Raw genomic sequence first — 72,089 nt, 5'->3', positions numbered from 1 at the left:
TGCTGAAGCTGAAGACAGCTGACCCTCCATAGCCATGGGTTGTGTACCTGTGGATTCAACTAACTGAGGATCTAAATTATTGGGGGGAAAATTGCATCTGCTCCAAACATTTAGAGAAAAATTTCTTGCCATTATTCCTTAAGCAATGCAGTCTAATTATTACATAGAATTGACATTGCAGTTATCTAGAGATGACTTAAAGAAGACATGCAACACTATGCCATTTTGCATAAGGGACTTGAGCATCTGTGCATTTTGGTATTGGTGGGGGTCCTTAAACCAATGCCCTGTGGATATCAAGAGATGACTCTGTGCTTATCCGTCGCTTGACAATTGTATTTCAAAGGACACACAAAAGAATGTTTCTAGCTATCTTCTATGTAATAGCCAAAACCCTGAAATTACTCCTAGTACCCCAAATTGTCATTACCTTGGCAACTGTGTGGAGGCAGAGTTGGGGATGATGAGACAGAAATGGTGCCCACAGGATCTAGGGCAGCAGGGTCCTGAGGAAGGAGAGGAAGGAGGCTGAGTCTGCAAGGCACAGGGCTGGACTGGATTTGAGAAGGGATGAGAAAGGAAGAGTCTGAGCCTGAGCTCCTGGGAGGAAACCATGGAGGAGGAAGATGTGGGGGTGGTTGTGGAGAATGAGCTTGATTTGGCTTATAGTGAAGTTGGTGGTGCCTGAGGGACCAAATGAGAAAGCAATGCAGAGACGTGGGACACTCCATAGCTCAGACTCATTCACCCTCAAATCACTACAGAATAGTGGGTGGATGCCACGAGGAGAGGAGAAGTAAGGTTTAAGATGGAGGGACCTGTCCTTTGGCCTAATCCAGAGTGGTATGCAGAGTAGAATAACCACCAAAGGCAGGACCTGTGCTCTGGCTGGGCACACACCTGTCATCCCATTGGCACATGGGAGGCTGAGGCAGGAGGATAGTGAGTTCGGCAAAACTGGGTCACTAAGCAACTGAGGGAGACCCTGTCTCTAAATAAAATACAAAATAGGCCTGGGGATGGCTCAGTGGTCGAGTGCCCCTGAGTTCATTTCCTGGTACCACCCCCACATAAATAAACAAACAATCCAGGTCCTCTGTCCTGTAATTCCATCTGCCATTGCTAGATCAGCACCTCAATCTTTCCAGACTCCAAGCTCCAAATCTGTGCCTTGGACTTTCTGAACTAGGTTCTGATACTGGCTGGAGCAGTCTCCTCCATCTTTGCCCTTTCCCATAAGTCCTTACTACCCAAGGAAAGGCTCCATTGCCCTCCCCATCTCTTGTCCACACTGCTCTGTGGGGACCCTGCTTCCTGCAGAGAATGGGACCTGGCCCTTCCTCTGAGCTCCTCCCTGGAATGAAGATGCACTTGGGAGATTCCCCAGCTTCCATTTTAGTGCACAGTTTAGGTAGAGCCTTCATGGTGGGGATGGGGAAACAAAGGCTCAGAAATGTTGAAGTCAAAGTTCACTCAGAGAGAGAGTTAATGGCAGAGACTGGGCCTTCCAGTGCTCAGGACTTGGTTTTCCCTTTCTCTTTTTGATTGACAGAGAAAAAGAAATAGAAATAGAAGATGATAAAGCAGACAGAGAGAACCACTGAATGAAAGACACCCGGAGGCAGAATTGATCACGGACAGAGAGAAAGATACAGAGACACAGAGAATGAGTGGGGCTCGGGGAGGGGGTAGATAGAGACACCAGGAAAGAGAGAAAACAGGAAGGGAGAAGAGTGAGGAAGGGAATGAAGGGGCCAGCCATGGAGGAGAGAAGGAAACTTCTGGCTCCGGCAGGGACTGGCAGAGATGGGGGACCCCAGAAAAAATTACCTGCCAAATCCCATGAGCCCTCCGAGGCCCAAACCAGAACTGAGCAGTTGATTTACACAGAAAACACACAGAGGAAAAGGAAAGCCCACGGCCACCTTCTGGCTGTGGCTCTGCACATTCATTGGTCCCGGGGCCACGGCGACCAAATATGGAGGAGACTGCTCCAACCAGTATCAGAACCTAGTCCAGAAAGTCCAAGGCACAGCTTTTGGAGCCCTCTTCTCTCTGTGGCCCTCCCCAGCCCACGGTCACCCTCCACCAAGAGCCCTAGACTGAGCTCTGTTGAAGAGGCCAAGGTGGGAGAGGGGCAGGACTCTGGGGCCTGGCAGCTGGTGGGGGCAGTGTGTCCTCTGTCTTTGGCATGGCAGAGCAACTGCAAAGTGGGTGGCGGGGAAGCTGACAGGGAGGGGAAACAGGGGGGGTGGGCAGGGTTCCACCCCTGTGCCCCACCATGCAGGGCGTGGGATTCCTAAGAAGCCCAAAGGCTGTCTTCAGTTCTGGTGGGGGTGAGAAGGCAGTCATAGGGCCAGGGTCAGGAAGGGGACATGGAGTGTACCTACAAATAATAGGCTGTGTTGCTTTCTGTCTCCATTGGGCTCTGGGGCATCAAGCTATGGAGACTTTCCATTCACTATGAAACTTATTGTTACTTATAATGACACAAGTGAGAATTAGTATTGATCTTGTGCTTTCCAGTCACCAAACATCCCCAGGTGACGAACTCACTGAATCCTGATCACCCAACTGCAACACTGTGATGAACTGGGTTATACAGAAGAGGTAAGTGAGGCTGGGGAAGGTCAAGTAACCTGCCCAGCGGCTGGGATACAGGGGAGCCTGAGTCCAAGAGAGCAGCTTGATAGACTGCTGGAGAAATCAAACCAGAGCCAGGGTTTAAGGGTCTTCACCAGCCCTAACAAATTTGCATCTCATCCAAGGAGGCTGAAGAGGGCAAGCAGTATACGCAGAGGAGTCTAGGATAAGAGACCCAGAAGGAATGATTATGGGCAGGTGGCAGGGTAATATAGGGCAGGGGCCACCTGAAGATTCAGGGAGGTATGCAAGGGCTAGCATCCCCCCACCAACAGTTAAAGTTGGGGAGATTCCACCAAGAGCATACAGTCAACAAATATTTATCATCAAATTATTACAGTAGGGGCTGGGGATGTGGCTCAAGTGGTAGCATGCTCGCCTCGCATGCGTGTGGCCTGGGTTCAATCCTCAGCACCACATACAAACACAAACAAAGATGTTGTGTCCGGCCATAACTAAAAAAATAAATATTAAAAAATTCTTCCTGAATTCTGGCCACTCTCTGAAGGGGTTCCTGGTTTTGTGTCCAAGATGTGTACCACATTCAAGCTCTGTGACATGGCCATGGACTGGATTGCTGAAGGGCATGCCAAGCATCTCAGAAAACTCAAAAATTAGCATGACTGGTAAGGATCTCTCTGGAGAATCCCTGCTTGGATAGATAGTAACCCAAGTTGCATGATCAGGAGCTGTCAGTGCCACAGTGTTCAATTAATGCCAAGTTTTTTCTCCAGGCTTCTTTCTTCCCTATTGTTCTGTTCCCCTGAATGTCAGGGAGGTGTTTGCCTTAGGGCACTCCTTTGGGACTCCTCAAGAAAACAGTTTCAAATGGAAATGAAGAGGCCTAATCTGTGCCTTTGAGGTAAAGTGCTTTGTAAAAGCTGTGTCTGAATCAGACTCTTGGCCCTGTGTGTGGCTGTGAATTACATTCTCAGCACCTCAGGAAACTCAAGAAAATTCCCATGTGTCCATCCCAATCTAAAAGGATGAAAAAGAAGTGTACTATTGGATAAAGACTCTTGCCTTCCTCTGGTCAGGCTCCTGACCCCTATGAAGTCAGAACAGGGATCCTCTGGGTCAAATGAGTTGTTGCAAGCCCTCCAGTAACTAGCACACAGGTGTTTGGGTTTTTTCATGAGTCCAGTACACATAAAGAATCTACCCCTGGCAGGCAGGAGGCCTCTAATTTGACAAGCAGAGCAGTATTAACTACAGGCCCATTTTATCTATCCTGTTTCTCAGGAAGGGTGCCCTGGCCACCATGATATTTGGCATATGATAGGCATGAGAGCTTTCTTTGCACACTTTCTAAGACTGCTCACCCTATAGAAACCCCCAGCCAGAATGTTATGATGAGTGTCTGTATGGAAGAAGATGAGGGCCATGTGGGACTGTTTTTGTTAGAATAGTGGTCTTTTGTGTGGTGGTTGGAAAAGATGACTGGGTCCACCTCAGCTTGAACTCTGGTGTGATGCCATTAAAGACTGAGTTCTGGAACTGATCTCAGAGAACTATTGCCATGAATTGTGTTGGGATTTTAGAAGGCCAGGCATTAGAGGAGCCTTTGGAAATGGAGATCTAGGCCGAGGGTGGCTTTCTCCATAGCACTGGGAATCTCAGCCAGGATTTCACATGATTTTGCTGTGAAAGCCTTCTCAGCTATAGTTGAGAGCCAAAACTCAGAGGAACCTCATATTTTAGACCCCAATGGGCCTGGATTCCTGTGACCTTTCGCCACTCCTTGGGAACCTTGCCTGCATGCAATCTCCAGAGCTTTTACGGAAAGGAGATTCCTCAACACTTAGTGGCTCCTGAATGAATCAAAACCCACAGTGTCAACTTCTTCATTCTTGAAATATGGCTAGGCCAATACCATGAAGTTTTTGAGAATCCCATGACCAGAAATCCCTGGAGAACCTTTAGATCTCCTGTTGCTCATCATGACTGAACCAGCGAGTGCCATTTTTGACTGACTGGAATTCATGACCATGGTGAAGAACACAGATGCCAGTGAGTAGGAGCCAGCAGGACACTGGGCCTGGAGCAATGGAGTGCAGGTGTGTGATCCAACATCTGTGGTGGGCCCCTGTGTTTCTGTCATTGGCTTCCAAATGACATGTGACTGACAAGGTGCAGCCAGGAGATCCAAAAAAATAAAGTCATATTGTTGTGGGGAGAGGATTTGGTGCGATGCTCAGAAACAAGTTGGTATGCTCAAGTGGGAAAGGTATATGGGGTAGCAGCCCAGTTTGTGTTTTTGCCTTCAGACCCTGACTCACCCCATGTGGCAGATCTCCTTCCAGCACTGTGTCCTGGTTGACCTTTTTGTGTTTCAAAAACAAACACCAATTTTCCAGGGAAGCTGTAAAAAATGTCATTAATACTGGGCAGTGAGCCAAAGGCTTCACAATCCACTCAGGGAGACATTCATATCCCAAAGGCCACAGTTACCTGCATAGAGAGGATTCAGCACTGCTGCCTCCTGTTCCTATTGGAAAATATGAACCCATGTCCTCCTGTTCACATAGACTCAGACCAAGCTTTCATGATCTCACTACAAAGGAAGCTAAAACACAAAGCTATATTTCTAGTGGACGAATGTCAGAGGCAGATAGTCAAGAAGTCATTAGGCCAGCAAAGTTCCATGTTTGTGGAATGTTTACCCTGGCCTCTACTTTTGGGATCTCTTCTGCCACACCCAAGTTTGTGAGCTCCTCAGAATTTCCAATTCCAGATATGTATTCACAGATTTATTTCCTCTTCTCTCATTGTGTCTTCTTTGGGGTGATAGTAATGTCCAGACATTGTGGTGGATGACAGTGGAAGCTTTTTACGTGCCACGTATTCCCATATGTATTAGACTCATTTTCTGTTTTGCCATTTGAAATATTGAATCTCTGACACTAACCCATAACCTTCTAGGCTCTGACTACTTATCCTAACATCAATAAATATAATCCTAAAGGAATAGAAGTAGAGGCATCTGATAGGACGCATGGTGTATACTTTGACTTCTCTTTGCTTCATCAGAGATACATATTATAAAACCTGTGACACATTTTTCTCATTTTTCTTCTCCATGAATTTTCAAAATTAACAAATATGTAACTTCCTGACTCCCTGTCTCTGTCGCTTTGGTCACAATGTATGTTTTTATATACATATATATATATATAATTCTACTGCCATCACAGGTATATTCTTGAGAGTACTCTCCCTTTGGTAAAAATGAATTTCATGAAGAGATCACTGCCCCCCAATACACTGAGGTAACTGAAAATTCAAGGTATGATGAGGTTTATACTTCAACAAGTTTAGACATGAAACAATGTAGAGGAAAATGAGTATTTTGGGTACATATGTGAAGGATATATATCCCCTTATGAACTTCGATTGGCATACATACTATTTCATTTTAATGTATTAAATATATATATATATATATATATATATATATATATATATATATATATTATGAATTTGCAAACATGATTTATTTGTGTCATATACTTACACTACCTTGATTCTTTCATGTCCATCTGTGTGGATTTATAATCAAATTTTCAGGAGATATTTTTCAGAAATACTAATTTTCTTGACCTACATATTCATTTCGGAATACTCAAAATGAACTTCAGTGAATATTGAGTACTAACCCTAATATTTCTACAGTAAGTGACCCAGTTTAACATCAATGAAAGTATTTTCATTTGGGACATTATGTGTATTTTGAATTAAATTTTTATTCAAAATTGTTATATTCCTATTTCTTCTGTATATATACATCATAGGATGTATCATTTCATCCACAATTTACAAATTGACATGCATATGATTCTCTTTCATTCACTCCCTATATCAGATCCCATGCATCTCCGTGTTTCTTTACTTGCTTTTTCATGAGATTTCTTTTATATCACATAACTTTTGAATTCCTTCTTCATTTTCGAAGCAAAACTCAAACACACTTTGTTATAATTTGTAACCCTAATATTACCACTACATGTATAACTACTTGGATTGAATGTTTGTATGTGAATACCAGATTTCATTTATTTTATAAAATATCAATTTAATCCATTATTTAAAATAGTAACCTGTTATATTTTTTATTCACCATATGGTCTATTCATGCATCATCTCTATATACATAAACCCAGGGTACACCTATTTTTATCCCCAAACTCTAAATGGTAGGGTTTCAAAACATGCTCCCCAAAATGGTGGAAGAAATATGCATGTCACCTGCTCCATATATTCCTTTCATCACATCATGTTCTGGACACAAAATGCAAAACTCACACTTATTTTATTCTTCTCCCAAAGCCTCATTTTAAAGAGAGCATGGATTACTAAAATCATCTACGTCTGCATTGCCTATTGTTTTCAAATTTCAATGCTATGCTGAGTATACACTTGATTCTTTCAAGGAATGTGTGTTCAACTACCCCTCTGTTGAAATTATCCCTGATCTTATCACTCATTTTGTACTTTGGCTGATCTTCTAACATCCTTATTGATGTCTATTTCCCCAAGTGCCTTGTTGTGACTGACTTTTCATGTGTGCTCACATTCCCATTTACACTTCTTCTCTGCATGGTCAGACAGATTTGCAGGGAATTTTTGGCCAGTGTGCTAGGTAGGACTTTTGGGTGCAGGTGGACATGGGGCAGCTGTTTTCCTGTGGACAGTGGCTGCTTCATCCACAAAAGCAGCCTGTTGTCCCCCACCAGAGCTGTCCAGAGTGATGACCTTTTAATTTTATTATTAGGACCATGAGGCTTCTAGCTGGGATCACACCTCCCTAAGAGGTTGTAAAGAAACTCTGTGAATAGAAATCCACAGAACTTAAAGTCTCAAAACAAAGTGACTTTAAAACCACAATGACACCATAAAAAAATACCATTTTTCATTGTCAATTTAAAAAGGAGACAATTAAAAACCCACAATGAGAATCACTTCATATCCTTTGGATGGTAATTATTAAAAAAGAAAAAACATCAAAAACACGCATTAGCATGTACATGGGAAAAGTGGAACCTTTATGTATAGATGGTAGGAATGTCAAATGATGCAGCTACTCTACAAAACAGTTTGGTGGTTTTGAAAAGTTAAACATAATTAGCATATGACACATCAATTCTATTTTCAAGAATATAATATTCAAGAGGATTATAAGCAGACACTCAAACATAACAGCATGATTCACAACAACCAAAAAAAGTAGAAAAACTCCAAACCGCAGACACTCAAACATAACAGCATGATTCACAACAACCAAAAAAAGTAGAAAAACTCCAAACCATCAATAGATAAAAGAGAAACAAAAAGTGTACACACATACAATGGAGTATAATTTGGCCTTAAGAAGGAATCCCTCCCTCCCTCCCTCCCTCTTTCTCTCTCTCTCTCTCTCTCTCTCTCTCTCTTTTCTTTTTTATCACTGGGGATTAAAATTCAGCCACACTCAATCACTGAGCCATATCCCCCACACTTTTTACATTTTATTGAATGACCAGGTCTTGCTAAGTTGCTAGAGCCTGGTTAAGTTGCTAAGGCTGGCTTTGAACTACCAATCCTCCTGCCTCAGCCTCCCAAGCCACTGTGATCACAGGCTTGCACCACCGCACCCAGCAGGAATGAATTTCTAATACATGCTATGACATGGATAAATCTTGAAAATGCCATCCATACTAAGTGAAATAAGCTAGAGATAAAGTTCCTAAATACATCATTCCACTTAAATACCTCAAGTAGCCATTACAGAGATGAAAAGTAACAGAGTATTGATCAGGGGCCAGAGAAGAGAGAATAGGGAGCTTTATAATAGGTACGGACAGTGACAGTGGTAGCAACACTGTAGATGTACTGAACACCACTGAATTGTATGCTGAATTATACAAACCACAGAATCCCAAAACATGTAAGGTTAATCTCAACAGAACTGAATGTTGAAATATACAATTCAACAATAGTTGGGAACGTCAATCCCCCATTCTCAATAAATGATTGAATAATTAGAAAGGAAATAAGGATATAGAAAACTTGAACAATAATGTCAACCAACTTCACCTAGTTGAAATGCACAGAACCTATGATACCCCACAATAGCAGAATTGAAAGGAGGGTTTCAAAAAGTTATCTTTAATATCCAAAACCTAGAGGCAACCCAAGTGTTCATCAGTGCATGCTGGATAAACAAAATGTGGTGTGAACATACAGTGAAATATTACTCATCTTACCACAAAAGATGAAGTTGAGGATATTATGCTAAGTAAAATAAGTCAGTCATAAAAAGACAAATAGACAAAATGTAGAATGGTGGGGCTGGGTGATAGAGCACTTGAGTAAGGTCCTGGATTCATGAGAGGGAGAGAAAAAGAGAAGAAAGAAGGAATAAAATAGAATGGTGGTTTCCAGGAGCTAGGGAAGGAAGATATGTAGAGTTATTGTTTAATAGGTACAGAAATTTTCTTTGGTTTCATACAGTAAAAATAGTTACAGAGATGTAAGATGGTAACCACTGCACATTATGAATGTAATTAATGACAACAAACTATATGACTTTAAAATGGTTAAGATGATAAATTTTATGTCTATTTTACTGCAATAAAAAATTATGTGGAAAAATCCTCAATATCAAGCTTTGGTAATCAAGACAAAGAGGTACAGATATACAATCAATGAACAAAACTGAGAGGCCCTAAACAAACCCTCACATTTGTAAATTTTTATTATAAAGTGATTTCTAATAAAGATGTCAGTGCAATGGAGAACAAAAAATATAGATATTTACCATATGGCATACACAAACATAACTCAAATGAATCAGAGACCTAAATATAAGAGCTACAACTACAGAACACATAGAATAAACACAGCAGAATATTTTTTGTAAAGATAAATCTATACATACCTGGAACAGATAATGATTTCTTAGATACAATACCAAAAAACATGATCCAGAAAAAATTGATAAACTTGACTTCATCAAAATTTAAAGCTACTGTGCTTCAGAAAACATTATTAAGAAAACAAAATCTACTGAGATAAAATATTTGTAAATCACTTTCTGATAAAGGATTCAAATCCAGAATATATAAAGAACTTGTACAACTTAATAAAAAGATAAACAACTCAATGGGCAAAAAAAACATAAAATAAACATTTCATCAAAGAAAAATTTTTAAAATGCTCAATATCATTACTCATTAGGAGTATAAAACTGAAACCACAATGTGCACTTCACACTCACTAAAATGACTATAATCAAAAAGACAGATATAATAGTACGTGTTAACAGATTATGAAAAACTCATACCCTGATATGCTGCAGGTGTAAAAAGTTACAGCTACATTGGAGAAGATTGACAGTTTTCCTTCAATGGTTAAACTTACTATATGACACAGCGATTCTACTTCTGGGTATCTTCCCAAGAAACAAAAACGGTGTCCACACAAAGACTTTTATACAAAAGTTTCTAAGAGTATTATTCATACTAAAGAAAACAAAAACAAGAAATAGTTAAAATGCCTACTGACTGGTGAATAGGTAAAATGTGGTATATCTATACAAAAAACCCCCACTGTTCAGCCATAAAAAGGAACAAACTATTATGTTATAACATGAATGTATCTTGACAATACTATGTTACTTGAAAGAAGCCAGATGAAAGATTACATATTACATGACCATTTATATAAAATGGTTAGAAAAGATAAATCTATACATACAGAAAACAGATTGGAATGGTATGTAGAGCTGTTCATATGAGTGAGTATCCCTTCAAATGCTCTCAAACTTCATTGGGGTACAAAATTTATATGTTTTCCAAAATTATTCAATCATATACTTAAGGTGAATTTATAGTATATAAAATATACATGTTCCTGTTTCTTTTAAAGTGGCCAAGACTGGGGGTGTAGATCAGTGGTGAATTCTCACCTAGCATGTGGTAGGCCCTGCACTGGGCCTATGACACTGCAAATAAATAAACAAAAATAAAATAAAAACAGCTACAGGGGCTGGATTTCTAGCTCAGTGATAGAGCACTTGCCTGGCATGTGTGAGGCCCTGGGTTCAATCCTCAGCACCAGGTATAATAATAATAAATAAAAGATCCACTGATTAAAAAAAGAAAATTAAACAAAGAAAAAACACAGTTACAATAAAATCAACATGGTTGAACATAACTTTCTGATAAAAGATAAAATATACTTCTCTTACCTCTACTGGATATACTGGGCATAATCTGAGGAATCATATTATTGCTTGTATCCATAGGCTGGGCATTATCTTGGCCCAGCTGTTCATCAGGTGGCATATAGTCAGGAGGAGGTGTATCAGCCAAGAGGAAGAAAATGAGACAAGTTAAAATCCCAAAGAACAGTTCAAATCTTCATCCTGCTCAAAGTTATTACTTTACAGCATAAAAAAATTCAAGATTAGCAGGAGGGTCAATTACTGAACATTAGATGCACAAAAATGCAGACATTAGACAGCACTTCTACTAGTAATTGTAAACCTATTACAAGCCCACATGTATATACAACAGAATCTGGTAATCCCAGATATTAAAATAGAATTAAAGATAAAAAACTGCCTTTCTTTGCACAGAATCATATACTCAGAGATATATCTTAAGAAAGAGTTAAAACCAGCACTGAATCAACACTATTAACTGGTGAAGACATAAAATGTAGTACATCTATGCAAAATAAAGTATGAAAGTTTGTTTTTGAGCAGATTCTTAACAGAATGTTAAACAGTTGATATTTAATTCCCCTACTACTTCCATATTTTAAACATGTTATTTTACAAAATAAAATCCAAACTATTGTTTTTATTATTAGTAGTTGTTCAAAACATTACATAGTTCTTGACACATCATATTTCATACATTTGATTCAAGTGGGTTATGAACTCCCATTTTTACCCCATGTACAGATTGCAGAATCACATCGGTTACACATCCACATTTTTACATACTGCCATACTAGTGTCTGTTGTATTCTGTTGTGTCGCGACCCCTTGCCCGCAAGGAAGACGCAACTCAGGAATCTTCTTTCAGCAGTTTATTCAGGCCTTGATTTAAGTATCTTATAGTGACTCCCTTTCTTTCTTCTTCCTCCTCTGAGGGCCCAAGCACAGCCTAATAAAGCCTCCCACGTACCAATCTTAAACTGCCGCGTGGGTCTTTCTTATAGGGTGGCAAGAGATAGCGCGCCAACTCTCCACAAAGGAATTTGATTTATCACAGGCCACAGTGGAAGCCGGCGCCATCTTCTAATGGCGGCCACAATTTACAACAATGGCTTACTACAGTTCCCCCTTCTAATTTATAAAACAATGCAGGCGAAAGTAGAGGTCCTATCCTACTGTGCAGAAGTGGCTGCAATGTATGGTTCAGTCCTAAGGAGGGCCCTTCCCCAGACCTGACCCCATATCAGCCGACGCCTTTTTTCGTAGGGCGGGGGTGTGGACGTCAAACCCGCATGCAATAGGACATGCTTTCCTTGAGGTCCGTTGAAGGATCACTCAAGTGCAGTGCTTTGCCTCGCATCCTGCATCGTGATGAAGGTGGACGAAGGGGGACAGCTGAGGCTGTTCTGTGGCTGTACACAATGACAAACGAGTTGACAGCACCCTGAAAGAAAGGCACGGACTTTAAGGCGATAGAGAAGTATTAGTGTGGAAACCCACCTGCGTGCAATGGCAGCAAGACCGGCAGAGTGCAAGGGCTTTCCAACACTAAGAGAATAACGAGGAAAGACATGCCGATCCCAGTGCAATGTTATAACAACTTGGGGTGCAACGGCCATGTCAAAGATTTACTGTTTAAGCTGCGCAAGCCAGACTTGAGGTGAATTGCCACTTTCTAAAGCTGCAAGAGCTTGGATGATCATAGCCTTATCGTGAGCATTGCGGGCCTTGAGGCGACAGAGAAACCACAAACAGAGAAACATACCAAAGCAACACATTGCACCAAAAATGCCTACCCCCACCCACTCTTTAAAAAAGGAAAAAGCAGAAGATATCCAATCGGTGAATTGACCCAAAGTCACGGGATCAACACGGGTGTTATTCAAGACAGCTATCTGGGTTAGTTGAGACTGGATCATGTCTTCCGCTTCCATGGACCAATTTCCAGCCAAATATTCGCCAATGATGCGGGAAGCATTCCTGGAATCATTAAATCTGACAGAGGTTATGCATAAATGTGCACGTTGGTCAACACAACCCAAAAGTACTAAGTCAGCCAATTCTTCTACCTGAGCTTGGAGTAAATCTATTCTTTGGTTGGCAGCTAAAATCCCTGACAAAATATGTTGATTAATTGTATTTTGGGATTCAAGTATAGTGGAAGTTTGTTGGACAACTTGATTAATGGTGGCAGCAGTTTGTACTTGATTGGCCATAGCCATTCCGGCCGTAACCGCTGCAGCAGCAGATATCGCCACGGCTGTCACTACAGCCGCTGTGATTTCAAAATCTCTGCGGATTCTAAGTAGCTCAACAATAGGGAATCTATCAGGATCCGCAGTGACCGGGATTGGGACAAAAGTTGGAATTTTCATAAACACTGCTACAGTCCAGGAACCATTCCAACACTCAGATAAGAGACAGGTAGTATGAGAACAATCCAGCATCCCCGATGAGGTGGCCTCAGCCAAAAGGAATAAGAAAGGGGATTGGACACAGACCATTGCAGGAGGCAATGCGGCATTATACAACAGAGAGTTGAATGAAACAGATGTAAGTCTATTGCCTTGTTCACTTTCCCTAACAGTACCAGAAATATTAGCCAGCCAACTTTTGGCTCCTAGCAACTGAGCCAATGCAGAAATATCGGCTGAAGCCCCCTTTTCATTGGAAATCAGCCACTGAAACCAGGACCAACCTACTCCTGTAGAGGAGCTGGCACTATTGTTAAAGTTATAAACATACCTCTTAAGAGAGGGGGAAAGGGAGAAACCTTTAGCAACCTGATGTTTCTCCCAAGAATGATCCTGACAAGGCGTAAATGTTGGGGGGAAACCAAGATTAGGGGAACAGTAAGGAGAGGCCTTAAAATGAGTGGCCTTATAAATACTACTAGAAGAAGGAGGCACTGGGATTAGTACCTCGGAGATAATAGCCCAGGTAGTTATGTTAAGAGCAGAGCTGCTGTTTGCGGGGGTCTCTGAGCCTGATTGCTTCTCCGAAGCTACCTTGCTCAATATATCACTGATAATGCTTCCTGAGACCTGATTGGACCGTAATGGCTCCTCCCAGTTAGTCAAATTTTTGATCTTAAGGCTAATGCAATTAGCGTTTCTAAGGCTGAAACAAAAAACTCCTGTGAGATTAACTTGAGATTGATTAAAAATTCTCTCCATGTCCCCTCTAGGAGAGGCACAGGGAGTAGACATCTCACATGAGGTAGAAAAAAGAGTGGGGAGGACATTAGAATTACCATGAACCGGCATCGGCATTGGCCATGCCCGTGCCACTGCCCACCACCGCATTGGTGTCGCCTGTGCCATCGGCACCAGCACCAGAGCCAGAGCACTTAGCAAATGAAGATCCTCATCACAGGATTGTTGTGGTATCTCTTGTTGCTGGTCAGCTGATGTCGAGACTCTTCTTGTCAAGCGTTCAGGGACCCACAACGGTTCCGTACGATCCTGGGGAAAAACACATACAGATCCTCGTGCCCATGTCAGCACGGGGTCAGGGCCATTCCATTGGCCCGTAAGAACATCCTTCCACTTAACATAGCCAATCACAGAGGGCTGAGGGGACACATGTCTATCGGCCGCAGAGCGACCATGAATATCCAAATTCAAAAAATTAATGGTAAAGAGAGCTAAGGACAGGCGTTCTTTAGGAGTGTGTTCAGCTCCTATTCCCCCTTTTTGTTTTTGTAAAGTTTCCTTTAAGGTGCGATGAGCACGTTCAACAATGCCTTGTCCTTGAGGATTATAAGGCAAACCATGAGTAAGTTGTACTCCCATAGTAGAACAAAAAGCTGTAAATTGTCTGCCAGTATAGGCAGGTCCATTATCAGTCTTAAGGGATGCAGGTGCACCCCATGCTGCCCATGCCTCTAAACAGTGAGTAATGACATTACGTGCCTTTTCTCCCGATAAAGCAGAAGCATGGATAATTCCAGAGCACGTATCAACGGAAACATGCACATACTTAAGGTTACCAAAGTCAGGTATATGTGTCACATCCATTTGCCAAACAATCAATGGCTTTAATCCCCGTGGGTTTACTCCATAATTAGGGGGATGAAGAAATGTGACACAATGGGGACATTGCAATATTATCTGCCGAGCATCCGCTCTTGAAATGGAAAAACGCCTGCGCAGCGTTAATGCATTAACATGGAAGTTTTGGTGAAACAACTTAGCCCTCTCTAAGGAGGAAGCCAAGCATATCAATTGACTTCTAGTGGCTAAGTCCGCACAGGCATTACCTTGGGATAACGGGCCAGGAAGAGAGGTGTGAGCCCTGATATGCATTGGATAAAAAGAAGCAGTGCGGTTAGAGATAAGCTGTTGAAGCTGAGTAAAGTAAACAGACACATTGTGGGCATCACTAATAGTTCCCACGGCCTCCAGGACTTTTAGTGCTTGTACCACATAACTGGAGTCCGAAATAAGATTAAAAGGAAAAGAACACTGTTTAAAAACTTCAATAACAATTTGTAGTTCTACCCATTGTGGATTTCCAGGAGCAAATTGATGCTGGATAGGGGGAGAGTCATTAATTACGTAGGCTCCCATTCCAGACTTGGAACCATCAGTAAAAATGTTAACAGCCCCCGGAATTGGACTGGATGAAGTTACCTTAGGGAAAATGATGGGATGTTCTTTAACAAAATGGAGTAATGGATGAGAAGGGTAGTGATTATCAATACTCCCTTGAAACGAGCAACACAGAATAGCCCAGTTGTCTAGAGTAGCACATAAAACATTAAGTTGAGCTTTAGTGTAGGGTATGATAAGAGAAGAAGGTGATTGGCCGAAAAATTGAATGCTTTGTTGAATCCCTTTAAGTGCCAATGCTGCAACAGCATCAGGATAATATTCTAAGGATTTTCCTGGGGATACATGTGGGTGGATCCATAGTAAAGGCCCATCTTGCCACAGTACTCCAGTAGGCTGCCGCATAGTGGCAAGCACACATAACTGGAAAGGTTTATCACTCTGGAGCCTGCATAGAGTGGCATGCTGTATAGCTTGTTCTACTTTTATAAGGGCCGCTCTAGCCTCAGTAGTGAGGCTACGAGGGGAAGCAAGATCTGGATCACCCTTAAGAGTAGCATACAAAGGCTGGAGCACAATATTAGGAATATGTAAATATCCTCTTATCCAATTAATATCTCCCAGCAATTTTTGAAAATCATTTAAAGTTCGGAGATCTTGAGTCCTGATGGTAATTTTTTGTGGTTTTAATTTGTCATACCCAATTGTTGCTCCCAAAAACCTGATAGAATCCCCCGTTTGAACCTTTTCAGGTGCGATGTGCAGTCCATGTTGAGCCAACAGCATCACGAGTTCTTTATAAGCCTCATAAACTGTCTGTTCTAATTTTGCGGCCAATAACACATCATCCATATAGTGAATGATCTTGGTGGAGGAATACTTATGTCTGAGAGGTGCGAGTGCCTTTCCCACATACATCTGGCACATCGTGGGACTGTTAGCCATCCCCTGTGGCAACACCACCCACTCAAACCTTTGATCTGGTTCCTCATGATTACACGAGGGAAGGGTGAAAGCAAAACGTTGGGAATCTTTAGGATGCAAAGGAATGGAAAAGAAACAGTCTTTAATGTCAATAACAATTATATGCCAGCCTTGAGGAACAGAGGAGAGCAGAGGCAGCCCTCTTTGAATGGGCCCCATAAGCTGCATCTGAGCATTAACTGCTCGTAGATCATGCAGTAGGCGCCACTTCCCTGATTTTTTCTTAATGACAAATATGGGAGTATTCCATGGAGAAGTAGAAGGTTGGATGTGACCCAAATCAAGTTGTTCTTTGACTAGATCATGGGCTGCTGCCAGTTTAACCGAGGGAAGAGGCCACTGAGGCACCCAAACAGGCTCCTCGGTGAGCCATGTTATGGGTATTTGAGCCCCAGTGGCCCCTAGGAAAAACCCAGACCAAACCTGTTAAGCTTTTGATGACCTTGCACAGGATGCTTACGTCCCTGTAGGTGCCTTCCTAGTCCTAGACCTGGCTTATACCCCATATCTTGCATGATATGTTGAGACACTGGGGAATAGTCATTACTAAGAGTGAACCCCATGTCTTTCATCAGATCATGGCCCCATAAAGAAATAGGTAAATCAAGTACATAAGGCTGAAAGGTACCATCATGTCCTTCCGAGTCCTTCCAAGATAGATGTCTACAGCTGATTTGAGGGGCTTGGGCATATCCAAGTCCTCTTAAGGATTGATCAGAAGCCTGCACTGGCCATCCCCTAGACCAGTCCTTAAGGGCTATGATACTACGATCTGCTCCTGTGTCCAGCAGTCCCACAATAGATTTACCCTCTATGCTTAATTCCAAAGTGGGGCGATTGCTCATATCCAGTGACAAATAGGCACAATTTCCTCCGGTGGTACCAATCTGATTTCCTGTCCGTGACCTTGAGTCAGCAGGGAAGTGATTATGCAAACTAGGCAAAATTAGCAATTGAGCAATCCGATCCCCTGGGGAGATAGACACAATGCCCCTTGGAGCTTCTACCATAACCTTTATTGCCCCTACAGTATCAGGGTTTACAACTCCGGGGAAAACATGAAGACCTTGTAGGATAGAGGATGCACGTCCAATTAACAAACCTACAGTGCCAGGGGGTAAAGGCCCTTTGAACTCAGTTTCCACCAATTGGACTCCCATCTTAGGTGTTAATACGAGTCTGGAGGTGGAACAGAGGTCCAATCCCGCGGCACCTGTAGTGGCTCTCCGCATCTCGTGGGATGGCGCAGAGAAGGCCATGTCTCGGGTTCGGGTGTGACATTCTCCATTGCCCCATATATTTGCGGGCCCTGGGGTCGGGGGCCCCTTCGGCCGTTTTTTGGCCCAGCTGAAATAGGCTGTCCGTGGATGTCCCTCACTGATCTACACTCCCTTGCCCAATGCTTCCCCTTTTTGCATTTTGGACACAGCCCCGGTTGACGAGGGCCATTAGAAGGGCCACCGCGAGGAGGTCCAGTAAAATTGCCCTTTTTGGGACAGTCACGTTTGAAATGGCCGGATTGACCACAATGGAAGCATGTTCCGGCACCAGGACCGCCCCCTTTTGCAATCCGAAGGACAGCAGCTGCAAGACCTGCATTAGTTAAAGGTCCTCCAAGCTCTCTACACACTTTCATCCAAGCTTCCATGCCCTTGTTTTTATAAGGAGCGATTGCTGCTTTACATTCTTTGGTGCATTGCTCAAAAACAAGTTGTTTAATCAAGGGCATTGCTCTATCAGGGTCACCAAAGATTTTTCCTGTGGCATCCACCATCCTAGCAACAAAATCCGAGAAAGGTTCTGTGGAGCCTTGCATGATTTTTGTTAAATTGCCAGACACTTCTCCTCTATTTGGGAGTGATTTCCATGCACGGATACAAATGTTATTGATCTGTTCATATACCTCAGGGGGATATCCTGTTTGTTGATTAGCATATCTGCCTTGTCCCAAAAGCATTTCCTTGTCCCAATGGGGGTGTCCCGCCGCATAGTTTTGGGCAGCCTGCTCTACAGCACCCTCTAGCACAAAGGCTCTCCAGTCCAAATATTTGCCTGGAGAAACACAAGCCCGAACAAGGCTAGCCCAATCAGAGGGAGTCATACAGTATCTAGACAGACTCTCCACCTGAGTTAATGTGAAGGCGGCATCCACCCCATAAGTACGCACAGACTCTGCCAGGGTCTTCACAATTTTGAAATCTAAGGGCTCATGGAATCTTCCCCTATTGTCATCCTGGAAAACTGGATAAGCAAGACCCATCTCAGCATTAACAGCCCTCCATGTTTGGGCATGGAAAGCTCTCCTCGAAACACCCTCACCGTACGGCGGCGGGTCTGGAGGATCATTTTTCTTGAGCTCCTGTTTATTTTTATTCCCTTCTCCCATAGTTAAATTCCCTAGCTGCCGAGACAGTCTCCCGAGCTCCTCCTGTTCTTCCTCCTCCTCTTCTGACCCACTTTTGCATGGGAGTGTGCGCAGTGTACTGAGATCTGGATACAAGCGTTTCCTCCCCCGTTTCTCGCTCTGCACATTCCTTTCCTCCTGAAATATTTCACTCCGTGCCAGAGACAATCGCCCCCTCCCCTGTTTCTCGCTTCGCACACTGCCATCCTCCTGAAATACGTCACTGCCTGCCGGAGATAATTGTTTCCTCCCCTGTTTCTCGCTCCGCACACTCCCACCCTCCTGAAATACCTCACTGCCTGCCATTTCTGATTTTTCTTCATGTAAGTGCTCTAAAACTTCTTGTCCTTTAGTAAGTGCTTCCTGACATCTGCTATCTGTGAGGCAACTACGAATCATCTTCCAAAGGGGTATCACCCCACCCTCTAATATGCCCTGCTCAGAAGCAAAGTCAAGGTCTGTGCCTAACTTATCCCAGCTAGGCAGAGTAAAGCTGCCCCAGAACGGAAACCACGATGCAGCAATATCTGTCTTCTGTAAAAATCTCTGTAAAGTACTACGTTTCACTTCTAGGCCCTTGGAACGTAACAGGTTATCTAGGGCCAGGAGAAGCGGACTTGAAGATACGGCACCCATGACACAACAAAAGACACACAACAAACAAGAGTGAAAGTAAGAGCAAAAGTACACAATGCAGCTGCAATAAGATTTAATGCTCTCTCTGGCTTTACAGAGGAGCTGCCGCCTTGACAGCGGGTCCTAAATTACCTAGGACTAATCTCTGCTTTAACCGCAGGTCCCGCCTTACCTGGGACTAACCGGTGCACCACCCTTGACTGCTGAAAGTTCTGGTTCCCGGGTCTCTCGGCACCACTTGTCGCGACCCCTTGCCCGCAAGGAAGACGCAACTCAGGAATCTTCTTTCAGCAGTTTATTCAGGCCTTGATTTAAGTATCTTATAGTGACTCCCTTTCTTTCTTCTTCCTCCTCTGAGGGCCCAAGCACAGCCTAATAAAGCCTCCCACGTACCAATCTTAAACTGCCGCGTGGGTCTTTCTTATAGGGTGGCAAGAGATAGCGCGCCAACTCTCCACAAAGGAATTTGATTTATCACAGGCCACAGTGGAAGCCGGCGCCATCTTCTAATGGCGGCCACAATTTACAACAATGGCTTACTACACTGTTGCCTTTCCTAACCTCTACTATCCCCTCTCCCATCCCCTCCCTTCCCATCTTCTCTCTCTACCCCATGTACTGTAATTCATTTCTCTCCCTTGTTTTTTTCCTTTTCCCCTCACTTCCTCTTATGTGTAATTTTGTATGAAAATGAGGGTCTCCTTCCATTTCCATGCAATTTCTCTTCTCTCTCCCTTTCCCTCCCACCTCTCATCCCTGTTTAATATTAATTTTCTTCTCATGCTCTTCCTTTCTGCTCTGTTTGTAGTTGCTCTCATTATATCAAAGAAGACATTTGGCATTTGTTTTTTAGGGATTGGCTAGCTTCACTTAGCATAATCTGCTCTAATGCCCTGCAAATGCCATGATTTTGTCATTTTTTAGTGCAGAGTAATACTCCATTGTGTATAAATGACACATTTTTATCCATTCATCTATTGAAGGGCATCTAGATTGGTTCCACAGTCTAGCTATTGTGAATTGTGCTGCTATGAACATCGATGTGGCAGTATCCCTATAGTATGCTCTTTTAAGGTCTTTAGGGAATAGACGGAGAAGGCGAATAGCTGGGTCAAATGGTGGTTCCATTCCCAGCTTTCCCAGGAATCTACATACTGCTTCCCAAATTGGCTGCACCAATTTACAGTCCCATCAGCAATGTACAAGTGTACCCTTTTCCCCACATCCTTTCCAGCACTTGTTGTTGTTTGACTTCATAATGGCTGCCATTCTTACTGGAGTGAGATGGTATCTTAGGGTGCTTTTGATTTGCATTTCTCTGACTGCTAGAGATGATGAGCATTTTTTTATGTACTTGTGGATTGATTGTATGTCCTCCACTGAGAAGTGTCTGTTCAGGTCCTTGGCCCATTTGTTGATTGAGTTATTTGTTTTCTTATGGTTTAATTTTTTGAGTTCTTTGTATACTCTGGATATTAGGGCTCTATCTGAAGTGTGAGGAGTAAAAATTTGTTCCCAGGATGTAAGCTCCCTATTTACCTCTCTTATTCTCTTACTGTGAAAAAAACTTTTTAGTTTGAGTAAGTCCCATTTGTTGATTCTTCTTTTTAACTCTTGTGCTATGGGTATCCTATTAAGGAATTTGAAACGCAGCCCCATAATATGTAGATTGGAGCCAACTTTTTCTCCTATCAGACGCACAGTCTCTGATTTTATATCAAGCTCCTTGATCCATTTTGAGTTAACTTTTGTGCATGGCAAGAGAAAGGAATTCAGTTTCATTTTGTTGCATACGGATTTCTAGTTTTCCCAGCACCATTTGTTGAAGATGCTATCCTTCCTCCATTGCATGCTTTTAGCCCCTTTATCAAATTTAAGATAGTTGTAGTTTTGTGAATTGGTCTCTGTGTCCTCTATTCTGTACCATTGGTCCACCTGCCTGTTTTGGTACCAGTACGATGCTGTTTTTGTTACTATTGCCCTGTAGTATAGTTTGAAGTCTGGTATCGCTATACCGCCTGATTCACTCTTCCTGCTTAGAATTGCTTTTGCTATTCTGGTTCTTTTATTTTTCCATATGAATTTCATGATTGCTTTATGTATTTCTACAAGTAATGCCATTGGGATTTTGATTGGCATTGCTCTAAACCTAGAGAGAACTTTTGGTAATATCGCCATTTTGATCATGTTAGTTCTGCATATCCATGAAGACGGTATATTTTTCTATCTTCTAAGATCTTCTTCTATTTCTCTTTTTAGGGTTCTGTAGTTTTCATTGTATAAATCTTTCACCTCTTTTGTTAGGTTGATTCCCAAGTTTTTTTTTTTTTTTTTTTTGAGGATATTGTGAATGGGGTGGTTGTACTCATTTCCATTTCAGAAGATTTGTCGCTGATATACAGGAATGCCTTTGATATTTGCGTGTTGATTTTATATCCTGCAACTTTGCTGAAATCATTTATTAGCTCTAGTAGTTTCTTTGTAGACCCTTTTGGGTCTGCTATGTATAGAATCATGTCAGCCACAAATAGTGATAATTTAAGTTCTTATTTTCCTTTTTTTATTCCTTTAATTTCTTTCATGTAATTTCTCTGGCCAGTGTTTCAAGAACTATGTTGAACAAAATTGGTGAGAGAGGGCATCCCTGTCTTGTTCCAGATTTTAGAGGGAATGCCTTCAATTTTTCTCCGTTCAGAGTGATGCTAGCCTGAAGCTTAGCATAGATAGCTTTTACAATATTGAGGTATGTTCCTGTTATCCCTAGTTTTTCTAGTGTTTTGAACATAAAGCGATGCTGTACCTTGTCAAATGCTTTTTCTGCATCAATCCAGATGATCATATGCTTCTTATCTTTAAGTCTATTGATGTGGTGAATAACATTTATTGATTTCTATATATTCAACCAGCCTTGCATCCCAGGAATAAATCTTACTGGATCATGATGGACAATCTTTTTGATATGTTTCTGTATCCGATTTGCCAGAATTGTATTGAGGATTTTTGCATCTATGTTCATTAGAGATATTGGTCTGTAGTTTTCTTTCTTTGAACTGCCTTTGTCTGGTTTAGGAATCAGGGTGTTGTTATCATTGTAGAATGAATTTGGAAGTTCTCCCTCTTTTTCTATTTCCTGAAATAACTTGAAAAGTATTGCTATTAGCTCTTCTTTAAAGGTTTTGTAAAACTCTGCTGTATACCCATCCTGGACTTTTCTTAGTTGGTAGTCTTTTGATGGCTTCTTCTATTTCCTCAATTGATATTGGTCTGTTCAGATTGTGTATATCCCCCCTGACTCAATCTGGGCAGATCATATGACTTAAGAAATTTATCGATGCCTTCATTAACTTCTATTTTATTGGAGTATAAGGATTCAAAATAATTTCTAATTATCTTCTTATTTCTGTAGTGTCTATTGTGATAATGCCTTTTTCATCCCATATGCTAGTAATTTGAGTTCTCTCTTCTTCTTCTCTTCATTAGCATGGCTAAGGGTCTGTCAATCTTATTTATTTTTCAAAGAATCAACTTTTAGTTTTGTCAAATTTTTCAGTTGTTTCTTTTGTTTAAATTTCATTGATTTCAGCTCTGCTTTTAATTATTTCTTGCCTTCTACTACTTTTGCTGTTGTTTTGCTCTTCTTTTTCTAGGGTTTTGAGATGAAGTGTGAGATCATTTATTTGTTGTTTTTTTTTTTTCTTTTTTTTTTTTTCAAATTTTAAACTAATACTTGGGATAATGGTTTCCTGGTGTCATCTTGATTATAATTTCCTCCATGACACTAAGAAGAAAAGAGGGAAAGAAAGGAAGGAAATAAATTTTGGAAAGATGAAATAAAGAAAAGAAGAAAGGAAAGGAGAATCAAGAAGTGAAGAAAGGGAGAAACCAGTGGTTGAATGGCAACAATAAGCTGAACAGTAGTTGAATGACAAAAATAAGCTGGGCACTGAGAAAGGTTCTTTTTATATATCATTTAAACTAAACTCAAGTACATATCCTAGGGGAGAAATCCAATAGCCATATGTTTAGTTAGGTTGCTTATTAATGAAAAAATCCAGTGTCAAACCTGCCTTGGTTGAATTCTCAAATTACTTCCAAATACACTAAAATTTTTTCTCCTCAATTTTCTTTTTCTTTCTTTTTTAAAAAAATACCTTCATTTTATTTATTTATTTTTTAAGTGGTGCTGAGGATTGAATGAACCCAGTTCTTCGCACATTCTAGGCGAGCATTCTAACACCGAGCCACAACCCCAGCCCCTCAATTTTCTTAACCATAAAATAAAGTTGAAAACTTTCTGTCATCAGAGTTATTCATTCCATTTATCAAGAGTCTTAAGGGTATTCTGCATCCCTTGAAAATACATGACATTTGAGGAAGGTGTTGGAGCCACTGACAGATCACCCTAAGCAAAACAATCTCATTGATAAAGCTCTACTCATGCATTTAGAGCTCCACCCAATTTATGTGGACCATCATTCTTTAATAAAAATGAGCAACCATGCCTGTAAGATATTTGAACAAAGGCATTAGTTTATTAGAAATAGAATGAGACAAATAAATCAACGTATGGTAGGTAAATTTGATGATTCAAGGCATAAAAAAGAATGTTTTAAATAAAAAATCAAAAGTCCAAAACAACAGCAAATTCCAATTTATGTCCTCAGATGAATGTTAAGAATACAGTTGTGTGTGTGTGTGTGCCTCTGTGTGTGTGTACCTGCACTTAGTAGGCATGGGAGTAGAATGGTCAACAAAAGATTTATATGTGAGAGAATGAGATTTACAAAAAAACAAAAACCAAAAAAACCAAGTTGAATAAAAGAAAAAATCTAGGAAATTAAAAATATTATTGATAAAATAAGAAAATTAATGTAAATAATGGGAAATAAAACAATTCTTTCAGAATATGAGAATAATAAGATTAAATGAAATAATCCATTCTGATGATTTAATATTCACCTAATTAATACCTCAAAAGAGGAAGCACAGCAGTCAGAGAAACATATCAACATAAACAAACAAACAAAAATGGAGAAAAATTACATAGTTGAAAAAAGTACTACTTTTTTTTCCCCAATACTGAAAATTGAACACAGGGAGGTCTACCACTGTTCTTCATCCTCAGATCATTTTATATTTTATTTTGAAACAGGACCTCACTAAGTTACAAAAGCTGGCCTTGAATTTGTGATCTTCCTGCCTCATTCACCTGAGTAAGAGGGATCATAGGTGTGTGTCACCTATACCATCAGAGAGTTATTATACTTTTTTAGAGTTATAAGTCTTGAAATTAAGTGCTAAGAATATTTAAAAATTTTGTTAACTACATACATTATCTTGATGACAAAATCTCAAAATAAATCCAAAATAGCGAATGATTTTGAGAGAAAAAAAATTCAAAATAACCATTAGTGTTTAAAAATCGAACAATTATGACTGAAACATGCAAGTCTGTTTTCTAAATGCAAAGGAACTTAACAACCAACTAAACTATTGATTAAGTGTGTGGGCATACTGAAGGTATTTTCTGACCTATGAGGTCTCAGGTTTTCTAAACACATGAAAGTAGCCTGTCACAGAGTAGAAGGTATTTAAATGAGAATTAAAAGCCATGGATTCAGAGGACAGCAAATACAGCTGAAAAGCAGTGAAAAAAAATCACAGGGTAACAACCCTGGAAAGTAACCAATCCAAATTGGAATAAGGATTGAAAAACATTAGAAGATCTTCAAGGGAAAAAAAAGAGCAGAACATGGAAGACTAGACTGGGAAGATGAAAGCATTTGATGACATAAAGACCTAGAAAACATGAAAAAATAAAATAAAACTCTGTTGGGGAGGAAATTTGTACAAGAATGTTATAATCCAAAAACAAGCCAAGCTAAAAGATGATATGATTTTAAGTGAATGGTGGAGCTTGCAGTTGAAAGTAGGAATATCATTCCTTGTTATATACCCATAAATTACAACTTTGGACTTACAGATATATTAATCCCATATTTCTTGGACAAAAATTTTGTCATATTTGTATGTTCCAAGTAAAATTGATTATTGGTTTTGTTCACAATTTGATCCAAAATACGGAAAAAATCTTGGATGTGGGTTTAAATTAGAATAACATTATTAATATGATTCTCACATGTGAAATATAGGAGCATCTTTTTCACTATGAACAGCGAATTATTTTTGAGTGTCACAGGGGTTATGATATTGTAAGAACAGAGAAGGAAGTCTAACAGCATTTCAGTAAACAACTTTACATGAATATGCCATTATCAATTTTTAAAAAATTTAAACTTTTTGAATGCACCTACTAAAGAATTATAATTATAGAGATAAATGAAGTAGTATAAATTTTTATGATAGAGAAGTATAATAGAAAAGACAGAGGGGAGACAGTAAGACCAGCTGTTCTGACCATGTGTATTTGAGGAGGAGTAGAGAAGAGGCGTGATAGAACTGAGTCCAGTTCATTCCTATTAAATCAGAAATATGAATTAATGTCTAAGACTGATAAATTATGATATTATAGCATTAAAGATAAGAAAGACACTGACAGACACAAACCACCCTCCACCCTAGATAGTATAGATATGGAGTCAACAGCTAGGAGAGCTAAAAGTAGAAACTGAAGTGGTGGCTCCTCAGAGCAAAACTGGGACTAGGCTGGAAAACATTGCTTTTTACCATATATTTCTGAATCTTTAAGTAGATTGTCTACTTTACAATATACTGATTAAAAATTAAACTAGTATGACATTAATTTCAGTTTCCACTAATGTCATGGGTTTTGTTCATATTAAGATGAATAAAACCACTTTCCAAATATACAATCTTATTTCTTTTGATATTTGGAAACAGTATTCATAGATACAAAGGTTGTTATCTTTTTCTAAAATCTATATTTTTGAGTATGTCCCTTTTTTGAAGTCAGTGCTATTATTTAAATGATTACTTGCTTTGGGAACTGAAGTAATAATTTGCTAGTGTTAGCCAAACTGACTTATGTAGAAGATGTGCACAAGCACACCTACTATCCTAAAGTGTACCCTTGTGTCTATAATCTCCAAATTAAACTGATTCAAGTTGTGTTTCCAGTGAGATGGTCAATGTAGTAAAATAGTACATATACAAATGTTGTCATCCCCTTGGCAAACATAAATGCACTCAGGGAGCTTTCCAGAGACTGTCACTGCAGTGGCAGGATGATTGCTACACCCACCTGATCTATTAAGGTCCCACTCCCCAGTGACCTATCTCCTCTAGCCACACCATCCTTGTCTATAGTTATCAACCAATTAATCCATATCAGTGAGGTTGCAACTATCATAATCTATTCTTTTTCACCTCTGAACCTTCTTGCATTTTCTTACACATGAACTTTTGGGGATACCTCATATTGAAACTATAACATGGTCATGGTGGGTGAAACTCAAGCAGCTATTTTGGATCATTAAGTGTTATATTAGTAAAGCAGAGAAATAAGGGAACACAAACCTAAGTTTACACCACTTCAGGAGGCAGAGATTCTCGTTTTAGTCAGTTTTTCTTTCTTTCTGCTGTGACTAAAGGACCTGACTAGCACAATTGTAGAAATGTTTGAGGGTTCACGGTTTCAGATGTCTTAATCCATAGAAGCCTGGCTCCATTTCTCTGGGCTCAAAGTTGAATATCATGGCAGGGGAGTGTGGCAGAGGGAAGCAGCTCACATCATGGTGATCAGGAAGCAGAGAGAAAGAGACACCACTGGCCAGATACAAATATATACCAAAGCCATATCCTGATTCCCACCTCCTCCAGCCACACCCCAGCACTTCAGTTGCCACTCAACTAGTCCCTATCAAGGGATAAATTCACTGATTGAGTTAAGATTCTTAAAACTCAATCATTTTTCCTGTGAACCTACATGTGAGCTTTTGGGGGACACCTCACATCTGAATTAAAACATTCCCTAATATTTTTTTCACTCTAGACTTCTGGCAAATGAATAATATTTGGGATGTTTATTGCAAACAAAGCTAGACTTAGTACCATCTTCCTTTCCCTATGTAGGACAGTATTTATGATTGTAATTTGTAGCAACTTCAATATGTAAGGCATGAAGAACCATGAAATGGTTTCATACTCTCTTTCCTTGTAGAGGAAACATGGCTTTACTGCCCCCAATACACACACACACACACACACACACACACACACACACAATGATTTCTTTCCATTTACCAATCAGAGATATCTGCTGGATCTCCACCACCACCTCCACCATCCTTGGCATTACAATGTATACTTGTCATTAGTCATACTAAAGAATTTAGAAAACATAACACTATTGAGGGACAGTTTTCTGATCTAGATTCTGGCAACTGCAATCCCAAATTGGCCAAGTCTCCATAACTCCAAAAACTAGGTTTTGAAGAAAGGGTTTGTGACTTAATTTAAAATGTGTGATATCAGGGCAATTTTTTTATATAATGTTCTTTGTGGACATGAGTCTGATGGGTGTTATTAAATACAGCCATTCCTGCCTCCCACATGGGTAATCAGTGAAGCCTGGCTGAATTCAAAGCTCAATTCTCTCAAATTCTTGATACTACTATATAAAAGAGCACACACTTAGATTTTTTTTTCCTGGTAGTGGGGATTAAACCCAGGGGCACTTAACCAAGTCCCTAGCCCTTTTTAATAAGACAGGGTCTGGCTAAGTTGTGTAGGGCCTTGCTAAATTGCTGAGGCTGGTCTTGAACTTACAATTCTGCTTCAGCCTCCTGAGATGCTGGGATCACAGGCAAGAGCCACTGGCAATACTTGGCTCACTTTGATCTTAAATAGACACTTCTCAGGAGAAGAGCAAATTGCCAAGTAATACATGAAAAAATGTTCACCACCTTTAGCCATTAGGGAAATGCAACTGAAAACTACATTGGGATTCCATCTCACTTCAGTTAGAATGGCCATTATCAAAATAACAATAGCAAGACGTGTTGCAAGAATGTAGTGGAAAGGAACCCTCAAACACTCTCCATGGGTGTGTAAAATAATGTAGCCATTATGGTAAACAGTATGGAGGTCCTGAAAAAAAAACTAAAAATAGAACTACCATATCATGTAGCTATGCCATTCCTGTGTATTTATTTAAAGAAAATGAAGTTAGTATACAAAAGAAGCACCACCATACCCATATTTATTGCAGCACTATTCTCAATAGCCAAGATGGAATCAGCCTACAGATAAATAGTCAATAGATATACGGATACGGAAAATTGTATATATGTACAATGGAGTATTATTCAGCCATTAGAAGAATGAAATCCTGTCATTTGCAGGAAAATATATGAAACTATAGGTCATCTTGCTATGCAAAATAAGTCAGACATAGAAAGACATGTATTATATATTTTCTCTCAATTATGGAACTCCCCCAAAAATAGACCTGAAAGTAAAACAAGAACTAGGAAGGGATCAGGGGAGTGGGGACAGAGGATGGACAATATCAGTGTGTGATATAGACATATATGGAAATGTCACAGTGAAACCCAATAATCTGTACACTTATTGCTTGTTAATAAAAGAAAAAGAGGAATACAGTTATGGACCTGCAGGAAGCATAACTGCAGGGCCCAAACTGGGAAGCATAGTTTCTTATCTTTGGCAATGGAGGCCTTTTAACCAGATCTGAAAGATAAGGCAGTTTAAAAAATATGATTCAGATTCTTTAGCCAAATGCACTGCAGATCAATTTTAAAGGAAAAAGAACTCTTATACACTCTTGGTGAAAATGAAAATTAGTATAGCAGCTGACCCTACAGTAATGTAAATAACTTTGTGAGTCGTTTTGCTTGGGGGAATTTAACCATTTAAACATTAATCATCAATTTATTTCATGTGATTTTTCTTTACAATTTTTTTCTAAATCTCTGCTTTAAACAACAATAATAATTATAATAATAAATAGGACTAAATTACTAAATTTGACTGGCCAGATCCTTTTAAAATTGGGTCAGTGCCTTTTACTCAACTGAAAAAAAAATCTCAGTGAAAGCCTTGAGAAAGTTCATAGTTAAATTTGAAACAAGTCCAAGAAGTGACTACATTTGCATAACTTGATCTGTATTTGGAAAAAAAAAATCCACCGAAGACAACAATGGAAGCTTATCAAATCAGAATTTCACATAGATTTTCCATAGCCCTACTAATGAATACTGACTCATTGGTCAGCTATGGTGAAAATTTAATGGAACTCTGAGATAGGAGATGAATGCATTAGAGTGTGTTCAGCGGTTCCATTGCATCAGTATGAAGACTGCATTAAGCATCTAGTTCCTCTGCTGCTTTCTGAGACCAATTCTAGGGAACTGTCAAGGGTTATTAATTCTTTAGCATTTTGATTGGAGTTAGACCCTATCACTGAATTAAAAACTCTTATATTTTGCCATAGTCATGAAAAATTAGAACTTATGTAAAATTGGGATTGTTTGTGCTGCTAATCTAGTTTTATTTCAAGATGGCAGGTAATCTACAACTGAATCCTTCCTAAGGAAAATAAAAATCTACAGGATAAAGTCTAAGGTAGAATTGAAGATACTAGTATATTACACTAGTATATTATTGTATGAAGTTGATGTGTAGTGAGCCAAATGTGCTCTCAGTATTTCCATTTAACAGATGGGAAAGCTGAGGCTCAGAAAGTTCATAAATTGTTTAAAGTCAGTATGCATAATAGAATAGTTGTCAAGGTCTAAATTCTAACTATTCTAATGCCAGGGACCATGTTTTTTTTTTTTTTTTTTTTTTTTTTTTTTTTTTTTTTTTTAATAGTGAAAAGGATGACTTGGTACAGATATTTTTCTCTACCTTGGATATATATTTACAAAATTATCTCATCATTTCAGTTTACATTGAGCTCTGGGCCCTTCAGTAGACTGTAGTCATATTTTTATGACAATAGTTTGCCTTGGATGTTCTTCCTAGAACTTATTTTAGACTCTTATTTGGGTGATTAAATAATATTGTTCAAATCAGGACACTTCTGAGGCTACTGTTATTAGATATGCTAGGGACACCAGGACTACACTGGGATGTACTGGCACATGGGACTTTGCAGTCATTTGACCAGGCCACCCACTAGGATACTTCTATGCTGCTTCTGGTACAGAATTCCTATCTGCTGAGTTCAAAACTAGGAATTGTTTTCAATGATCCCATGAGGCCATCTTTATTTTCTCAGGGTTCTTTTTCTAGACAGCTATTTTTTCCTCTGTTATAGAACAGAAAATTTAATAAGCAACCTAAGAAGAATAAATTATCCTAATGTTCCTTTAGAGCAGATTGGCTGTGGACACAGAGGCGCATCACTTATCACAGCAACAATACAAGTATAAAACTGTACCTTTAATAAGTTTTTTTTTCTTGCAGAGTTTTCAGGGAAGGTCTTCGGGTAATAAACTTCTTTAATCGGCTTTTAACTCTGTTTTTGTCGCTTGTATCAGAAGCACTATGATGTAGTCTGAACACTGGAGATTAAAAACAAAGTCAGAGGCTCTCAGTAAATTTCTCCTTTATGATTATTACTTTATGCAAATATGAATAGAAAACAGTAGTAATTGAAAAACTACCTGAATTAATAGCTCAGGCCCTTCTCTGTATATAGGGCATATGAGTAAAATTCGACCACATGAAAGTATTAGTATGACTTCAACATCAGGGTGCAATCAGAATATGGGTAGCTCCAATTATATACAATTAATTTTCACTTTCATTCCTTTATATTTAGCATAATAACTTTTATCTAAATAATTTTATATCTGTTTAAACACAAAATTATGGTCAGTTAAATTAAAACCCATTATCTAAATTGGGAGGGAATGATTTAGCATTGCTAACTGCAATTAATTCTGATTATATACTATCTCTGAGTAATGCAGGTATTTTTGAAGGCTCTGTTTGTCCAAATAATTTTGTCAATCTTCTATTTTATGTTAATACAAACTGATTTTCTTTATTTTGGAAGCTGATATTTGTTACTTTCATTATTGATGCTCCATTACCACAAAATTTAGGTGAAAACTGGACACATATTTCCCTCAAACATTTCTATGTCTTCATCAGTTCCCTATTCTCAGCCTTATTTTCAAATTAATATGTGTGTCAAATTCATTCCTGAACAAATACTTGCTGAATGTTTTAATAATGATCATCAGGTTCCATGCTACAGGCTGTGAATTAAATGAGGAATAAAACACATAAGATCTGTATTTTCATTAAGCATAGATTCTGTACACATTCAAGGTGTCTTATTATTAGTTACTGATTATAATTTGTTGTATCTCTAAGGTAAAATAGATCCTAACTGGGTTTCTAGTTTCTTAACCCACTTGTTCAAAAAATTCACATTTTGGGACACTTTATTAGATATTGTTTTTAAAAAATTCAGTTCTCCTTTACAAAAATCTGCCTCAGACTGTTAGAAGTCTTCCAATATTGGTAAATTGTGGGTATTTTGCAACTCCTTCCTCCAGCTTGGATCACAAAGCAGTTGTAAATTTGAGTTAGCAAGATGGGCAGTTAAGATAAAGTATAAAGCTAGAAAGAGGAGAAGGAGGAAAAGTCGTACCTGCATGTTGACTGGGAGAAGGGTGGAGTTTTAATGGTAAATTAGGTTCAGAGTTTTGGATAAGACATGGGACTAGGTGCTATGCTATACTGAATCAAGACAACGCTTGCCACTTAAAAGAACCAACATACTTTGTATTATCTTAACTAGAATTTCTTGACTATTAATATTTTAGGCCATGTAGTTCTTTTTGCAGGATGCTATCTCAGGCAGACTGTGTAGAATGTTGAACAGCCTCCCTGGTATGGATCCAACAAGATACCAGTTGCACCTGCCTCAGCTGAAACAATCAAAAATGTCTGTAGACATTTCTAAATGTGCCCTGGGAGGGATGCAAAATTGATCCGTTGAGAATTGCTGCCTTAAACTGATGGGACAAGTTACAGAGTCCACTAAGTTCTCTTTTATTGGTACTAAACCATCTATCAGCACACTGGGAGAATGCAAAGGATGTGTGAAAAGCAAAATGAAATCCTTAAGTAGCATAAGTATAATACACATAATATATGCCCAATCTATCACCAATCTATCATAAACTATCTGTTCATTAAATGAATTGGTAGTAGGCAACTGTTACCTATTACCTATTACAAGTGAGAAAGGTGAATGGATCTACAGCTAGAAAAAAGTTAGGACTCACTGCTATAGATTAGAACTTCCCAACTAGTGTGTCTGAAGAATGGGTTATGTAATACTCAGCACTCAGCACTCATGGTGATAAAATAGAAACACAGTGATTCTATTTTATTACCATGTGCAGCTGTGTACATTTTGACTATGAGTCTTATGTATTTCTTTCAGTGGGTTTTAAAAATATTGTCATTTTCTAACAGGACCTTAACTTCAACCACTGGAGAAGCACTGCATCAGACAATGCCCTCTACTATGGTAGTTACTAGTCATTTGGGTCTCCTGAGCATTTGGAATGCATCTCTGTTTTTTGGTACTTGGACTGAACTGGGAGGTGAGTTTTGCACCCCTTTAGTTAATTTTTGCACTGTGTGATTACAAGTTTGTTAAAGTATGTGTGGGGTCACTTGGGTGCTGTGGGAAAATGGAAGGAACACATCCTCAGTCCTTTTTATTTTTATTTTTTTTATTTTGAGACAGGGTCTTACTAAGTTGATTAGGTCCTTGCTGAATTGCTGAGGCTGGCCTTGAACTTGCCATCCTCCTGCCTAAGCTTCCAGAGTTGCTGGGATTATAGGTGTGTACCTCCAAGCCCAGCTTCAGCATGCATCTTGTAATTTATGTTTAAATTGTAATATTTTGGATATCTCAGCTACAAGAAATATAGAATTAAAATGTTTCTTTTACTCTTTAAAATAAGCTACCAGAAGATTTTATTTTACATATATGGCTCACATTATATTAATAGGCAGTGTTGCTAGATGATAGAAATGAATACAAGTTGACCTACTATGTACATAGCAGTACTGAGTTTAACTGTTATGGATAAAAATGCACCTGGTCTATGTAATTACAATAAATCATATAATAGAAATATAAGGAACTAAGGAATCTTAGAGATGAATTGACCTCAGAGAAAAAGTGCCTTTAGAACCCAAGCAAGTAACTCAGCAAATTAGTGAGACCCTAAGCAACATAAAGAGACCCTGTCTCAAAATAAAAATAAAAGAGGATTTTGCTCAGTAGTAAAGCCTCCTAGGTTCAATTGTGAGTACAAAAAAAGTCAAACAAACAAACAAACAAACAAAAAACTACCCAAGAAAGCAAAAATTGCTTTTACAGGATCATGATTATTCAGGAATTAACTATTTCAAAATTGTATGATTAGAAGAACTACTCTGAGCATATTAATATACTATTCCTACATGATACCCTATCAACTTTCATTGTGGGTCTAGTCATTACAATGATTACCAGTGGTGTATAATCTGCTATAACAGATAACTGTAGTTAAAGTCCCTCAGGTCTGGGTTCTAGTGATGAAGAAAACAACATCCTGCAAAAAAAGGTGTCTCAGGGTATTTCTGGTCACAAGTCCATCTTTGAATTGTATGGAACAATCAGTCTAAGTTTTTACAGGTTACCAGAATTTTCTATTTTTGGTCTAACCTCAAGACCTTGTCATTTCCCATGACAGACTGCCAAGAAATTCTGGGTCATTTTGGAGCTAAACTAATAATCTGATGAGGAAGTACTCTGCAAATTAAAACACACACACATAGACACAGTCTAAATGCTAGATTATAAAAATAATTATGTGGTGAGTTATATCTTTTTGGAACCCCCAAGGTATTCTGTGATAGTATTCTTAATTAGAGAGATATATATGTATATTATATTGTTTTCAATACCACCATCTGGCTCCACACATGAGAAATGTCTGTAAGGTGCACTGGCTTTTCAAAAGAAATGCAAATATGTTTTTAAACACTTTAACTTGTTTCCTTTTCACATGTCCTAAGAAACTAGCAGTCTTGGATATGATTGTACAACTTTTTAGCATCGTCAAATTCTTCAAAGTTTCCTGTAATGATGACTTTCCTGGAGACAGATTAGAGCATCAACTTCCATTTCCTGCTGTCATAAATAATCATCCTCAGATGACAAGTCAAGTTGCCAGGACTTTGTCATCATTCATTCTGCTCATTTGTTCTAAGAAGAGTTATGCAGAAGGTAAATTCAATATATGGCTATATATATAAGGAACAGTTTTTAATTAAATAATTTTAAAGTTCTATAAATTCAAAATATAAATGTAAGAAATGCATGGTTAAAAAGCAAGGTCCATCACTGGGTCCCTGAAAACTTCAGAAAAATCTTCGAATATTGTGGTTTACAAATCTGATTTTAACAGCCAAACTTATAAAACAGTTTACGCTTTTCTGTTGTCAAGGGAGAAAAACTTGCCAAATTGTTCATTTTAAGTAAATACAACATAACCAATTAAGGAAAGCAAAATTTAAACACATGCCTATGATAATCAGGACATAGTTTGCTTCTGATTTCACTACTGATTTTAACAGAACAGTGTTCCTTCCATTTTCCCACAGCACCCAAGTGACCCCACACATACTTTTAGAAACTTGTAATCACACAGTGCAAATAAAAGGACACTTTACTGGAAAATACACAGTGTGGTACAATAATCCATCATTTATAAAAAATAGAATTCAGCCTTTTCTTTTTCCTCAGAGATTCAACTACTTTTTGAGGGTGAAACTTCCTGCAGTTTAAAGATTTATGTTAAGCCAATGAGTAGTTCTTTCCATTGTCATTTAAACTTTTGATTTGAAAACGAAAAGAGCTGTAAGAGATATGCATTTAAATTCCAAAGCATTTAATCTGATTTACATAGGAGACTAGAGGAATCACCCTTAATTGTACTTATTTTCACCTCCAGGAAGAGTTAACCTGAATTGTACTAGCTTTTCAAGTTTGCTAGAATTTACTTACATTTCCTTTATGATTTTCTTTTCTTTTTTTTCAATCCATGGATGATCTTTTCTTTTAAGCCCAAATAGAATATTTTTTAAAAGACTAAGAATCTTTAATAACAATATGCAATTTTCGTCTCAACACACATAGGCCAAAAGCATTAACTTTAAGCATCATTCTTAACCAGTTGAAAGATTTAATTGGTGCTAAAGCTGTTCTCACTAAGAAGGGTTAGGATCTTGGGCTTCCTAAGATGGTAGGATAGTGGGCTTTCTAAGATGATCTTCATTTAATAGCATTACATATGAGAATAGGCATCAGCCCAACACAAGCTTCATACCTGACACAGCTACTAGGGTGTTAAAACCACATCTGGAGGTCAGAATGCATATTGTAATGGTGCCTTTGAATACTTATTTTCCTATGTTAAGAAAGGAAAGGGAAGCAACACAGTTGTTTGGATGAGGTACATATACTACTATTCTATTAAGGGTATGGGAACCATGAAAGAAAACCCCCAAATCTTCCAGAATCCAACAGTTTGGATAACATGATCCACAATTGTACATCAGCCAGAACTTTTCTTGCTGGGGACCTTATTTTGAAATATTCCCTTTTCCTGCCAAACTGCTGTTCTTGCGGTATTCCCATGTTACAATTACATGTTGTTATTATTCTTTTTTTTCCAATTTGGAAATTCTGGGAGAGCTAATGTTTCAGAAATACTGCTAAAGAAAAGCAGAGTCATTACCCTTCAGAAATGATATCCCAAACAGCCTCCTATGCTACTTGCTCTCACATTCCGGATGAAGATGCACATAGGGATCAACATCAGGTATATAGAGAGAGTTTTATTAGCAGCTCAGAGTCCCCAGCACTTTAATCCAGTTCTAAGAGGACACTGGGGGGAGGGGGGGAACCAGCAGCAGTTGCTTAGTGCAATCATCTTACCACACTGCAGTGTCCAGAACAGGAGATCCAGAAAGAAATGACAAAATAAGGTTATGTCAGTCTCTTTATCCCCAGAGATTCCAAAACACTTCTCACAAGGATTACATAACAAAGTACTGAGTTGTCTCTACTCATATTTTCCAAGGCAACCCTCTTGTATTTGGAATTACCCTGTTGTATCACATTCTAAATTACTTAAATAAGAACACCTTATTCAAAATGAACTGCAAAGAAAAATAAAGTTTATTAAATTTCTCTTTACCCTCTTGCCTGACTTTTTCAAGGAAATATACACTCCTGGGCTAATTCATGGGACAGTAATAAATACTGCTTTGCTTTCTCCAGCATGCAGTTACAGAGCCCAAAAAACTGCATGAACTCCCTCTGTTAAAGGGGACAAAAAGGATAGGCTTGGGCCTAATGTACTGTTGATAATTTAATATCTCTTAATTTCATATGCTTGATGTAACCAGAAGTCATAATTCCAACCCCCAACTTGCAGCTTATGACACTAAGTTATTAAAAGTTTAAGTTACTTGAAACACAAATATTATTAAATCTGGAAATAATAGACAGAATGCAGGGCATTTTAACTGCAGGGCTTTGTTTAACCACTTAATTCCCACTTAGACATTGTAGAAATACAAAATAGATGATTAGATTCATAACAGAAGGGTATGCATATGTTATATATTCAATGGTCCATATTTATGCTATTTATCAATTTGTGGAGAAATGAGAATTCATACAATGAAAATGTTTAGTTAAATTATTTAGTTTAAATCGTCAAATCTCAATCTAACCATATTTTTATATTTTTAGGGTTAATAAAAAACTGACAAACCATCATTTAGGGGTATGGAAATTCCATGGTTGATTTTTCCAGTAATATTCGTATCCATATCTTCCAACATTTAATTAATTCATCTGTTTTATGTTGCAAATTCTTCACTGTTTTTTTCATGTAAAGGCATAATATTTTTATTTTGTTCATAATATACCTTAAGTGTGTCTATGTTGATAATGTGTTTCTATACCGCAAACCAGATCATTATGTTCAAATTATTACAGCATTTAGCCTAGCTTTGAGTTGCATAATGCATACTTTTGATGACAACAATGATGATGAGTTCCATGCTGTACTGTCAATATTGAACATATCATCAAAATATGTACCCTTCATTTCATTGTAAATATATCTGGTATTGTTTTATGATTCAAGGTTTAAAAAGATGTTTTCATTGCAGGTTATAGATATACTGTATTTTCAGAAAAACAAAAGGAAAGAAGAAGAAATATACCTAAATGCGACCAGCACAATTATAGAGGAGGAAAAGTTTATTTGAGGGCTCATGGTTTCAGAGGTCTTAGTCCATAGAAGGCCAGTTCTAAACCCTGGGGCTTGAGGTGAAGCTGAACATCATGGCATAGTATGTGGTATGAGGAAAGCAGTTCTCATCATGGTGACCAGGAAGTAGAGAGAGACTCTACTCTCGAGATACAGAATATATATCCTATAGCCACACCCTACCACTTTAGCAGGAATTAATTCACTGATTGGTTTAAGACTCTTGAAACACAATCTTTTCTCCTCTGAAACTTCCTGCATTGTCTCACACATGAGCTTTTGGGGGACACCTCACATCCAAACCAAAACACATATAGTGTCATTTTTTTCCTCAAACAGAATCAGTAACAATGTAAAATGTAAAGATTCAGATCATTAAGACATTCTTCTAAGAATTAGATCTATTATCTTGATTTCTTATGACTTGATATAGTGTTAGTATAACTTTGTCACTTAAGAGCTATTCAAAATGTTGATAAATTTGCTAATAAAGTAAGTGGTTACTGAATTAAGACAGTAGCCTATTTTGATAAGTAAATTACTTAAAAAAAATAACACAGAGCATCAATCCAGATGAAGTGCATTATGAAGTAGAAACACCTTTTGCATGAAGAAAGACCACATATTAAATATAGGAATGGTACTCTTCTAGTGACAGAAAACAGTCCATAGTGAAATACAATGGAAAGAAACTTATAGAGAATGTGAACATCAGTCTATAAGCAGAGGAAAAAGACTCCAAAAATAGAGTTGTGGGAATGAAAATTGCAAATTAGAAGTATCAGGATTGCAAGATTCTAGGAAAATAGCACCTGTATTATTATAAAATCAATAATCAAACTTGGAAAATGAAATAAAATTCATTTTTGAAGCATTGTGTATTGCAGGGTTGAGCAGTATTTCAATTAGGTCATGTTTAAAATCCCCTCTCTCTAATTTTTATCTATCTATCATCTATCTATCTATTTATTTTATATTTGGTACTGGGGATTAAACTCAGGGGCACTCAAACACTGAGCCACATCCCCAGCCCTATTTTGTGTTTTATTTAGAGACAGGAGACAGGATCTCACTGAGTTGCTTAGTACCTCATCATTGCTGAGTCTGGCTTTGAACTCATTATCCTCCTGTCTCAGCTTTCCAAGCTGCTGGGATTATAGATGTGAACCAGTGTGCCTCATGTGTTTCTCTCTCTCTCTCTCTCTCTCTCTCTCTCTCTCTCTCTCCACACACAAACACACACACACACACACACACACACACAGAGTTTGTGTTTATACTTGCTTATACATCTGGAAAAATGTGTCTAAAAATGCAATTTCAGGGTGAGGGATGCAACCCAGTCATGAAGTACTTGCCTAGCACGCTCAAGGCCTGGGTTCAATCACCAGTAATCTTACCCAAAACAAAACAAAAAAAATGGATTATCAGCATAGAGTAACATATGACAACTTTGAAGTATTTTTCTTTAAATCTGCAAATTCCAGGCCCTGAGAGGGCTACAATGTATCTTTACAAAAGAGTATGTTATAAGGTATCCTTAATTTTTCCCACACAAGAGTTGAGCCACATAGAAATATATATAAAGAGTGGTGCAGATAACTAGAGAAATGACTTAAAGCAAATAATCAATTGTTAAGAGAAAGAGGAAGTGGTTGAGTAGTTAATGGAATTATAAACAATTTATATTAATACATATAAATAAATGTCTTTCATATATTATTATAATATATTATTACATATCAATACATATTTAGATTACTTATATAATATTACATATAATATACAAAACTTTCTTACACTCTAAACTATATAATATGCTATTTACATATGTTATATGTGTATATATTATACATAATATAATATAATATAATATATTTATTGCAGTCAAAGTATCTTTTCTATAGACAGACATGTACTTAGCCCACAACAGTATAAGGCACATCTCTAAACTTCTCTCAGTGAGACCTGGAAATTTCGTTGTTCTCTATTCTGAACCTCAGAACTCAGTAACTTATTTTATTCCTGATTGCTTCATAGGGACTGAGTACAAGAGTCCCTTATCAATTTTCCGGTGCTCTCTCGCTGGGTCGCTCGGGTCGGCTTCGGTCGCTGGCGCCCCTACTCTCCCACCCCTGCCAACCTCCGCTCGGGTCTCTGCCGCGTCGCTTCCTTGCTCGCTCTCTCGCTGGCACATCCTCCCCGATGCAGCGCCGGGAGGATCCTGCCGCGCGCATGACCCGGTCCTCGGGCGGCAGTGGCTCTATGGAACCCTCAGGTGCCCACCCCACGGTGCGTCAGACGCCGTCTCGGCAGCCTCCGCTGCCTCACTGGTCCCGGGGAGGAGGAGGGGGTCCCGAGGGGGCGCCCGGGCCTCGCCAGCCACGCAGCCACCACCGCTGCTGCCTCCCTCGGCCACAGGTCCCGGACGCGACAGTGGGCTGCCGGCTCTGACCCCACTGCTACCCCTGTCAGCCACGGCCTCGGTCAAGATGGAGCCAGAGAACAAGTACGTGCCCGAACTCATGGCTGAAAATGACTCGCTCGACCCGTCCTTCACTCATGCCATGCAGCTTCTGAGGGCAGAAATTGAGAAGATTCAGAAAGGGGATTCAAAAAAGGACGATGAGGATAATTATTTGGACTTATTTTCTCATAAGAACATGAAGCTGAAATAACGGGTGCTGATACCTGTCAAGCAGTACCCAAAGTTCAATTTTGTGGGGAAGATTCTTGGACCACAAGGGAATACAATCAAAAGACTGCAGGAAGAAACTGGTGCAAAGATCTCTGTATTGGGAAGGGGTTCAATGAGAGACAAAGCCAAGGAAGAAGAGCTTCGCAAAGGCGGAGACCCAAAGTATGCCCACTTAAATATGGATCTGCATGTCTTCATTGAAGTCTTTGGACCCCCATGTGAGGCTTATGCTCTCATGGCCCATGCCATGGAAGAAGTGAGGAAGTTTTTAGTACCAGATATGATGGATGATATCTGCCAGGAGCAATTTCTAGAGCTGTCCTACTTGAATGGAGTACCTGAGCCCTCTCGTGGACATGGGGTGCCAGAGAGGCCGGGGAGCTGCACCTCCCCCTCCACCTGTTCCCAGGGGCCGTGGTGTTGGACCCCCTCGGGGAGCTTTGGTGCATGGCACCCCAGTGAGAGGTGCCATCACCAGAGGTGCCACTGTGACCCGAGGGGTGCCACCTCCACCTACTGTGAGGGGTGCTCCAGCACCAAGAGCATGGACAGCAGGAATCCAGAGAATACCTTTGCCTCCACCCCCTGCACCAGAAACATATGAAGAATATGGATATGATGATACATATGCAGAACAGAGTTATGAAGGCTACGAAGGCTATTACAGCCAGAGCCAAGGGGACTCAGAATATTATGACTATGGACATGGGGAGGTTCAAGATTCTTATGAAGCTTATGCCCAAGATGACTGGAATGGGACCAGGCCGTCACTGAAGGCCCCTCCAGCTAGGCCAGTGAAGGGAGCATACAGAGAGCACCCATATGGACGTTATTAAAATCAAACAGGAGGGGAAAAATATCAGTTATGAGCAAAGTTGTTACTGATTTCTTGTATCTCCCAGGATTCCTGTTGCTTTACCCACAACAGACAAGTAATTGTCTAAGTGTTTTTATTCATGGTCCCCTTCTTCTCCCCACCTTCCTCCATTCTTAACTCTGCATTCTGGCTTCTGTATGTAGTATTTTAAAATGAGTTAAAATAGATTTAGGAATATCGAATTAACTTTTTAAGTGTGTAGATGCTTTTTTCTTTGTTGTTTAAATATAAACAGAAGTGTACCTTTTATAATAAAAAAAAGAAGTTGAGTAAAAAAAAAAAAAAACACAAACCTGTTAGTTTCAAAAGTGACATTGCTTGCTTAAAGGTTCTGAAGTAAGGCTTGTTAACTTTCTCTTAGTTTTGATTTGAGGCATCCCGTAAAGTTGTAGTTGCAGAATCCCAAACTAGGCTACATTTCAAAATTCAGGGCTGTTTAAGATTTAAAATCACAAACGTTAACGGCAGTAGGTGCCACCATGCAAAAGTGAGCTTAGAAGTCTCTAAAAATGTTTCCTTTAAAAACACATGGCGATTGAATCTTAAGTTAAATTTTAATATGAAAGATCCTCATGAATTAAATAGTTGATGCAATTATTAACGTTAATCGACTTAAAACAACAACAACAAAATTAGGTTTGTAAAACTGACTTTTTCATTATGTGGGTTTTGAAATCTAGCCCCAGGCATACAGTGTTGAGAGATATTTAGGGGGAGTAAGTTTTGAAGAGGTTGATTGGGGCAGAGGGGCTGGCCATCTAAATTTAATTTGATGTAGTGTTTTTTAGCCACAATCTTTCAGTAAGAGTACTAATAATTAAAGTTTCAGTATTCAGGAAGACAAAAAGTATTTTGTCCATTTGAGATTCTGCACTCCACATAAAGCTCACTTGGACATTGGGGCCAAAAGCTGAAGTTGTTCAGTAAGTTGACGGTTGTTAATATTGAACTGTTCCCAAGATAGTTAAGTATGTCTCAACACTAGCATGATATAATAAGGGACACTGCAGCTGAATGAAAAAGGAATCAAAATCCACTTTGTACATAAGTTAAAGTCCTAATTGGATTTGTACTGTCCTCCCATTTTGTTCTCGGAAGATTAAATGCTACATGTGTAAGTCTGCCTAAATAGGTAGCTTAAACTTATGTCAAAATGTCTGCAGCAGTTTGTCAATAAAGTTTAGTCCTTTTTTAATAAAAAAAAGAGTCCCTTATCAGCACTTATGTGGAAAGTAGGAAAGAACCATTGATATGGCTATTTTCATATTGCTGGTGCCAGTTCCATTTTTTAATTCTATTTTTAAGAAATTCTTTCTCTCACACTCATTCTTACTCACTTTTTTGAATACTGCAGGCTTTGAATTTTGAATTTCAATTCTTACCATTTAACATGGTATCTTGTTCAAACTATGAAAAAAATTGTGCCTCCATATTGTAATCTGTTAAATGGGGATAATATTTCCTGTATCAAGGATTCCTAGGTAAGTTAAACTCCTATCATAAGATCTAGTGCATAATAAGTATGCTAATAATTATTATTTATTTTAAGGTTACCACTGTTGACCTATATCATTATCACTGTAGCAATAATCACTAGGTAAACAGAACAGGTATTGCAAAAAGTACCTCTTCACCCTTCATCCCAGTACCTCTTACTTTTCCAACATACACTAAACGTTTATTATGTATCTGGTATTATTAGACTATACCATTAACTGTTATGTGTGTGTATATTTATATGTATGATACATATTGCTGCTGTTTAAATGCATCTATACATATATGTGTGTGTGTGTATGTGTATATACATATATATGTATATTTTAATTGACTGCTATTTATATTTCAACTTTTAAAAATATTGTATACAGCCCCAAGAATTACCTGTGATTAATTTCTGCCAGGTAGAGTGCATTTCAAGACTTTGAACATGTGTTAAAATCATTGGTTTTTGAAGAACTATCCATTAAAGACTTTCTGAACTGTGACAATGGATATTGACAGTGCTTGTCAGACTAAACCACTATTGATTGGCTCACATCATGTGTATAGCAAAACCAATTTCTTTCAAGTGCTTCTTCCTAACTGAAATACATTATTGCTGCCTTCCTCTCTGTTTATTATAACACCCCAGCTCATCATATGTAACACATCCAGCAAAAGGGTTTCACAATGAACACAGCAACAAACAGCGACATGGAAAGAAGTGAAGGCACTTAGCAACCCAAATGCTCTTGTCCTGCCAGTTACTATGCCTTTTGAAAATATTGATTCCTTGCAGAATCTTTGTTTTTATTTTGCAATCCTTGTGAATAGGGAAAGATCATGGACTAACAGAGCTTTGCTATTATTTAATGACCTCGTGACTGTCATGGATTCTAGTCCTCAAAGAAACTATTTTAAGTATTGAGTATATGTTTAAGTTGTGGGAAAGAAAGTATCTATGATTGGGTCAGTGCTCTCCTGTCCATAAACATACATAACCCTAAACACACACACACACACACACACACACACAAAGGGATAAAGGTATGCATCTTCTCCCAGATCTTAGAAATATTTCCCCACTGAGAGACTTGGGCCAACTTTGGGCATATGCTACATATTGTACAGAATTTTTTATATAAATTTGAATTCACATTGTGCTTTTCTTCCCAAGAGGGTACATTCCTTCCTGAAAAAATACTCTTACATAACAAAAAGCAGTTTTTACTGTGAGGGGTAAATGGGAAACATTCCAGATTTATTTTGTTTCCTTAAAAATAGTGTCATTAAACCAAAACCATAAACATTCCTTCCACAGGTACTGACTGATCATCCTTCATGCTTCTACAATGTGACAAGAGTTTCCCAAAGCCCAAAGAACCTTCAGTCCTAGTTTTTACCCTTTTAGAAACTCACAGTTTACTGTGTATAAATTTCTTCATATTTCTAAAATTGTCATTACACTAAAAAAAAAATGATCCTTATAACTCACCTGACCCCTCTGTGCTGTACGGAGGATAAACTTGTGACTAACTCTACAAACACTTTAATTCTATCTGGTATGGTGTTGCCCATTTTAAGCCCAGTCTGAACATTCTTGGAAACTAAAGAAAGAAAAGAAAGATAGCAAATTCTAATTCAGCAAAATATATAATCTTTCAAAGCCCCATCTTAAAAAAAAAGGCCCAAGTTTACTTAAACATTGTGGATGAGAATTTCCTTGAGGTAGAATTCCTTTGAGTCTCATCTCCTGTTCCATGCCATGGCCCAGGAGAATGGTGGTGTTCAGCACCCTGGTCTGCGCCCTTCCACAGGCTTCACCCTATGGTTGTGGCCTTCTCAACCCCACATTCTCTAGCTCTGAGACAGGCGCCTGGCTTTTGCCCCGTTCTCTTGGCACTCTCTGCCTGGCTCATTATGTCCTGAGGAAGGGCTGCTTGTCAGAGTTGTAGCCTCCCTTGCCTTTTTCAGGACATCAGAGATCAGGAAATGTCAGGCCAAAGTCAGTTAGTCTTTCAGAAAATAGTTTTCTTGGGAAAGAACCCTCTTATTAGAAGCATCATTTTGACATAGCTTTAAGCTATTTGCCTCAAAATGTGTGTGAGAAGCACTGATGCCCTCCCCCATAATTTGAAAATGCAAAGGATTTTCTGAGAAGATCTGAAGAGGCAGTGTGTAGTCTATGGCTAAGTGATCAGGGATAATGGGGTGGTTTGTCCTCACAAATGCTGACAGACAGCTGCAGCTTGCAGCTGGCAAGGAGCTTATGCTTGCTAAACAAAGATCTAGCTGCAGCCCGGTGAATACTTGGCTCTATTGCAATGAACATAATTCATAACATACATTTCTAAAGGAGAGAAAAAAATTAAGAATGGACCCAGAAAACCTCTCATCAGTTTGACATTCAGTGTCGTCTGGATATAGGTTGTTTTATTTGTTGTCTAATTTGAAATCCCTCAGGGGTCCTTCATGGACATGGGGGTCGCCATGTCTGTGACAAATGAAAACTGCTTTCTGCTTTCTAGCCACCCTCTCAGATTAAATCTTCCCTCTATTTAAAAATCATGATGGAAGATTTACTTACTGCCAAAAACCTAAGTGTTATCCCAAATATTCTATTTATTTTCCTAAATGAGTTAATTGTAATCAAATTGTCAAGTTTTTTTTCTTTTTTCTTGTTTTTGACCATCAGATAACCCCATCCTTGGGTACAATTCAGCTCATGTTGGAATCTCAGAAACATGAAATTTTAAATTTGAAAAAAACTGTAGATAACATAGTATAAATGCTCCTAGCTTTTGAGATGAAGTAAAATACATTCAAATTATTTAGTTTACTTGCTCAAGGCTACATGTTTAGCAAAAACTGAGTAAAGACTCAATTCAAATTTTGTAACCACCATTTCTGTTCTTTTCTCAGCACCTTCTTATTTGTCCTTAATCCCAGATCTACTTTATTAGAAAAACTGTTCTTAAATCCAAAAGAATGTTCCAGATGAGCCAGTTCTGTTGCTTAAGGTGCCCACAACTGGCCCAATTCTTCTAGTAACAAGGAACTTTCCATTTGAATCTTAATGCAATAATTGCCAACAATTAATTCTGTTTTATTCTACATATTTATAATTAGGGGATTTTGAGCTGTAATATGGAAATATATTTAAATTTACATGCATAATAATATGAAAAATTATGCCCCAAGGGGGGAAAATACAGTAGCCTTCCTCCTGACATGTAGCAATGCTAAGTGTTTTGCTATGATCCTTTCCTCTAAATTTTGGTAACCTGAAATCTGTAATAGATTATTATTATTATTTGGGGTTTTGAGCCTTCCAATTCCCTGGGGGAAGAGAATTCTGTTGCTGAATGCCAGGACACCCCTCCAGATGAACATGTCTCTGAGAAGAGTGCTTTGCTGGATATGCTTTCCATGTGTTTCTGACTAAGCTAGGAGGAAACAGAGGATTGAACTATAGATGAAAACATGTAGTTCACTGAGTTCCAACACCTCTGAAATTCAAACTTTTGGACTATCAAACAGGCAGTGGTGTTGGTGTTCTTCAAGCTTGTTTACTCTTGACAAAATGGAACTTCTGGTCTTGAGGGGAAAAAAAAAGTCTTTGGGTTTTAAAGGCCTCCAAAAGCTTCTTGAGACATTAAGTACCTCTTATATAAAATACACAGTAATGATTTAAGACCTGAGCAATTGGAAATGCACAGATTAAATGACCTTTAAAATACACATAGGTTTCAAATTGAAAGAAAAATGCACTTAGCAAAACAGCATTTTGGATTTATTTCTTAAATACGGTTGGAAACATTAAGCAAACTCAAAATGAGGTGGCACATGCATCCTCATTTTGACTTAAAGATCTACTTTAAATAACACAACAGATGTAGTCATCAGCATTTATTCCAGCAGGGACATTGTGAATGGTGAGAAAGACACAGTAAGACTTGGGTAATAATAAGAACTACTGACATTGTTATCCCTTAATCCTTCATACTGTCAAAGCAGAACCAAGAGTACAAGAGAAATATTCTGGCAGGATCTGACTACCCCCCCCCTCCATTTTTGTCTCAATTCAGTTAGAATATGTCCACCAGGAAATATTTCCTTAAATTAGTCATTAGTGTAGCTGTTTTCATTCAATGGCAGGCAGGGAAAATAAAAAGCCACCTGTGGACTTTAGTCTAAAAACACCCTTGACAACACAAACAGGTGCTGGCTTATGTAATGGCTAAGGAAAGCAGAGGGGGACAGAGTCGTGAATCATGGGTGGGCCCTTGCAGAAGAAAATTGAGCTTAATTGCTGCATTGTGAGGGAATGGCCAACTAAGAATCATCAGGGTCACATGACACTTTGGCAAAAATATTTCTTTTGCCAGTTTTGTGGCACATAAAATAAATTGCTGTTGCAACACACATTAAGTTGAGGCTGAAGGTGGGGCGAGGCAGATCTTCATGTTGTAAAGTTAAAGAATGCTCCCTAGACTCCCATCAAGTCTGAAACATAGATGGTGATTAGCAAAAAACAAAAAAAGTTTTAATAATTGAGTAATGCCTGTGCAAGCTGTGTTAAGAGATCTGATTTTGAATTCCAGTTCTACCACTTAGAGACTGTATGATTTAACTTTCCTGGATCCCAATTTATCATTCGCATAACAGGGATAAAAAGATCTTGAAGCAACATTGTAAAAATTAAAAATTATGTTGTATAAAGTCTCAATGCTTTATACGTACATGAGTAGATTACTGCTTTCATCTCCTTCCTTCCCTATGTCCTCCTTTCGTCATGTTCACGTTCATTATCATAATTTACTGCTTGCACTAGACTCTATATTCAGTGAGTTAAATAGGAATGGTCTTTGGGCTTTGAGAGCTAACAATTAACATCATGATACTGATGTGTCTAAACAGAAAGAGAATATGGATAATTTAAGAAACTCTGAATTAGTATATAAAATTAAATTAAGCTTATATAAATAATAGCTATCAGTGGTGTTGGTTGGTGTTCTTCAATGTTCGTATTGCATAAGAGGCCTAGGAATAACTTGTTGGGACACAGAATCTTTTCTCATGCTTTTGATGCATTGTGTAGCTAAATATCCAACTGCCTGAATGTATGTTAATTGCAATTTTGATGTGTATACATGTAAAAGTGGCATCAATGCCACCACATGAATGGATGGTCTGTTACTACTACCACTTAAGCAAAAAATAAAAATTTTAAAATATAAACCTTTTATTTTATATAATTTAAGGCTTAAACCCTGAGTATACACAAACTGAAATGGCAAGAAGTTTGCTTTGATTAATATGGCAGCAATGTTACCTTAAATAATGATAAGTGTTATCAGAGTTGTATCAAAAGTATATCCCATGCCATGTATCCTTAGGACACACAAATATGTACTTTAATAATCACAGTCAAAACATCTTTTACATATTAAATTTTAAAAGAAGATCCCTAACACTTCATTAATTTCAGATGGAGTGGTAGTTTTGGGGAGAAGCTAAATTTGAGGAGTTGAATTATAAGTGTAGTGAGAGGTTGGGAGTAGGTTAGTAGTGCAAGGAAGACCCTTTTGATTTGCTCCTGCCCAAATAAAATTTTACTATCACTTTTAAGTTAGATTAGTTCTGACCAGTAAAGTAAAAAATGCTTCTCAAAATGATAACTTTTCTTATCCCCAGAAGGAAATCATTAGCTATACTTATCAGCAGTCCTTAATTCTACTCCAAACACATTGGTATTCTTGTTCTTTCCTAAGCATATCCTGCCTCAGGACATTTTCACATGCTGCTTACCCTGACCTGAACATTCTTTCCTAACATATGGTCATAGTAACTGTCCTAATTTCTTTCAGGCCTGTTCCCCAAATGTCACTTCTCATAGGTTCTCTCTACTTAAAGTTGAAAGCTTTTCCTACTTTGATGTTCTCTATCCCCTTCCCCTTTTAAATAAATAAACAAACAAACAACAAACAAATAAATAAATAAAGTTGATAAACATCACTATTTAACCAAAACATATTTTACTTTTTGTTTTAACATCTCTCTTTTTATTCCCCCACTACTAAAATACTAACTCTATGAGGGCTAAATAGTTGCCATTTTATTTTATTTTATTTTGGTACTAAAGACCGAACACAGGGCCTTGTTCAGGCCAGCAGTGACTCCACCACTGAGCAACACTCCCAGTCGTATTTTATTTCTTAGAGATTAATTCCAGGATTTGAAGAGTGCTAGGCAAAATAAGTGTACAGTACATATTTACTGAAGAAATTAAAGAATATTCTAAATTCTTCTTTTAGAAAAATAAAAACTATCTATTCTTTGATTTAAAAATTCCTAACAATGTATAGATAAAACCTTGTGTTCTAAGAAATAAGCATTCATCTAATCTTTTATGAAGAAGGGGAATGGTGGTTGGTGAGTATCATGAAATGACAGTTTATAACCACAAGCAGAGAGAAGCAGATCCTGGTTCTCATGTTCATCTGTTCAAACCCTGGACATCTAGAAATAGCTTAGTATTCTTTCCTTATTGACTTATGCACAGACAGTAATGTAAATCATGTTATTATCTTTACCTAATTTAAAGAAAATGTAATCTGCTTACTTTTCAAAAAACTAAATATCTGTTGAGGATATCTATGTACCCAAGGATATATTAAAATTATTCTAGGTGGTGTTTCTTGGTTGGAAGTTCAATGAAAGATGAAGGAAAAAGAGGATCATAAATGGAACTCTCAGTATAAATTGGGAGTTGGAGTGAGAAGGGAAGAGATAGAGACTGATTCTTTGACTAGTTTAACTTGTGTTTGAGGTTACAGATGCTTTAGATTAACAGGCTCCAGTAGAAACATAATGTGAACTTCATATGTAATTAAAACTTAAAAATTTTCTAGAAGCCACATTAAAAAGGGTCAAAAAGAAACAGTGGACATTAATTTTAATATTATATTTTATTTAACCCAGTCTATTCAAAGCATCAGCATTTCCCCATGTAATCAGTATCAAAATTATTGAGACATTTCACATCTTTATTTTGTACTAGACTTTTAAGCTGGTGTCTATGTCACACCTAAAGTACATCTTGATTCAGACTAGCTATATTTCAAATGTTCAACAGTCCCTTGAGGCTAGCAGAACCCTTACTGGGAAGTATAGTTTAAAGCAAGACTCTGGGTATCATGTCTAATCTAACACATGTGTCAATACAAAGAACGGACCTCTGGAGTTTAATGGGGGGCCCTACTGAAACTGCACGGTGACCTGACTGTCAGACTCAGGATCAGAAGGAGAAGATGTTGTTTTCAACTGTATTTGTAACTCAAATTGGTAGAGAAGCTCATAAGAGTTACAATTTATTTATTTGTCTACAGTAATTAGGCACCTGAGTTTATTATGCATATTTTCCTGGGCCACTCTGTTATAGCATGCATATCCATAAATTTTCACACATGCTAGGCATCCCTTTGTTACTTTATTTATTTATTTATTGTGGTACTGGGGAATGAACCCACAGGCACTCAACCACTGAGCCATATTCCTAGTCCTTCTATAATTTTTTTTAATTTAGAGATAAGGTCTCTGTAAGTTGCTTAGGGCCTTGCTAAATTGCTGAGGCTGGCTTTGAACTCTAGATCTTCCTGCCTCAGCCTCCCGAGATGCTAGAATTACAGGCATGCACCACTGAGCTAGGCTTGTTATTGCATTTATATCCACACTCTAAAATAAATCTGAGAGTACTGAAAGGTCAACTACAGGTTCCCAGGGTTGCTGGGTATTTTAAGTTGATAATCTGTGCTATTTGCACTCTAGACAGTTATGTGTTCCAAGATGGCAATGTTTATCTGACCCTCTCACCTGTTAAATAATATTTTATCATTGAAAACTCACAGCAAAATAAAAATATTAATTTCTCACAAAGCACCAATTTTAGATTATTTACTTTGAATATAGGAAAGATTGGATAGGTATCATCTGATTTTCAGTACATTCCCCAAATCAAGACTTTGTTTTGAGAAGAGAAGATGGAAAGACAAACACTTTGTATACAACCAGAGATATGAAAAATTGTGTTCTATATGTGTAATAAGAATTGTAATGCAATCTGCTGTCATATATAAATAAAAAAAACATAGCATATTCTTGACTACGTAGAAAGTTGGTTCTGGTTTCACTCTAAATTACCACATATTTAACTGAGTGATCATACATTGATTTAAATAGACTATTGATTTTACTTGTATGCCATTTCCCAGAATAAGATTGATCTGCATGATCTCAGTTGAAACTTATTCAAATTCAGAAGAATGCACATGACCCGGTTTTTACATATCACACACACAAACATACACACACATACGTGCACACACAGGCATGTACACACATTCACAAAGGAACCCGTGGAAGGTAAGCTATATTGTGATCCCTAAAGATTTAATTATAAAATGAAAACTCTGCTACAACATTGAACATAAGCAAGGCATATTTTGAGAAAGCCATGTGATTGGGTGGATAATGAAAATTAATATCCATTTCTAAAAGGCTTATGAAACCATGGAACTAGTTCTCAAAACAAAAGCAATATTCAGTTCCTAAAGGAAAAAGTAGAATACAAACAGAATTCCACCTTGAAAAAAAGAACACATCTTAAAATAGGATGAGTATGATGGAAATATTGCTAGAGGGGACAAAAGCAGGAAAGAAACTGTTCCCATTCCCCTTGAAATGTTTAGTGTGTATAAAGTACTTAAATATAAACTGTAAAGTAATTGATACAAAGAAATGCAAAATCAAACAAGGCAACATGAGGCAGATTGCATATTTCCCTCAATCATGTTTTCCAGCTTTAGGGAAGCAAAGGTCTAATAAACATGAACTTGAACCACAATGAACATACTCAACTCATTCTTAAAAAATAGGTATTTACAACAACAAAGTAGTATTTTAATGGCAAAGATAGATGAACTAAGCTTAGATCCATGCAATATAAAAAAGAAACAATGATTATGTAGTACAAATAATTTTGCTGTAATGTGACAGCCTAATGACTTAAGTGCCCAATATCGTCATTATGGTTCTGAACCCCATGTGCATTAGCAATAAAGCCTCATCAAAACTTCTGTATAATTCATTTTTTGAAAAAATCTTGTTCTTCTTTTAAAATAGTTGTGTCTGCAAGATCTATAAGTCTGAATGAAAAAAAGTTCAACTTGAATTTTGTATGATGATCTACAGGTGTTCCCAAAGAAGTTTTTCAACCAATAATATTGAGAAGACAGATAAAAATTTTAAGCACTTGAATGTATTTCCGTGTTTTTTTTAAATCTGGTAAGAAATGTCTAGTTTGCTATATTGAGACATTGAGTTATTGTGCATATAATTCCCTGAAGATTATATAATCCAAGACTACTACCATTACTTATATGATCAATGCATTTTAATTTTCTGGAAAAGAACAAATAATTGAAAGTCTAACAAGTATGCACATGGCTATGAGTTTAACAATTTATTTTTTCAGTACTGGGGATTAAACTCAGGGACACTTGACCACTGAGCCACACCCACTATTTTGTATTTTATTTAGATTCAGGGTCTCACTGAGCATTTTATTTTATTTTTTTATGTTGCTGGGGAGTGAACCCATGGCCTATGTGCATGGGAGGCAAGTACTCTACCAACTTAGCTATATCCCCAGCCAAGGTCTCCCTGCGTTGCTTAGCATCTCACTTTTGGGGAGTCTGGCTTTGAACTCATGATCCTCCTGCCTCAACCTCCTGAGCCACTGAGATTATAGGCATTAGCCACTGTGCCTCACACTTTAACATTTTTTTTCAGATAAGGTAAATGAATGGTATTTTCATTTTAGAGGCTCCATAGAATAGTGGTCAAACAAAGGACTGGAAAGAAGAAACCCACTGGAATAAGTGAACAGTATGACTAGGCATTATATCAAGTTTGCATATTCTCTTCTCAAGTTTCTGTATTTATTAGGAACCTTCTCTGATTCAGGCAAAGGAAGCAGTGCTTTCGAGCATAACAAGAGGAGGCATTTTCAGGCAACAGAGCCATGTATCACAAAGCTATTTTTCTAAGAGTTGCTGAGAAACATGAGAAATTAAAGATGTTATTATCTTTTATTTTTCCCTTTAATACTTGCAAGGGAGCAGCTGTGCCCAATTCTTAGAGTAAAAGGAATACTGTACCAATTTTTACTCATTTTTGTGTTTGGAATGAACATGTGATAGGAATCACATCTTGCCATTACTGAATCAGGAAATGTGACAATAACTATAATAGGTGTTGCTACATCAACCTGCTAAACTGGTCTTCCTCACTCAAAAGGAGTTTTGTAGGGTGGCATCAACCAACTGGCTTTACAGAGTGAGTTTTACAAAGAAAATTCTTGGATCTCTAAAAATTATTGAGAACACACAAGCCCCTCAAGGGGCTTTCACAGATGAAAATCACTTGTATTTGAAAATGTGTTCACAGAGAGGATGAAATTACCCAGAGCACAGCTCAGTCACCTGCTTTGCACCTGAACATTCTTGATTTATAAATATTGGATTAGGAGATGGGAACTTGAAGAACTAAACCAGAAGACAAAGCCCATCAGGTAAAATACTCTTTTCCACTAATACTCAAAACACATTCTATGAATACTTGGACAAATGCGTATGCTGAATTTATACAATGACTCTTTTTCCTCATGAGCAGAAATTGAATAAAAAAGAAAAGAAAATTCAACCCAAGATGTCTTTTCCATGAGTCTTGGGAAATTGCATAGTTTTGAAAAAAAAATTGGATTGATTTTTTACAATTTTTTAAAAAATGGAAATGGAAAGAATAAGATTGTGCCCATAAAAGCCAATTGTTTCCAAACCACTTTGTATTGTTTGGCCTGAATAATTTATCCTCCTATATGGAAGTAGGGAACCATGACAGACTGAAAATACAATAGCCAATCAAAATACAAGTTGTCTTCTAGAATAGGTTTACCATTCTGGAGATATTTGCTGAGACTCAATCTCATCCCTCTTGCCAGTATGACAAAGGCAGACTACAGAAAAAACAACAACAACAACAATAAGAATTCAGTTTCTATATTAAATCACCACTGTTTAAGGAACTGGTTAATTGACTGATAACTCTGGAGATCTGTTACATGGATCCCTAAAGAAAGACATAAAGTGCCGAAGCCTTGCCAGGAATTTTCTATCTTTTTTGGAAGAAAACTAGAGAAATGATGTGAATTTGAACTTGTGAAAAACCTCCTACCTACAGGCAAGAGGAAGAAACTGAGGAAATTTAAAACATCATCTTGGCCTTCAGTTCGTTTTTATGTGCTGTCATGTAAAAAAGTATTAATTAAAATACTTATAGTTTTTGTCATTTATTAGCATTTTATTTTTTTAATTTTTTTTTCAACTTTAGAAAACATGAATTTATTACTTCAGAAAGACAGAACATGTTCTATATTTTAAAAAGATATATGAAAGAATATTCAAATATCAAGAATGTGCTTTTTAAAATTAAACATTTAAATCCCAAAATAGAGTGGTAAGAAATCAGAAGTCAGTGACATTTCTTAGACAAAATGAAAATGAAAACCAAATGGACAGGGCCCCTGAAAAGGCGCCTGCCATTCTTCTTGCCTGCAAGGGGACACTGTGACATAGGCCAGGCAGGGAGAGTGGTGGTCCAGAGCAAGGCCCAGACAGAGCGCTGGATGGGCATTGCTTGTAAAATGGCTGCTGTGGGTCAGGACACCAACAACCAATTGCCATCTGCATTAATAGTCATTAGGAAAATATCACTCACAACCATTTTTCTACCTCTATTATGTGACTATATTCCATTCCCCATGAGTGAGGTCACCGGCATGTGTCATTCTGAGCTTACTTCTGTCTCTTATTCCAGAGGCCCCTGGTACTGTTTGAGCTCCAGGACTGGAAGCTCTCTTACCATAGGAGCTTTTTTGTTATTTTTTTTTAATTCAGTATATGTGACAGCAGAATGCATTTTGATTCATTGTACACTACTGCAACACAACTTTTCATTTACCTAATTGGACACCATGTAGCATTGCACCCTATGTTACTCATCCATGTACCTGGGGGAATAATGTCCATCTCATTCCACCATCTATCCTGCTCCTATGTGCCCTCCCTTCTCTTCCCTCCTCTTTGGTCAAAATTTCTTCATTTCTCACGTTCTCCCCATTTTGGATCAGCATCCAGTTCTCAGAGAGAATATTCTGCCTTTGGGTTTATGGGATTGGCTTACTTCACTTAGCATGATAGTCTCCAACTCCATCCATTAACCTGCAAATGCCATCATTATATAATCTTTTTTTGTGTGTATTGATATTTATTTTTTTATTTTTATTTTTTTTTAATTAATTTTTATTGTAGGTTGTTCAAAACATTACATAGTTCTTGATATATCATATTTCACACTTTGATTCAAGTGGGATATGAACTCCCATTTTTACCCCGTATACAGATTGCAGAATCACATCAGTTGCACAACCATTGATTTACATATTGCCATTCTGGTGTCTGTTGTATTCTGCTGCCTTTCCTATCCTCTACTATCCCCCCTCCCCCCTCCCCTCCCCTCTTCTCTCTCTACCCCCTCTACTGTAATTCATTTCTCCCCCTTATATTTTCCCCCTTTCCCCTCACTTCCTCTTTTTTTTAAATTAATTTTTATTGTAGGTTGTTCAAAACATTACATAGTTCTTGATATATCATATTTCACACTTTGATTCAAGTGGGATATGAGCTTCCATTTTTACCCCATATACAGATTGCAGAATCACATCAGTTGCACAACCATTGATTTACATATTGCCAATCTGGTGTCTGTTTTATTCTGTTGCCTTTCCTATCCTCTACTATCCCCCCTCCCCCCTCCCCTCCCCTCTTCTCTCTTTACCCCCTCTACTGTAATTCATTTCTCCCCCTTATATTTTTCCTCCTTTCCCCTCACTTCCTCTTGTATGTAATTTTGTATACCCCTGAGGGTCTCCTTCCATTTACATGCAATTAAATGAAAATACTTATAGTTTTTGTCATTTATTAGCATTTTTAAAAAGCAATTATATTTTCAAACATCTGATACATTTTACATGTAACATATCAGCATTTGGGTTTTTAAAATGGAAAAGATATAAGGCATCGCCTTTCTCCTGAAATGTGTAGACAGGGATTTAATAATACTGTCAGTCATAGCCTAAAAATGTAGATACCAACAGAGCAAAGACTTTCAGTGACTACATTTACTATCTTTCAAGGGACACACATCTTTACTGTTTACAGGTAAGGATCACAGAAATAATCTGGAATTCAAGGACTACAGATTCTTATTATCAGCACCTTGACTTTGTAAAGATTTGCTCATCTTGTATATGCTAAAGTATTTAGTACAACTGTGGAAGTGAGAGCCACCTGTGGGAATGAAATTAAACAAGAGCCATGCCCACTGCTCCTCTCTTTCTTCTGTATCCACTCTTTTTTTTCTCCTGCTTTTTTCATTTTAGATTCTTTGGTCAGTGCTCATTAAAATGTGTTTACAATGTTCATGAGAAATCATAAAAAAGCAAAAATGGGGGAGAGTATAAAGGGGGAAATAAAGAAGAAGAAAAGAAACCAGCAATGGGTTAACAGAGAAGGATAGCAGAAATATATCCAGGGAATAATGGCAGAAAGGCTTTTGATCTCAATATTTTCATGCTAAAATAATTTCACCTAAGGAATGATTTAATCTTTTTAAGTTTCTAAAATAGAATATTATAGTAAATATTTGATTGTAAAAATGCCATCATTGCTTTATAGGAGATGAAAAAGGGTTTTCTTCCATGTTTATTGCAGCACAATTTCACAATAGCCAAATTGTAGAGTCAGCCCAGCTGCCCATCAACAGATGAATGAAGAAAATAGAGCATATATAGGCAATAGAGTTGTATTCATTCATAAAGAAAAGTGAAACTATGGCATTTGCAGGAGAATGGCAGGCACTGGAGACCATAAGTCAGACTCAGGGAATAGTTGTTGTATGTTTTGTTTCTCATGTAAAAGCTAGAAGAAAACAACAACAAAACCAACAAAAATGGAGTCCATCAAATCAAAAGGGGACTAATAAGATAGAGGAAAATATTGAAGGGATGAAGGAAGGAGGGTAGGGGAAGAATCAATGGGTGAAATTGATAAAAATTTATGTTTTAATGTATGCACATATATGCCACAGTAAAACCCATCATTCTGTATAATAAATATGTACCAATTAAAAAAATTCTGTATCTTATATAAATTATGCAGGGATATTATTAATACATGTGGATCTGGATTACCAGTTCTATTATTATATAGCTGTTCCAATAATGTTGGGTAATCTTCTCTTCAAATAAATTTTAATATTAATTGAACTATATGAAAGATCAGTATTATGAATTTTCTAGAATATATTCAGTACAATCACTGAAGTAGAAATAAATTCATGAAAATAGAAAAAAATGAAAAATGAATTTGTTTTATTTTTCTTGCAAAATAAAACAAATTTTCCAATAAACATTTTTTAATTTGACATAAAAATGCAAAGAATGGCAGTAGAAGTTTGATATCATGAATACTTAAAATAAAGGAAACAAATAAGAAAGAAAACTCGTTGAGTGTTCAGCTTATAATAAAAATCTTTGGAAATGCCATTATCCTCCAACACAAACTTTTTGAGATGTTTTGACTATCAGCAAGTAAAGAGGCAGAACTAGGCTTGATTACATCATTCCACTGGAACAGAAGTTGTCTTGACTAGAAATTGTCATAGAAATTTGTCATTTATATTTAGAAATATAAATAACTTGTCTGGTAAGACTAAGCATAGTTTTCCAAATTTTCATGAAATATACAGAGCGGTGGTTTATTAATTTGTTTATGCTTTTTAAGTCAGTGTTTGTCATATTAATAAAAATTCTTTTTAGGTTATGTTGTTCTATGTCTTTAGTTCTAATGCAGTTTTTTTCTGCTTACTCAAGTTTAGACATCCATTTTCTACAGAATTATTACATTTCAGTCTGTTCTTTATTTCCATCAAATTATATCTCCTTACTAAGTCACTACTAAAATAAACAAAATTGAATAAATGAATTGTCATTGACCTTGATTCTCTTAATATCAATTTAATAAATTAAATAGATTAACTTATTTCTTATAGGAACACAGCCTGTTTTCCCAAGACTGTAGAAGTTTTGGCCAGGCTGGCCTTGACTGTCATCATGCCTACCAAGTCAAAGTTAAAATGAGTGGTCTCAATTAAAATATAATTAAGTTTATAGGCATTCCAGCTTTGTAGATCACTTTATAACCTTTTTTTTTGACACCTGTGATTGAAAGAAAACTTTTCCCCTTGTAGTTGTCTTCAGAAATAGAATGACATGTGTCAGAAGGGATTAGATTATGGTAGGACAGGTAAGCACTTTACAAAGGACTTAGACCTCCTTGAGCAGAGAGATCCTAAAGAGCTCCTGTCTGGGGAGTTTCAGCCTACTCTGTACGTTTTCTTTCTGCCTGTGTATATCTAGTTTCAGCCCAGGTGTGTGAGATTCCAGCCTTTTGGTGGTTGGTGGTCTCACTTTCTGACTGCTTATCCTATATACTTCACGTTTACTATTGTATAAACCAAGCCTTTTTTATTTATCATATATCTGTCCATCCACCTGCTGATTTTCCTGCTAGTGGTGGCACTGCTTATCTATTGAACTCTAACTGAAACAGTACAATTTTGGTCTAAATTTCTCATCAGTAAAAGTAGAAGGTTGGTGGACCGGGGTTGTGGCCCAGTGGTAGAGTGCTTGCCTCATATGTGTGAGGCACTGAGTGTGATTCTCAGCACCACATACAAATAAGTGAATAAAATAAAGGTCTATCAACAACTTTTTTATATAAAGAAAAAAAAAAGGTAGAAGGTTGGCTATGTGTAGTCTTGTTTACTTTTAGCCTTCACAGAACATGATTCTGGCTTTAGGGTCAGCAGTTTCTTACATGTGCGGCATTTTTGAAAAGGAAGCTCATCTATTTTGTACATTATTATATCACATAAAATGTGGAATGAATGAATGGATGAACTCTGTAAGTATCTACTGGGAATGTGAGGTGTGTGGACCTTCTGTGAGGCTTTGTGTTTTTCAGTATTAAGACTTTGCAGGAGATTTAGTGACCAGGAACAACTCTCTACAGCCATCCCTGTCCCTGAGTTAAAAACTTGTAAGCTGTCATTTTTGTAAAGGCAAACTTCCACCATGAAAATAGGACAAAATTTAAAAGACAAGTGAACAAACAATATTCTCCTGGCAGGTTATAAATGACCTGTTAATTCCAGCTGACAACCAACTTTACATATCACAAGAGTCTGCTGGTAAGTCCATTTTCATGGTGAACCTCCAGGCTTGTAGGAGTTGGTGTTAATAACTAATTGTTAATATCCTGTGCAGAAAAAGGACAATTCAAAGGGGAATTATATTTATAGACAATTTCAGAAGCAGGGTTAACTACTGTCTTCAGTTTGGCAAATAACTGATGTTTTTCTTCACTGATGACAGTTTAAGTTATGCGAAAAACAAATGAACACCAAGAGTTACTTTCTGTTAGCATCAGAACATTTTTTTTTCCTGGTCAATACTGATTTTCTTATCCTTATAGATCGATTCTATTTCTTTAGTTTTCTTTCTTTTAATATCAGGAATCTTTTTTTCTCTAATAGTAGCAAAACTAAAGGCATCTTTATATTTTTTTATAAAACAAATTTAGTCAAAATGAAGAAATAATACATTTCAATGTTTCCTGTGGTTGCCTCTAACTCTCTAGGTTGCTGTGTGCCCCAAATGAAAGAATAGACATAGTTTAAGCCACATCTGAAGACTATGCCTCATGTCTTTCCTCAAATAAAAGCTGGAAGGCAGCAGGGATGAAGTCCTTAGAGATGGTGCAAGGGGGTAGTGTGTTCTGCATGTCTGTTTCCCTCTGCTAGGATGACACAAGTGCCCTCAGAGCTGCCATCTCTTCACCCCAACACATAGGGCCCTTTTTCTGAATTGTAATGGTGCTCTGCCTCATTTTCCTAAGTTTTTTTTCTAAAAGGGTCCTTTCAGCCCTTGTCTCATTTTCTTATTGTGTTCTTGTTGAAGAGAACAGGAATCAAAGAGATTTATAGTTTTAAAAAGGATCAAAGTTTAGTTAAAATCTTCCTAGCAAATTATATCACATCTTATGTAAAATCTAAGAGGAAGAAAATGACATTAAACTGAACAATAAACCTAATGAGATTACCACATCAAGCAATAAAGTAAAATCTACACTTCATATTTGAGGTCTCCTTGGTATAGAATAAAGATTCTACATTAACATTATTCAGATATTTTGTCTTCTAAATCTTTGCATTTCAGCTCTCCGATAAGAAAGTATTTTTAGTCTCTGATATTTATATTTTCTAGACATGTCATTCACACTTTGATGAATGCCAAAGTAAAATAGAATAAATAAAACTAGTAGTGAAAATAGATATGGCTGGTGAAATTTGGTGAAAATAACTGGGATGAGCAGGCCTGAGTTTGAATTTTAGTACAGAAAAGTCAAGCACACATAAGCAAAACATAAGCACTTTGTGAAATGTATTTCCCATAATGATATTGTGCATCTATTGGAATAATGTCATATTTTTATAGTTTTTCTGATTTTAGGAATAAACATATGGAAACTTTAGAAGATAAGTAACTGAGAACGAAACAATAAAAAAAAATAAGTGGTAATTATATCAGATTTGATCATGTTGCTGTTGCCCTATTTTGGTATATTTTTCTATTACTTAATTTATACATATTCAATGAATCCTTACTTCAGTAGGGATATATTTCTGATCAAGAATATCAGAAAAAAACTTTCTTTTTCATGACTACATGCCATTCTACGATTCACCATAATTTTAAAAAATAAATGTCCTCTCTGATTATTTCAAATTATTTGCTATGATAAAAACACTTTAGTTTGTTACTATTTTTATATGATTTTCTAGAATTGAAAAAGTTTAAAGAATACAAATTTTTTAAGGCTGTCAGTTCACATTTCCAAAGAGCTTCATAAAAAGGTTATGTTTATAGTAGAGATGAAATATTTATATATGTGTGTGTGCATATGTGTACACATATCTGCACATATGTACTTTCTTATTTTTATGATTATAATGTAATGACATATAACTCTTGATTAGATTTATGGAAAAAGTACTGTTATATCCTTATAAATTTTATTTCCAAATGATACATATGAAATGTATGACTAAGATGCTATCCTATCATTATTACTTATGATTATGACTGTGATATTATTTTATATTTATGGTTAGCAATATTACCTGGAGGCATGGAGAAACAAGGCAAAAAAATCTTTTATTTAACCAGATGTATCATTTTGGAATTTCACACATGTGCTTGTACCTGGACCTTTTGATTGGGATTGGATATTGGGAGGGCCCATCTTTGCAAACTTGTGATCTTCCCCAACAATCAGCAAACAGCACTACACTTCATTAAGGATATCTTCTCATTTCCTGTACCCTGTTGTACACTCTGAGGCTCTGTTCAATGTGACCTTCTGGAAGTTCTCAAGTTCCAATCTGATATCCCTTGTTAAGGCAGGAAACACTCTTTGAAAAGCATTCTCCTTCTTGGCTGACCCAGGCTTCTAGCAACCTTAAAAACCATCAAGTTGTTACGTAAAAAGAAAAAATGATGCCTCCAAGTATTGAAGCCATAGTTTCAGCATGCCTTTCAGAGCATTAGCTCACTGAGGCTAAAAAAAATGAGAAAATGTTAGTACAGGGTACTCAACAGCTGAATTTAAGAGGTCAGGGAACCCTGAACATCCTGACTGGTTTACCATTGCTTACATACATTTTCTCAAGCTGATTACAGACCAAGTATTTCAAACATTATTACAAAAAAGAAAAAAATAATAAAGACTATTTGGCCCAATTTAGTTGCTGTGAGATGCCAAAGGAACTGAGTCATGGCTTCACAGCAAGGAGTAGTGGGTCATCAACAAAGAAGAGGAAACATTAAGAAGAAAGGAATAAATTTCCTCCCTCTTAAACTATTTGCCCAGCTGATATCTATCTTGATGACCTTAACTGACAAAATCCAGAATTCCTTACTTCTTGATTTGAAGGTCCTATTTTTAACTGTCAAGCAGTGAAGAGCCTTCAAGACTTTTCTTTCCCATGGCTAGAGATCACTGGCCCCTCTGAGGAATCTACATTCCTTTTAATGCTGTCTGAACACATTGCAGGTAGTGCCTGAAAAGTGAATGCACAGGTCTGGCACTGTCTTTCTTAAGGAACCGCTTGGAAAGCCACTCTGGAAACTCTAGTCCTTCCTTTGTTTCCTGCCTGTTCAGATGCCTCCCACAGTAGCTGCAGAGTGGCCTTGTGCTCTGTGCTGCATTATGTTTTTGTTCCTTAATCACTTCTGAATTTGAAGATTTTCTCATGGATTATGTGTGTGCTTTGGAATGGTATGAAAATGAACTGTTCTTCAGAAAGTGATATCACATATTATTAAATATTTGTATCTAGATCCTTTTTGAGGAAGATTTTGGAATGTAGTCAGATTTTCTGTTTTTACTTACTTTGGTTATTTTTTTTTTCCTCCAAACTAACTAGTTTCCAAATTAATCAGAACAAACTTTTATAGAATTTTATATTTTAATCTCTTCTATATCTGCTTCACATCTTAAATGATAGGTAGTTATGTTTTGTTCTCTTAACTAGATTTTCCTCAGCTGTTTTTACTTCATTTTTTAAAAAGCTGTTTATTTCCCAAAGAACTACCTGTTCATTCAATAATTTTTTCTTCTAATTGATTTTTTAAGAAATTTCATCATTACTAACTTTTGGTTTCCTTAGTTAGATTTACTTAATTAAAATATTTCTTAAGTACCAATTTATTTTTTTACTTCATTTTTTTTCATACTAAAAATATTTCATGCAATGCATTTGCCTCTGAATATTTCTTTGGTTGCATGTATTAAATTTGCATTTTTAGGATTTCTACCAAGAGACAAATAATTGAAGAGAATCTTATTTTGAAAAATAAGTTACTAGAAGTATTCTGTTTGAGTTTTTGTTATCTTCAAGTTGTATTCATATCAAATTTCTGAATAATTTTTTTTGTATTTAGGATTTCAGTGGTCTTAGTAAGTGATTAATAGTACTTTGTTTGCTTTATATCTTGTGGGATATTTTAAAAATAAGTTATACGGTCTGTATTTAAGGTACAAGGTTGAATGCATATTTATTATTAATAATATTAAATATGTAAAATATGTTTGTAAAAATCTACTACAACATTGTGGCTGTTAATCTAGGAGTAAATTGTATATTCTGACAAGAATATTTGTACATATGATGATTTAAAAACAGGATCTATTTAGTGAAAAAAAGTAAATTATTTGTGAACTTAAAGGTGAGAATTTTCTTTTTTTTTAAAAAAAGTAGAAAATAACAAACTTCCAAACAAGTGCACAAAATAATCTCATTAATTTTAAAAGTCATATTACATTATAAGTTTTTGTTTTTAGTTTTTAACTCACCATCTGTTAAATCAATAAATGCTAGAGTTTAGTTTTTGTTATTATATATTTATTTCTTAATCAACTTTCCTTGACATTTGTGTTTTTTCCATCTGCCAATATGGCCTTAAAATTTATTTTTACATACTATATATACACACACATGCATTTATATCGGTAGACAGAACACTTTATCTTTCAAAACACATGGAAAAAAATCACTTAACAATGTAATTTTTTTCAAACATAATAATAAATAAAACTAAAGAAAGACAAGAGTGGGGCTGGGGTTGTGGCTCAGTGGTAGAATGCTCTCCTTGAACGTTCTGGTTTGATCTTTAACACCACATTAAAAAAAATTGAAATAAAGGTGTTGTGTCCAACTACAACTAAAAAAAAGATAGAAAGAAAGAGTAGAAAAAAACAAAATTTTCAAAAAGCTATTAAAAAGGTAGAAGGTTTACTAAGTTAAACTGCTTAACATAAAATCTGGGCTTGATAACCATGTATGTGAATTCCCTTTTCTGTAAATGAATATAAAATTATTTTTAATATATATGGTGTTTTGAAGAAGAAAAATGAGAAATATATAATATGTACTTAAAATTACTCATTGTGCATATGGTGTTTAATATTGATATTAGTATGTAAAGATTGACCAAAATTCTTTAACCTTATGGAAATAAATTTGGCCTTATCACTTTATCTCTTGGCATACTACATGTTGTTTCTTAGTTTATAAAATTTTAATGTATAATACAATCAAAAATTCAAAATTATTTTATTTTTTATAATTCTAAACATTTTTATACATCAAATAATTTACCACCCTGATGCTTATGTTTTTACCATTTTGCTTTTAAAATCATGCACATTATATGGGTTATTAGATTCATTTGCTCTAATAAAGCTCTCTAATATTCTGAATATTTAGTTAGCCCTTACTGAATTCTAGTAACTATTCAAAGCACTTCCAGGGGCAAAGTTTATTTAGCTCCACTACAACTCTTCAAAGAACATGTTACCCAAGTCAAACAAATGAGACCAGCAGGGCCAGTCTTGCTGTAGTTCCCACAATATTCATTCTAACCTGCAGCTGGACAATCAGGTAAGTGGGCCTAATCCCTAATTTGGATGTGAACAATATGTAGCATTTCCTTCCTATAGACTGGGCTCCACAGCATTTAACACAGATTCTATCATTGGAAAGTGACAGATCTTTCCTAGGGTTGGCCAGGAAATAATTCCCACTTCAAGAATTAGGGTGAAAAAAAGACAACAGGGCTTCAGTTTGTAGCACTCTGATTTACTAATTTTTTCCCTCATAAACGCATGGTAGATGATGATCAAGGCATATGACTTAACACTCCAGAGATGAGAATTAATCTTTATGGTGAATAAAACATTTCTGATAAATTCAATTTAGAATATAAATAAAACTATTATGAATTCCCTTTGCTAAAAGCCTATTAACAAGTCAGCTGTACTCATGTTGTTGATAAGACCAAGCAGGTATATTTAAAAAATATTTCATTAATGAATTCATCTTAAAAATAAATCACCTTGATATAGAATAGGAAGAAAACCACTTAAAAGTGCAACAAAATGCTCTTTGTTAATGTAGAATTGAGACTATGCAGAATCTCCTTAATTCCAGTGCTTGAAACTGTGAGTGGGTAAGGAAACTTCCCAGTCAATTCCTTGTCGTGGGAATGTGCACTGAGGTCCTGCTCCCCCTACTTGAGCTTTTTAGAGTCTATATCATTATTGCTTGATCTTGAAATATGGATTCTCAGTCCTTAGTTATTGATCATTTTGAACTGAGTTAATCAACTTATATTATGAACAGATAATAGAGAGGAATTATTCTAGTCTCCATGTTGTGAAAATAACTCTGTGTGCCCAGTTTCTTCACCAGTTTTCAGAGGTGATGACTGACACAGCGGGTGAAGCCCAGGTTTCTTCCTATATTATCAATCCATCTAAGTCAAGTCCTTTCTGTTTCAACAGAAGAGCAGAGCTAAAGAGTAGACAGGAGCTTCACTCCACTCTCAGGACTTCCAAAGACGCCAGCAAACAAATAAATAAGGAGGAATTGTGGAATGGCCAAATGAAGCATGTTGCTGGTTGTTTTAAATACCAGATTGTGATTTGATCCTAATATTCTTCCCAACATTGTGAAAGGGTAAATGTATTTATGTGTAATTCTCTCCCGATTTACAATATACTCTGCCTTAGAGTGAAAAATGAATAGAAAGAAGAGTTCCAACTAATTTCTAATTTTCTTGGCAATCCCTAATAATACCAGTTGTCTGAAGTATTAGAGCCTGAAGACTAGGTATCAAATACTATCAAATAAAAGTCCTCAGGATCTCTCAATGACACTGATTACAGTGTAAAGTTCTGGGTAGTTTTTCCATCCAGCTTTGAAAGGCCTAAATTTATTTCCTTTTGTTTGTTTATTCCCCATCAAAAGAATGATAAATAATTGGTTTTCATTTAAATTACTAAAACTTCATTGAACTTTGTAAGTCTATATTCTATTGTGAAAGATAACTATTAAATATGACTGTCCAAGTTATGTAATTATACTGGTAAATTGGGATTTCTGCAGTCTTCTGAAGAAAGGCATATGCACCCAAGCATGTGTTCTATCAGATTTGGCATGAAGAGTCTGTTGCTGGAAACAAAGAAATTGACCATTATCTTTACCATCTTTTTTTGATTTAGTAAATTTGTTTTCACTTGGTAAGCTAATATGATATATTTATGTTATGCATTATGTTAATTGTGAGTCAAGACTTTTGTAGACAGAGAATGGATGAGAACAGACATTTAACTCAGTTCAGGAAATTTATAGCCTTCTGTAAGGCCCTCAATAGACTATTTCTCCCCACCAAAGGCAAAAGACATTTGTTTTTTTAACTTTATAAAGAAAAGAGGCATATTTATCTCATGGTTCTAGAGGTTCAAAGGCATAGAGTCAATATCTGCTCAACTCTGAGGGCTTGGTGAAGGATGGCCTCACAATGAGGGAACATGTGCCCCTGGAAGGAGACAGGAAGTCAGAAAGGATGCTGGGTGGCAAGGCCTGTTCTTTGATACCAAGCCTCTCTGGAGAACTAACTCAAGGGTCTCATAAGAACTATCTTTGTCCCTCCCAAGGGCAGCTCTTCTAGTGTTTTAATGATCTGTTGCTAGGCCCCAACTCTTTTATTTTTCTTTAGTTGGTGCATTATATTTATACATACAAGTGGGTTTCATTTTCTATATTCATACTTGCACATAACATGCTTTGGTCAATTGCATTCCCTACCACCTCCACTCCTCCTCCCCCATCCTCCTTCCAAAACCATTTTTGAACATATGTTAATCTTCAAGGATTTCAAATCATTTATCTGTAGGTAACCTTTTCCTAATCAAATTAGGAGCACATTCAAAATACTAGAGGAAAAAATAATACTTGTGCGAATGGTCATGCTATGATTAATACTTATTGTGTCAAACACTGCTATAAACTTCACATTACTTAATTTAATTTATGCTTCTGAATAATTCTGCAAGATAGGTACCATTATTATTGACATTTTCAAGGCTGTGAAACAGAAGCTAAGTGATGTCAAGTCACTAGCTCAGTTTATAGAGGTAGTAGGCTATAGAAACTCTGTACCTAGCTCCAAAAGCCAGCAGTTTCACAGAACATAATTATGGTTCCAGGCTGTGAAGTTGGACTGCTTAGTTTTGAATTAAAACTTGGCTTCTTCTTAACTCTGTGACTTTGGGTGCATTGAGCACACTTTCAGTACCTCAGTTACATAGTAGGTAAAAATGGGAATAAGACCACTATACCACCCTAGTTTTATTGATAGGATTAAATAAGAGGGTTCATAAAAGGGTTAGAACAGTGCCTTCTGTCTAATAAAACATTTTGTCAGCTACTTCTACACCATGCTTCTGTAATATGGGAGACACAACAACTTCATTCTTACAATGCTATTAATAGATTGAACATAGCAATGGTTCTTGAATGAAATCAAAGGATGCTGTCCCAGCCACATGTTTGGAGAATGGGAAAGTTTAGACATATTTCAAATGCTACTATGATATCCCAACATATTCTGGTGATCATCATTAGTTATTATGATAAATTATGGGAAGAAATGTTAAAGGGTTAGACATACACTGAACTTTTGTGAAGAGGCTAACTGCATCACCTGTTGGTTTCCCTCTTGTTCTCCCATTCAGTGAGCCAGCTCATTTTAGAAAAATTAGGCACTGAGAGAAAAATCCAAAGGGGCCACAGTTGGGACTCTTTCTACAAGGGAGCACCTCAGCACACAGATTGTTACACATGCATCTTTTACATACTTAACCTTAAACTGTTTATCTGGCACATCGACAGGCAGCTGGTGGAACAAATAGGAAATCCTGTGAAGCACATTCATTTTTAAAGTGTTAATGCTCCCAATCCAAGAGACAGTAATGTGCTTCCATCCGTTAAGATCCCCTTTAATGTTTCAGATTGGAGGGCCATAGTTTAAATGAAACACATTATCCAACCTGGAAGGTATTCCACATCCTAAATATTTAATTGATTTCTCCATCAGGAGAAGATGAGCCTACACAATAAGCAGATCCTATCTATATCTAAGTTTCCGATTAATAGTGTCTCTAATTTAGGGTAATTCAGGAGTTTACAACTTATAAAATGGCTATTTCTTCCACATTCTTCCCAAAGTACCAGGAGGATTGTGTCTGGATTAATTGCAAACAGCAGACAATCCTCTGTGTCTAATGAAAACCCAGAGTCAGCATCATCAGCCATGCACCTATAATTTGAGATCTCATCTAAATATTTTTCACTAGGGGCTTCACATTCAATGTATTAGGAAATAGCAAAGGAAGAAAGTTGTAATTGTTGTATCTCCCTATTTAAAAAAGTTTAACAAGTCAAGTTCATTCCTGCTGATTTTTACTTAGTTGGGTCTTAGCTAACTGAGTGGGGAAGATAAATCAAGCTATTTGCAGATTTTCCTAATGGTGCAAAGTTTGGCACCCTGAGGACTGTGGAAATGCCTATTACTACACTTGTAAAGAAGAGAAGTGGAACAAGACTGTGGGTGGCTGGATCTATATGAGTGATTTATGACCTCTGAATCCACTTAGTCATTTCCGGATAAGCACTTAAGTGCCAAAAGTTTATTGTCATTTTCAGTTTAAGAAAAGAACAGGGCAGGGCTGGGGATGTGGCTCAAGCTGTAGCGCACTCGCCTGGCATGCGTGGGGCCCGGGTTTGATCCTCAAGACCACATACAAACAAAGATGTTGTGTCCGCTGAAAACTAAAAAATAAATATTGGAAATTCTCTCTCTCTCTCTCTCTCTCTCTCTCTCTCTCACTCTCTCTTTTTTAAAAAAAAAGAAAAGAACAGGGCACATCTTACCATTCAAGATGGATATCTTAACTGGAGAAATCAGTATTGTTTTTTTTTTTTGAGTTTATTAGTAAATTGTAAAATTGGAGTTTATAAATGTAAAGTGACATTTTACCTAATTATGTCTACTTATAATTTTGTGAGGTCATTCCAATGACACCATTTTGTAGGGAAATAACCTGGATGTTGGGCTGCTAAACTTTATGTTGATATTTGAAGTTTACTAACAAACAAATTTAAGAATTAATAGCATTCATGTTAAATTTACTTGTTCTGTCCAGTTTTTGTCTTTTTGAAAAGCTACTTTGTGGATAGCTTACTTTTTGTTCAAATATAAATTAGAATCAATTTTCTGGGGAAAAATAATCAGTATAGCTCCTGTTCTCCAGAACAAAGAAATTACATTTGTAGACATATTCTGGAAATTTAAATCCCTCAATACTCTTTTGAGCAATTCCAAGGAGATTTGAAGACTGACATTTTGTACTTTGCTATTCCCGAGGGGCATATGTATGATCATCTTTGCTGAGGTTTGTTCCCATCCCTGCTGAATTAATATGCATTTCCGTTAACTAATCTTGAAACAACAGGAATAAAGTTTATCCAGGTCTTTTATACCTCAGAGAACAAAACAAATACTACAAATCTTTAGAGAGAAAGGATATACAAAAGGGCTTGAGGTGAATATTTCAAAGCAAATACTCTTTAATTGACGTGCAAATTATTTCAGCTCTTGAGCATGATTTATGAAAGGGGATTAGCCTACTGAAATAAGAACCAAGTTTAAACTGTTGGGTTTCAAAGTCAAAGATGAGAAATGGTTACAAGAAAAAGAAGGAGAAAAGCAACAACAATTTAGAGGAGGAATTTGCCTTAATTTTCTCCTTAACTGACTAACTTAAATTTTCACAAACTATTGTTCTTACTTGCAATTAAAAATACTGCATTCTCCTCCTATTTTCTATAATGTTAAGAATATAATAATTAAGAAATGATTTATATTTCAGCAGGAAAGTCTCTACTTCTCATGTTAAAAACATAATCACAAACTGTTAGCAGTTAAAACTCGTCAAGCTGGAAAGGGTGACTCCTAAGTCTGAGAATATTTTTTTTTCAATTCACAAGTCACATCTACAATAATAAAACATAATACTTTCTAATATTCCAAAATGCTCTTCAGGTAGTAGTTAAAGCTTCTTGTAAGACTTATGAAAATGATTGTTTCTGTGTAATTGTAAAGAGTATTAAGTGAGCTCACTTCATATAATTCCATAATGAACCACCATTCTGGAAGGTAAAGGAAATTTTAATGATGCCACTCACATGTGATTAATATCTAATGCTTCTTGACTAAAATTCTGGTTTTGTTCAATAAAAATGAGGTAAGCAAAAATTCTTTGGGTTCTCAACCAAAGCTTTCTGTGAAAATCAGTTATGCCCAATTTAAAAATAAGGCATGGAATTTCAATAATAAACCCAGGTACTGACTACAAAAAAAAGATTAAATATTCTTATATAAGCCGTCTTGGGGTAATAAAGCCAAAGAAGTGAAGTGAATCTAGGCACTACTAAAATTTAAGGAAACTCCTTCAATTGGTCTTATTACTATTCAAAGAATTCTTAAAAGACTAGATATTTTGGTACACATTTATGAATAAGGTTTTTATTGAGAATATCATTATCATTAGCCCATTTTCTTTTTCATTTCCTTGAATAAAAAAAAATAAAAGTGGATCTGAGAAAATATTTTATTTTAGATCTAGTTATTACCATTTCTTCTCAGTGAGTGAAATCTCACAATAGTAGATGGATTAATTAGATCTTATTTTAAATTATCCTCTATTTTTGAGAACTAGACTGTGAGCCTACTTTGTTTTCTTTGAGATTTTTCAAAAACAACTTGACTGAAGTGCAGCCTGGTGGGCCTTGATTGTTTTGGCAGGCAGCAGAGAGCAGCTAACTCTGAATCAAACAGCCAAGCTGTGGCTCATCCAGAATTAGGACATCTAACCTGAACGGCTAATGGGAAATGAACTCAAGAACCACATAAAACATCATTCATGCAATCAAATACTATCATTCTTGTATTTGGAGAAGGAAAGTAACAAATAAACAAAACAAACTACATGTGAGATTACACATTCCTAAAAGAAGAGTCAAATAGAAGGTAAATAGAGTCTCAGATGGGATTTACACATGTTTATATCCAGGGAATTAGTGGATTATTTCCAGGGAATTGCTTGCAGGTTTTGTCTATTGTCAATTTGTTTTGGTGAGTGTAGTTTATTCTTAGAAACTAATTTTTTTCATTTTTTCTTCCTTTCTTTTATTTTCTGTTCTTCTTTTCTTTTCTTTCTTTCTTTTTTTTTCTTTCTTTCTTTCTTTTTTTTTTTTTTTTTTTGGTTATTGTGCTTTGGCTAGAACTGTTGACTTTTTGAGGCCAGTTTAGAGTTTAAGACTGGGTGTAGTACAGGCAAAAGTTAAACTGGAAGTTTGTGTCTTGATCCTGTATTTGTCTGTAATCATAGGCTAGGAGGAATTGATGAGAGTAAATAAATATTCACCATCTGAAATTATGCATTGTCATGCAATTGCCAATGTGATAATCATAGCAAGTTTACTCTGCACAAAGGCAGATGAGACAGCTCTTTTATATAAGCATTTCTTGTTGAAGTCCCCAAAGCCACATGCAGTTTCTCAGCTTTCAAAACCTATTTAGAAAACTTACTTTTATTATTTTTGTGATATGGCAATGTGTGTTTTTCCTTATCTTAAAAATTAATCAATTAAGTATTTTGAAAGTTTTTTTTGTACTATTAATCACATACTCCCAGCCCTTTTTTATATTTTATTTTAAGACAAGGTCTCACTGGGGCTGGGGATGTGACTCAAGTGGTAGCGAGCTCACCTGGCATGCGTGCAGTCCGGGTTCGATTCTCAGCACCACGTACAAAGATGTTGTGTCCGCCGATAACTAAAAAATAAATATTAAAATTCTCTCTCTCTCTCCCTCTCTCCTCTATCACTCTCTCTTTAAAAAAAAAGACAAGGTCTCACTAAGTTGCATAGGGTCTCATAATTGCTAAGGCTGGCTTTGAACTTGTGATCCTCCTGCATCCGCCTACCAAGCCACTGGGATTACAGGTGTGTGTCATGGCACCTGGTCATTTTGATAATTATTTTGATAAATATTTGATATTTTGTAACTATTTTTGTTATTTTGAT

The 72,089-nt window shown here is 37.1% G+C and overlaps 1 pseudogene; it reads left to right on the top strand.

Moving 5' to 3' along the window:
• Nucleotides 1-39,942: 39,942 nt before the first annotated feature.
• On the top strand, nucleotides 39,943-41,794 carry LOC143409888 (KH domain-containing, RNA-binding, signal transduction-associated protein 1 pseudogene; annotated as a pseudogene).
• The last annotated feature ends 30,295 nt before the right edge of the window (nucleotides 41,795-72,089 follow it).

This window comes from Callospermophilus lateralis, chromosome 11 (genome assembly GCF_048772815.1).
Source record: "Callospermophilus lateralis isolate mCalLat2 chromosome 11, mCalLat2.hap1, whole genome shotgun sequence".
NCBI lineage: Eukaryota > Metazoa > Chordata > Mammalia > Rodentia > Sciuridae > Callospermophilus > Callospermophilus lateralis.
This window is presented reverse-complemented; position numbering and strand designations above follow the sequence as displayed.